The sequence below is a fragment of the Triticum urartu genome, chromosome 4 (assembly GCF_003073215.2).
Source record: "Triticum urartu cultivar G1812 chromosome 4, Tu2.1, whole genome shotgun sequence".
In the NCBI taxonomy this organism is placed as follows: Eukaryota; Viridiplantae; Streptophyta; class Magnoliopsida; order Poales; family Poaceae; genus Triticum; species Triticum urartu.
This window is the reverse complement of record NC_053025.1, coordinates 155,177,100-155,249,188: the sequence shown is the minus strand read 5'-3', so window position 1 is coordinate 155,249,188 and position 72,089 is coordinate 155,177,100.

The window sequence follows — 72,089 nt, the reverse complement described above, 5'->3', positions numbered from 1 at the left end:
GATACCGCATATAGGAAGGTATGGTGGACTCATCTGGAATAACTTTGGGGTTTAGGGGATTGGATGCACAAGCAGTATTCCCGCTTAGTACAAGTGAAGGCTAGCAAAAGACTGGGAAGCGACCAACTAGAGAGCGACAACAGCCATGTACATGCATTAAAATTAATAAACATTGGATGCAATCATGAGTAGGATATAATCCACCATGAACATAAATATCGTGAAGGCTATGTTGATTTTGTTTCAACTACATGCGTGAACATGTGCCAAGTCATGTCACTTAAATCATTCAAAGGAGGATACCACCCCATCATACCACATCATAATCATATCAATAGCATGTTGGCACACAAGGTAAATCATTATAACTCATAGCTAATCAAGCATGGCACAAGCAACTATGATCTCTAATTGTCATTGCAAACATGTTTATTCATAATAAGCTGAATCAAGAACGAGGGACTCATCATATTTACAAAAACAAAAGAGTTCGAGTTCATACCAGCTTTTCTCATCTCAGTCAGTCCATCATATATCATCATAATTGCCTTTCACTTGCATGAACGAACGGTGTGAATAATAATAAGAGTGTACGTGCATTGGACTAAGATGGAATCTGTGAGCATTCAATAAACAGGAGAAGACAAGGCAATATGGGCTCTTGGTTAAATCAACAATAATGCATATAAGAGCCACTTCAACAATTTAGTTATGGTCTTCTCCTACTCACCCCCAAATAAAAGAAAATAAATAAAACTATTTGCACGGGAAAGCTCCCAACAAGCAAAAGAAGAACGGGAAAAAAATTGGGTTTCCTTTTTAATTATTACTACTACAGTAGAAAAATAAACTACTACTAATTTTTTGTTTTTCTTAAGGTTTAACAAACACACAAGAAGAAAGCAGGAAAAAGAAAATAAACTAGCATGGATATTACAGTGAAAAAGTTTGAGCACGAGTTGTAACGATGAGTGTGTGTGAACATATATGTAATGTCGGTGGGACCTCTAGAGTCGACCTGCAGGCATGCAAGCTTAGGCTTTTGGCCTAAGTTGGTCTATGGCCATGGCTGGCCTGGCGGATATCCATAATAATAGTTGTTGGGGTCGTATTGTGATGAGGAAGAAGAAGGCTCCGATTGCCACTGGCTGGCAATCATCTCCGGATCCCACTGATAGTTAGACTGCCGTGAAGGATCAAATTGTGGTTCCGGTTCTGGCTCCTCGGATGGTGCAGGGTTCCGATAGCCGTGAATAGCCGTCAATGGAATAAGGTATGTGCCTACAGTCAAATCAAACAAAGAAGGAGCAGGAAGGATAATAGTCTCAGGATGATGTTTGTTAAAGAACAATTGATATTTAAGCTCTCCTGCCCTATTCTTAACAATAAAATCGTGTGCCACCATACTTTTATGATCTAGATAAACACAGGGCAGCACCTTTTCTTCCTTCTCACCATGCCTAATAGGTATGTTAAAATGTGCAGCTAGGCGTGTAGCATAGATGCCTCCAAAGATGGGACCCTTAGTACGGTTCATACTTAACCGTCTAGCAATAATACCGCCCATACTAAAAGTGTTATCACTGTATAAACCGTGGTGCAGAATAATTATATCAGGGATACTAAGGTTTCCACAGTTTCCGCGTCCAATTAAACAATGACTAGCAAATAATGCAAAGTAACATAAAACAGGAAAATGTATGCTAGTGATTCGTGCGTCAGAAACCTTCCTAGTTTCTCCTACAGTGATAGTATCAATAAACCCAGCCACATCATCATAATGTGGTTCTTCTGTCTTGTCCTCAAAAGGGACTAAACAAATCCGACAGAAATCATAAAGTGACATCTCCTTATGCTCATCATATAAATGAAACTCCACCGTAGGTGGCGAGTTCCTAGAATGAAAATGAAAGTTTTACACAAAAGTATTTGTGAGTAAGAGATACTGATCGCATTGGTCGTGGAGGAAAGCGGTGAGGCATGCATTGTGAGCCAATTCATGAAAATCTTCATAGATACCGGCTGCTCTCAAGAAATCATCAGAAGGCTATTCACACGCCTGAATCTTCGCGGTGCGCGGCAAATTATACTTAGGCTTCGGTGCCTTTTCCTTTGAGCTTTGGCTCGATGAGCCCCTCAAAAATCTCCTCATTATTTTTCTGAAATAATCTGAACTTTTTAGTAACTTCAAACAAAAATGAACCAACTTCAATAATATTGATAGCAACTACTCCTACAAGTGCCTAGAGCCAATATCAAGCATTAGAACCACTTGGAACCATATAAATTTGACATGCAAGCTCAAGAACATGGTCACCTATGCAGCACAAATTTGCAAAGAATAAAGCACTAGAACAAAAACTAATTGGACCAATGGAGGAGTCACATACCAAGGAACAATCTCCCCAAGCAGTTTTGCGAGAGGTGCTTGGAGCAAGGAGATTGAAAATCACAGCAAAAGTGGCTGGAACTCGTGCTTGAGTTGGTTTTTCGGGTTTGTGTGAGACAAAGGAAGAAGATGGGTGCTGGGATAAGTGGAGGAGGACCACCGTGGGCCCACGAGGCAGGGGGGCGCGCCCACCACCCTCGTGGCCAGGTGGCAGCTCCTCCCGCGGTAATTTTTGCACAGTAAATCCTCAAAAATTCCCGAAAAAATCATATTAAATTGGCATGTCATTCTGAGGACTTTTATTTTTCGGATATTTTTATATTGCACGTATAAGTCAGGAAACAGATAGAAAAATACTATTTTTACTTTATTTCTACTAATTAACAGAAAGTATAGAGAGGGTACAGAAGTTTGTGCTTCTAGTTTCATCCATCTCATGCTCATCAAAAATAATCCACTAACAAGGTTGATCAAGGCTTGTTAACAAACTCATTCCGATAATCATGAAACCGGAGAAATTTTGAATAACACTAAGTTACCTCAACGGGGATATGCACATCCCCAATAATAAGTATATCATATTTCTTTTTGACAGTAGGAAGAGGAAATTCAAAACCTCCAAATATAATCGATGGAATTTTTCCAATAGAGTTGATACTATGAACTTGAGGTTGTTTCCTTGGAAAGTGTACCATATGCTCATTACCATTAACATGAAAAGTGACATTGCCTTTGTTGCAATCAATAACAGCCCCTGCAGTATTAAGAAAAGGTCTTCCAAGAATATTAGACATACTATCATCCTCGGGAATATCAAGAATAACAAAGTCCGTTAAAATAGTAACGTTTGCAACCACAACAGGCACATCCTCACAGATACCGACAGGTATAGCAGTTGATTTATCAGCCATTTGCAAAGATATTTTGGTAGGTGTCAGCTTATTCAAGTCAAGTCTATGATATAAAGAGAGAGGCATAACACTAACACCGGCTCCAAGATCACATAAAGCAGTTTTAATATAATTTCTTTTAACGGAGCAAGGTATAGTAGGTACTCCGGGGTCTCCAAGTTTCTTTGGTATTCCACCCTTAAAAGTATAATTATCAAGCATGGTGGAAATTTCAGCTTCCGGTATTTTTCTTTTATTAGTAATGATATCCTTCATATATTTAGCATAAGGATTTGTTTTGAGCACATCAGTTAATCGCATACGCAAAAAGATAGGCCTAATCATTTCAGCAAAGCACTCAAAATCTTCGTCATCCTTTTTCTTGGATGGTTTCGGAGGAAAAGGCATGGGGTTCTGAACCCAAGGTTCCCTTTCTATACCATGTTTCCTAGAAACAAAGTATCTTTTATCATAACGTTGATTCTTTGATTGTGGGTTATCAAGATCAACTGCAGGTTCAATTTCTACATCTTTATCATTACTAGGTTGAGCATCATCATGAACATCGTCATTAATATTTTCATTAGGTTCATGTTCATTACCAGATTGTGTTTCAACATCAGACATAGAAATATCATTTGGATTATCAGGTGGTTCAACAATAGGTTCACTAGAAGTTTGCACAGTTCTATTATTTTTCTTCTTCTTCTTTTTAGAAGAACTAGGAACATCAATATTATTTCTTTGAGAATCTTGCTCGATTCTCTTATGGTGGCCTTTAGGATACAAAGGTTCTTGAGTCATTCTACCAGTTCTAGTAGCCACTCTAATAGCATAATCATTTTTCTTACTATTCATTTCATCAAGCACTTCTTTTTGAGCCTTAAGTACTTGTTCTACTTGAGTGGTAACCATAGAAGCATGTTTGCTAACAAGTTTAAGTTCACTTTTAATATTAGCCATATAATCACCCAAGCGTCTAATCATATAAGCATTTTCTTTTAATTGTCTACCAAAATAAGCATTGAAGTCGTCTTGCTTAAACATAAAGTTTTCAAACTCATCCAAGCACTGACTAGCAATTTTAGTAGGAGGGACTTCAGCTTTATCATATCTACAGAGAGAATTTACCTTTACTACCTGTGTCGGGATATCGGGATCAGGAGGTTCTTCAGTAAATAAAGAATTAAGATCATATGTTTCTTCAACAGGCGGTGAATTAAGACCATGTATTTCTTCAATAGGAGGTAAATTCTTAACATCTTCAGCTTTAATACCTTTTTATTTCATAGATTTCTTTGCCACTTGCATATCTTCGGGACTGAGGAATAGAACACCTCTCTTCTTCGGAGTTGGTTTAAGAATAGGCTCAGTAATTGGAGCAGGAGTTGGCTCAGGAGCTGGCTCTGGAGGTTCCCAATTATTTTCATTTGTCAACATATTATTCAATAGGATTTCAGCTTCATCCAGTGTTCTTTCCCTGAAAAGAGAACCAGCACAACTATCTAGGTAATCTCTGGAAGCATCGGTTAGTCCATTATAAAAGATATCAAGTATTTCGGGTTTCTTAAGAGGATGATCAGGCAAAGCATTAAGTAACTTCAGAAGCCTCCCCCAAGTTTGTGGGAGACTCTCTTCTTTAATTTGCACGAAGTTGTATATTTCCCTCAAAGCAGCTTGTTTCTTATGAGCAGGGAAATATTTAGCAGAGAAGTAATAAATCATATCCTGGGGACTACGCACACAACCAGGATCAAGAGAATTAAACCATATCTTAGCATCACCCTTTAATGAGAACGGAAATATTTTGAGTATATAAAAGTAACGCGATCTCTCATCATTAGTACACAGGGCGGCTATATCATTTAACTTAGTAAGATGTGCCACAATAGTTTCAGATTCATAGCCATAAAACAGATCAGATTCCACCAAAGTAATTATATCAGGATCAACAGAGAATTCATAATCCTTATCAGGAACACAAATAGGTGAACTAGCAAAAGCAGGGTCGGGTTTCATTTTATCTCTAAGTGATTCTTTGTTCCATTTAACTAATAACCTCTTAAGCTCATATCTATCTTTGCAAGCTAAAATAGCGGCAGAAGATTCCATATCAAAAAGATAACCCTCAGGAATAACAGGCATATTTTCATCATCACTATCATCATCGTATTCAGATTCAATAATTTCTTTTTCTCTAGCCCTAACAATTTGTTCATCAAGAAATTCACCAAGGGGCAAAGTAGTATCAGGCATAGAAGTAGTTTCATCATAAGTATCATGCATAGCAGAAGTGGCATCATCAATAACATGCGACATATCGGAATGAATAGCAGAAGCAGGTGTAGGTGTCGCAAACTTACTAATTACAGAAGGTGAATCAAGTGCAGAGTTAGATGGCAGTTCCTTACCTCCCCTCGTAGTTGAGGGATAGATCTTGGTTTTTGGATCTCTCAAGTTCTTCATAGTGTCCAGCAGATATAAATCCCAAGTGACTCAAAGAATAGAGCTATGTTCCCCGGCAACGGCACCAGAAATTAGTCTTGATAACCCACAAGTATAGGGGATCGCAACAGCTTTCGAGGGTAGAGTATTCAACCCAAATTTATTGATTCGACACAAGGGGAGCCAAAGAATATTCTCAAGTATTAGCAGCTGAGTTTTCAATTCAACCACACCTCGAAACTTAGTATCTGCAGCAAAGTGTTTAGTAGCAAATTAATATGATAGTGGTGGTAGCGGCAACAAAAGTAAAGACAGCAAAAGTAATGTTTTTGGTATTTTGTAGTGATTGTAACAGTAGCAGCGGGAAAGTAAATGAGCGTTAACTAGTATATGGAAAACTCGTAGGCACCGGATCAGTGATGTATAATTATGCCGGATGCGGTTCATCATGTAACAGTCATAACATAGGGTGACACAGAACTAGCTCCAATTCATCAACGTAATGTAGGCATGTATTCCGTATATAGTCATACGTGCTTATGGAAAAGAACTTGCATGACATATTTTGTCCTACCCTCCCGTGGCAGCGGGGTCCTATTGGAAACTAAGGGATATTAAGGCCTCCTTTTAATAGAGAACCGGAACAAAGCATTAGCACATAGTGAATACATTAACTCCTTAAACTATGGTCATCACCGGGAGTGGTCCCGATTATTTTCACTTCGGGGTTGCCAGATCATAACACATAGTAGGTGACTATAGACTTGCAAGATCGGCTCAAGAACTCACATATATTCATGAAAACATAATAGGTTCAGATCTGAAATCATGGCACTCGGGCCCTAGTGACAAGCATTAAGCATAGCAAAGTCATAGCAACATCAATCTCAGAACATAATGGATACTAGGGATCAAACCCTAACAAAACTAACTCGATTACATGATAAATCTCATCCAACCCATCACCGTCCAGCAAGCCTACGATGGAATTACTCACGCACGGCGTGAGCATCATGAAACTGGTGATGGAGGATGGTTGATGATGACGACGACGACAAATCCCCCTCTCCGAAGCCCCGAACGGACTCCAGATGAGCCCTCCCGAGAGGTTTTAGGGCTTGGCGGCGGCTCCGTATCATAAAACGCGATGATTTCTTCTCTCTGATTTTTTTCTCTCCGAAAGCAAATATATAGAGTTGGAGTTGGCATCGGAGGGCATCCAGGGGGCCCACGAGGTAGGGGGCGCGCCCTAGGGGGGGCGCCCCCACCCTCGTGAGAAGGGTGTGGGCCCCCTGGTCTTCATCTTTGGCATGGATTTTTTATTATTTTTTCTAAGATGTTCCGTGGAGTTTCAGGTCATTCCGAGAATATTTGTTTTCTGCACATAAAACAACATCATGGCAATTCTGCTGAAAACAGCGTCAGTCCGGGTTAGTTCCATTCAAATCATACAAGTTAGAGTCCAAAACAAGGGCAAAAGTGTTTGGAAAAGTAGATACGACGGAGACGTATCAAGAGGCTAGCAATGGTGGAAGGAAGTAAAGTGCGTATAATCCATGGACTCAACATTAGTCATAAAGAACTCATATACTTATTGCAAAAATCTAGAATCTATCAAAGCAAAGTATTATGTGCATGCTCCTGGGGGGTTAGATTGGTAGGAAAAGACCATCACTCGTCCCCGACTGCCACTCAGAAGGAAGACAATCAATAAATAAATAATGCTCCGACTTCATCACATAACGGTTCACCATACGTGCATGCTACAGGAATCATAAAATTTTACACAAGCATTTCTCAAATTCACAACTACTCAACTAGCATTACTCTAATATCACCATCCTCATATCTCAAAACAATCATCAAGCATCAATTTTTTTCTTAGTATTCAACGCACTCAAAAGAAAATTTTACAAATCTTGAATACCAAGCATATTTATTATTAAGCAAATTACCATGCTATTAAGACTCTCAAAATAATCTAAGTGAAGCATGAGAGATCAATAGTTTCTATAAAACAAATCCACCACCGTGCTCTAAGGAAAACACATATCATGTGGTGAATAAAAATATAGCTCCAAGTAAACTTACCGATAGAAGTAGACGAAAGAGGGGATGCCTTCTGGGGAATCCCCAAGCTTTGGATTTTAGGTGTACTTAGATTATATTGGGGGTGCCATGGGCATCCCCAAGATTAGGCTCTTGCCACTCCTTGTTCCATAATCCATCAAATCTTTACCCAAAACTTGAAAACTTCACAACGCAAAACTTAAAGTAGAAAACTCGTGAGCTCCGTTAGCGAAAGAAAACAAAAGACCACTTCAAGGTACTGTAATGAACTCATTCTTTATTTATATGGGTGTTAAACCTACTGTATTCCAACTTCTCTATGGATTATAAACTATTTTATTAGCCATAGATTCATCAAAATAAGCAAACAACACACGAAAAACAGAATCTGTCAAAAACAGAACAGTCTGTAGTAATCTGTAGCTAGTGCAAGATCTGGAACCCCAAAAATTCTAAACTAAATTTCTGGACGTGATAAATTTATCTATTAATCATCTTAAAAAATAATTAACGAAATAGAGCTCTCCAAATAAAAATGACAGCAGTTCTCGTGAGCGCTAAAGTTTCTGTTTTTTACAGCAAGTTCAACAAGACTTTCCCCAAATCTTCCCAACGGTTCTACTTGGCACAAACACTAATTAAACACAAAAAACACAACCAAAACAGAGGTTAAATAATTTATTTATTACTAAATAGGAGAAAAAAGCAAGTAATAAAAATAAAATTGGGTTGCCTCCCAACAAGTGCTATCGTTTAACGCCCCTAGCTAGGCATAACAAGCAAGAATAGATCTAGGTATTGCCATCTTTGGTAAGCAATCCATAAGTGCCTCTCATGATAGATTCATATGGTAATTTTATTTTATTTCTAGGGAAGTTTTCCATTCCCTTTTTTTAATGGAAATTGGAATCTAATATTCCCTTCCTTCATATCAATAATTGCACCAACCGTTCTAAGGAAAGGTCTATCGAGATTAATAGGGCAAGAAGGATTGCAATCTATATCAAGAACGATAAAAATCTACGGGCACATAATTCCTATTTGCAACAATAATAACATCATTAATTCTTCCCATAGGATTCTTAATAGTGGAATCCACAACATGGAAGTTTAGAGAGCAATCATCAATATTACGGAAATCTAGCAAATCACACAAAGTTTTGGGAATAGTAGAGACACTAGCACCCAAATCACACAAAGCATAAAACTCATGATATTTAATTTTAATTTTAATAGTTGGTTCCCACTCATCATAAATTTTCTAGGGATAGAAACTTCCAATTCAAGTTTTTCTTCATAAGATTGCATCAAGGCATCAACGATATGTTTAGTAAACGCTTTATTTTGACTATAAGCGTGAGGAGAATTTAGCACGGATTGCAAGAAGGAAATACAATCAATCAAAGAGCAATTTTCATAGTTAAATTCCTTGAAATCCATAATAGTGGGTTTAGCAACATCTAGGGTTTTAATTTCTTCAATCCCAGTTTTATCAAATTTAGCATCAAGATCAACAAATTCCAAATTCTTAGAATGCCTTCTAGGTGAAGGTGGATCATATTCAGTCCCATCATTATCAAGATTCATATTGAAAAACAAAGATTTAATAGGGGACACATCAATAACTTTTAGATCTTCATCATTCTTCTCATAGGAACTAGAAGAACACGCTTTTATAAAGGCATCTTTCTTAGCACGCATCCTAGCGGTTCTTTCTTTGCACTCGTCAATGGAAATTCTCATGGCTTTGAGGGACTCATTGATATCATGCTTAGGTGGAATAGATCTAAGTTTCAAAGAATCAACATCAAGAGCAATTCTACCAACGTTCCTAGCCAAATCATCAATCTTAAGCAATTTTTCTTCAATCATAGCATTAAAATTCTTTTGCAAAGAAATAAATTCTTTAATATTAGATTCAAAATCAGAGGGCATCTTATTATAATTTCCATAAGAATTTTTGTAGGAATTACCATAATTATAAGAGGGATTACTAGAATAAGTCCTAGGATTGAAATTTCCTCTATACGCGTTGTTACCAAAATTGTTCCTACCAACAAAATTCACATCCATAGACTCATTATTATTATCAATCAAAGTAGACAAGGGCGCATCATTTGGATCAGAAGAAACACTCTTATTAGCAAATAATTTCATAAGTTCATCCATCTTTCCACTCAAAACATTAATTTCTTCTATCGCATGCACCTTTTTATTAGTAGATCTTTCAGTATGCAATTGAGAATAATTAACCATAATATTATCTAGGATTTTAGTAGCTTCTCCTAAAGTGATTTCCATAAAAGTGCCTCCCGCGGCCGAATCTAAAAGATTTCTAGAAGCAAAATTCAATCCAGCATAAATTTTTGTATAATCATCCACAAATTTAAACCATGAGTAGGGCAATTACGTATCATTAATTTCATTCTCTCCCAAGCTTGTGAAACATGTTCATGATCAAGTTGTTTAAAATTCATAATATCGTTTCTAAGAGAGATGATCTTTGCGGGAGGAAAATACTTAGAGATAAAAGCATCTTTGCACTTGTTCCAAGAATCAATACTATTTTTAGGCAAAGAAGAAAACCAAGCTTTAGCACGATCTCTAAGCGAAAAAGGAAATAGCTTCAATTTAACAATATCATTATCGACATCTTTATTCTTTTGCATGTCACACAAATCAACGAAGCTATTAAGATGGGTAGCGGCATCTTCACTAGGAAGGCCGGAGAACGGATCTTTCATGACAAGATTCAGCAAAGCAACATTAATTTCACAAGATTCAGCATCCATAAGAGGAGCAATCGGAGTGCTAAGGAAATCATTATTGTTGGTATTGGTGAAGTCACACAATTTAGTATTATCTTGAGCCATCGCGACAAGCAAGCAAACTAACACAAAAGCAAACAAAGAGGCAAACGGGCAAAAGAGGCAAATAGAGAAGGAGAGGGAGGATAGAGAGAGAGAGGGCGAATAAAACGGCAAGGGTGAATTGGGGGGATAGGAAAACGAGAGGCAAATGGCAAATAATGTAATGCGGGAGATAGGGATTGTGATGGGTACTTGGTATGTTGACTTATGCGCAGACTCCCCGGCAACGGCGCCAGAAATTCTTCTTGCTACCTCTTGAGCACTGCGTTGGATTTCCCCGAAGAGGAGAGGATGATGCAGCAAAGTAGCGTAAGTATTTCCCCCAGTTTTGGAGAACCAAGGTATCAATCAAGTAGGAGGCTACGCGCGAGTCCCTCGTACCTACACAAAAACAATAGCTCAACACAACCAACGCGCTTAGGGGTTGTCAATCCCTTCACGGTCACTTACAAAAGTGAGATCTAATAGAGATGATAAATAATATTTTTGGTATTTTGGTATAGAGATGCAAAGTAAAAAAAGTAAAAGCAAAGGAATAATAAAGTGATGGAGATTAATATGATGAAAAAGAGACCCGGGTGCCATAGGTTTCACTAGTGGCTTCTCTCAAGAGCATAAGTATTCTATGGTGCGTGAACAAATTACTGTTGAGCAATTGACAGAATTGAGCATAGTTATGAGAATATCTAGGTATGATCATGTATATAGGCATCACGTCCGAGACGAGTAGACCGACTCCTGCCTGCATCTACTACTATTACTCCACTCATCGACCGCTATCCAGCATGCATCTTTAGTATTAAGTTAAAAACAGAGTAACGCCTTAAGAAAGATGACATGATGTAGAGGGATAGTTTCATGCAATATGATAAAAAACCCCATCTTGTTATCCTCGATGGCAGCGATACAATACGTGCCTTGATGCCCCTTCTGTCACTGGGAAAGGACACCACAAGATCGAACCCAAAGCTAAGCACTTCTCCCATGGCAAGAACAACCAATCTAGTAGGCCAAACCAAACTGATAATTCGAAGAGACTTGCAAAGATAACCAATCATACATAAAACAATTCAGAGAAGATTCAAATATTATTCATAGATAGACTTGATCATAACCCCACAATTCATCGGTCTCAACAAACACACCGCAAAAAGAAGATTACATCGAATAGATCTCCACGAGAGAGGGGGAGAACATTATATTGAGATCCAAAAAGAGAGAAGAAGCCATCTAGCTACTAACTATGGACCCGTAGGTCTGAAATAAACTACTCACACCTCATCGGAGAGGCTTGGATGATGATGTAGAAGCCCTCCGTGATCGATGCCCCCTCCGGCGGAGCTCCGGAACAGGCCCCAAGATGGGATCTCGTGGATACAGAATGTTGCGGCGGTGGAATTAGGTTTTTGGCTCCATATCTGATCATTTGGGGGTACATGGATATATGTAGGAGGAAGAAGTACATCCGTGGAGCAATAGGGGGCCCACGAGGGTGGGGGCGCGCCTGATAGGGTAGGGCGCGCCCCCTACCTTGTGGCCTCCTGTTACGTGCCTTTACGTAGGGTCCAAGTCTCCTGAGTTGTATTTGGTGAGAAAATCACGTTCCCGAAGGTTTCATTCCGTTTGGACTCCGTTTGATATTCCTTTTCTTCGAAACCCTAAAATAGGCAAAAAAAACAGCAATTCTGGGCTGGGCATCCGGTTAATAGGTTAGTCCCAAAAATAATATAAAAGTGGATAATAAATCCCAATAATGTCCAAAACGGTAGATAATATAGCATGGAGCAATCAAAAATTATAGATACGTTGGAGACGCATCAATGCCCCTGATTCAATCGTACACTAATCATACACGAAAATGTGTACAATCAAGATCAGGGACTCACGGGAAGATATCACAACACGACTCTAGACACAAATTAAAATAATACAAGCTTTATATTACAAGCTAGGGGTCTCGAGGGCTCGAATACAGAAGCTCGATACACAAGAGTCAGCGGATGAAACAATATCTGAGCACAAACATAAAGTTAAACAAGACTGCCTTAAGAAGGCAAGCACGAAAGAAAAAACGATCAAGAGGCAAGGCCTCCTGCCTGGGACCTCCTAACTACTCCTGGTCGTCGGCGGTCTCCAAGTAGCAGTAGGCTCCATCGGGGTAGTAGTATTCGTCGGCGGTGGCATCTGGCTCCTGGGATCCACCATCTGGCCGCAGCAACTGGAAAGAAGGAAGAAGAAGGGGGAAACGTGGTAGCAAAGAAACCGTGAGTACTCATCCAAAGTACTCGCAAGCATCAGATCTATACTAAGTATGCATCAGTATCAAATTGAAGGGTTGTATCTGTGGACTGAACTGTAGAATGCCAGAATAGAGGGGAGGCCTAGCCTATCGAAGACTAGCATCTTCAAGCATCTTGCAGCATTCAGAAGAGTACAGAATAGCATTTTATAATTAACAAGCATGTTGTAGCATTAACGCCTAGAGATCCTTCCTCGACTCCCTGCAAGGAAGCAATCCCGAAGACAACATATGCACCTCATGTCTCAAGTAACCAGTTCTAGTCGTAATAGCTCAAGATACCATTCTGAGTGTCTGTTAGCATGGACACGACTATTCGAATAGATAACTTCCCTGCAGGGATGCACCACATTACCCAACACACTTGATTACTCTGGCCAGACACACTTTCCTAGGTCCATTTCCGGCCTCGGAAGATCAACACGTCGTAGTCCTACCTAGGCTCAGCAGAGAGGTCCCTGTCGGTTTACATCCTAAGCACTCCCGAGTCTTGGGCCCATCGCCCGTTGCACTCTGGGTCGTTGCGCACAGGGAGGGTGCAGGATCCACCTCTGTCATGGATGGTGCTGGCTCGGTCGTGCCGCAATGCTGAACTGGAAGTCTGACAAAGCTTCGGCTGATACTACGACGCCGAGTGCCCATATCTGCTCCTGCGTGGTGGTTAGTGCGAGTAGGCTAGTGGCCAACTCGGAACAAATACCCAAAACCTTAGTGTATTAGGAGCTCGTGGAGATGAGCAGAGACTCACGATAATGCGACCCCGTCGCCCCATCTTGAGGAAATACGGCAAGGCCCAGACCCAACCCTCTCTCTGTTTAGGGCGGTCTACCTTCCCGGCTGTGCCTCATAATTATCTCATGGGTGCTCTCCGGGACCGCCAGACTTTCACATCAACTCACGGGTACCCCTCAGGGCCGACCCGACTAACCAGAGACTGTCGGGAACTCAGGTCCACCTCAACCAGGCTGGTACTGCCTATCCCTTCTGTCCTGCAGTAACAGTACACGGGGGGCTACAGGTAAAGGTAACTATGTGTCCATAACATCAGGGGGGAAACCCGAGGAATTACCCTCGATGGAATCCACCTAATGTAATCATCAAGGTGAACATATGAGGAATCACCCTCGAGGTTCACACTTGAGGTGTTGCACGACAGAGTCGTATCGGGAGTGGTGAAGGATGAATCACCCTCGATGACCACGACCGAATAGCTACACTACAGATTTATCATCAGGAGTGCGTTATGAGGTATCACCCTCAGCACTCGATAGTAGCTCTACAGAGTCGAGAAACAAAAGAGGGTGTGATGTGATGTGTTGGGCCCTAGACGTCGATCACATTGATCGAGTCACCGGTCATCAAGCCGAGGCAACTGGGACAAGGTAAGGGGTCACTAATGGAACACTAACCAACCTATATTAAGCAGTTTAGGATAAGCAGGTAAGGTACAATGAGCAGGTTACAAAAGCGGGTTATGCATTAGAATAGGAGCAATCAATAATAGTAGCGAAATATAATGCAAGCATGAGAGAGAATGGAATGGGTGATATCATAATGATCAAGGGGGTTTGCTTGCCTGGAAGCTCTGCTAAAAAGGAAGAAGGGTCGTCGTTGATGCAATCGATCACAGTGGAATCAGTAGTGGTCTCAGGGTTTACCAGAGAGAAGAGGGGGAAGCAACAGTAAATACAAAGCACATGGGTGCAACACTAAGCATGACAAGACAATAAGAAATGCTAGGGGTGTTCTAACGCTGTACTATACGATCCCAACGAAGGGGGGAAACATATGGGAAACTATCCTCGGTGTTAGCCATTTTTGGACAGATGAAACGGAGAAGGACGGTTGCATGTTTGCTATGATAGAGGCATGTGACAAACTAACGGAATGCTTATTCGGATTCTTCATGTTTTTCTAAGAAACTTTCATGTATAAAACTTTTTCATCCGAGTTACAGATTATTTTATATTAATTTACAATGTTTTAAACATTTTTCTGAAATTATTATTCATTATTAAATTCGACAGAAAACGAGTCATGATGTCAGCATGAGGTCAGAGTGATGTCAGCAGTCAACAGTATGTTGACTGGTCAAAACTGACATGGGGGACCCACCTGTCATAGAGAGTGGGTTTAAACAGAGTTAAAACTAATCTAAATCTAGATAATTAAACTATTGGGACCACGTGTAAGTGACTAGTTAAATTAACAGATAAAGTTAACAATTTAATTATTTATTAAAAATGGATTAATTAACATGGGGGCCACATGTCAGCGAAACGGGCCGCCCAGTCAGCAAGGTTGACTTGGTCAACCCGGTCAAGGGGGCGAGCACGGGCCACTGGTCCACCAGCCACCTTGATATGTCTCCAACGTATCTATAATTTTTGATTGCTCCATGCTATATTATCTACTGTTTTGAATGTTTATGGGCTTTATTATACACTTTTATCTCATTTTTTGGGACTAACCTATTAACCCAGAGCCCAGTGCCAGTTTTCTGTTTTTACACTGTTTTAGGGTTTCGAAGAAAAGGAAAATCAAATGGAGTCCAATTGACCTGAAACTTCACGGAACTCATTTTTGGAAGGAAAGAAGCCCAGAAGACTTGGAGTGCACGTCGGGGGCTCTGCAAGGAGGTCACGAGGCAGGGGGTGCGCCCACCGCCTGGGCGCGCCCTCCACCCTCGTGGGCCCCTCGTGGCCCCCCTGACGTACTTCTTCCGCCTATACATCTCCATCTACCCTAAAACATCCGTGAGCACAATAGATCGGGAGTTCCGCCGCCAGAAGCCTTCGTAGCCACCGAAAACCAATCTGGACCCGTTCCGACAACCTGCCGGAGGGGGCAATCTCTCTCCGGTGGCCATCTTCATCATCCCGGTGCTCTCCATGACGAGGAGGGAGTAGTTCTCCCTCGAGGCTGAGGGTATGTACCAGTATCTATGTGTTTGATCTCTCTTTCTCTCGTGTTCTTGAGGTGGTACGATCTTGATGTATCAAGAGCTTTGCTATTATAGTTGGATCTTATGATGTTTTCTCCCCCTCTACTCTCTTGTAATGAATTGAGTTTCCCCTTTGAACTTATATTATCGGATTGAGTCTTTAAAGATTTGAGAACACTTGATGTATGTCTTGCCGTGGATATCTGTGGTGACAATGGGATATCACGTGATTCACTTGATGTATGTTTTGGTGATCAACTTCCGGGTTCCGCCCATGAACCTATGCATAGGGGTTGGCACATGTTTTCGTCGTGATTCTCCAGTAGAAACTTTGGGGCACTCTCTGAGGTTCTATGTGTTGGTTGAATAGATGAATCTAAGATTGTGTGATGCATATCGTATAATCATACCCACGGATACTTGAGGTGACATTGGAGTATCTAGGTGACATTAGGGTTTTGGTTGATTTGTGTCTTAAGGTGTTATTCTAGTATGAACTCTAGGGCTGTTTGTGACACTTATAGGAATAGCCCAACGGATTGATTGGAAAGAATAACTTTGAGGTGGTTTCGTACCCTACCATAATCTCTTCGTTCGTTCTCCGCTATTAGTGACTTTGGAGTGACTCTTTGTTGCATGTTGAGGGATAGTTATGTGATCCAGTTATGTTATTATTGTTGAGAGGACTTGCACTAGTGAAAGTATGAACCCTAGGCCTTGTTTCTTAGCATTGCAATACCGTTTACGCTCACTTTTATCATTAGTTACCTTGCTGTTTTTATAATTTCAGATTACAAATACCTTTATCTACCATCCATATACCACTTGTATCACCATCTCTTCGCCGAACTAGTGCACCTATACGATTTACCATTGAATTGGGTGTGTTGGGGACACAAGAGACTCTTTTTTATTTGGTTGCAGGGTTGCTTGAGAGAGACCATCTTCATCCTACGCCTCCTACGGATTGATAAACCTTAGGTCATCCACTTGAGGGAAATTTGCTACTGTCCTACAAACCTCTGCACTTGGAGGCCCAACAACGTCTACAAGAAGAAGGTTGTGTAGTAGACATCAAGCTCTTTTCTGGCGCCGTTGCCGGGGAGGCGAGTGCTTGAAGGTATATCTTTAGATCTTGCAATAGAGTCTTTTAGTTTCTTGTTTTATCACTAGTTTAGTTTATAAAAGAAAACTATCAAAAATGGAATTGAGTTTGTCTAATACGCTTCACCTTTTTAATATCTTTCGTGAGTATGATGGAAAGGATAATTGTGCTCAAGTGCTAAGAAGAAATCTATAAAATGTTTGGCACTAAATATTTGAATGATGAGCATTATTGCAATGTTGTTAGTATGAATTCCTTGAATATCCATGATGCTAATGATATGCAAAGCCACAAGCTTGGGGAAGCTATGTTTGATGAAGATGATATTTTTTGTCCCCCAAGTTTTGATGAGCAAATTTTTTATGATGAAAGCATGCCTCCTATCTATGATGATTATTGTTATGACACGTATGCTTTAAAGAATAATGATAACCATGGAACTTGTCATCTTGATCTTAATTTTCAATCACATGATAGTTATTTTGTTGAGTTTGCTCCCACTATTATTCATGAGAAGAATTTTGCTTGTGTGGAGAGTAGTAAATTTTTGATGCTTGTAGATCATGAAAAGAATGCTTTAGGTGCTGGTTATATTGTTGAATTCATTCATGATGCTACTGAAAATTATTATGAGGAAGGAATATATGCTTGTAGGAATTGCAATAATATTAAGTTTCCTTTCTATATGCTTAAAATTTCGAAGTTATGCTTGTTTTGCCCTCCTATGCTAGTTGATTATTGTTCCCATAAGTTGTTCGCTCACAAAATCCCTATGCATAGGAAGTATGTTAGACTTAAATGTGCTAGTCATATTCTTCATGATGCTCTCTTTATGTTTCAATTCTTATCTTTTATGTGAGCATCATTGAAATCATCATGCCTAGCTAGGGGCGTTAAACGATAGCGCTTGTTGGGAGGCAACCCAACTTTATTTTTGTTACTTACTTTTTGCTCCTGTTTAGTAATAAATAATTTATTTAGCCTCTGTTATGATTGATTTTCATGTTTTAATTAGTGTTTGTGCCAAGTAGAACCGTTGGGAAGACTTGGGGAAAGTCTTGTTGATCTTGCTGTCAAAAACAGAAACTTTAGCGCTCACGAGAACTGCTGCCATTTTTATTTGGAGAGTGCTGTTTAGTTAATTCCTTTTTCAGATGATTAATAGATAAATTACTAACTTCCAGCAATTTATTTTAGAATTTTTGGGGTTACAGATCTTGCGGTAGCTACAGATTACTACAGACTGTTCTGTTTTTTACAGATTCTGTTTTTCGTGTGTTGTTTGCTTATTTTGATGAATCTATGGCTAGTAAAATAGTTTATAAACCATAGAGAAGTTTGAATACAGTAGGTTTAATACCAATATAAATAAATAATGAGTTCATTACAGTACCTTGAAGTGGTCTTTTGTTTTCTTTTGCTAATGGAGCTCACGAGTTTTCTACTTTAAGTGTTGTGTTGTGAAGTTTTCAAGTTTTGGGTAAGGATTCGATGGACTATGGAATAAGGAGTGGCAAGAGCCTAATCTTTGGTATGCCCAAGTAACCCCAAGGTAATATTCAAGGACAACCAAGAGCCTAAGCTTGGGGATGCCCCGGAAGGCGTCCCCTCTTTCGTCTTCGTTCACCGGTAACTTTACTTGGAGCTATATTTTTATTCATCACATAATATGTGTTTTGCTTGGAGCATCAATTTATTTTGTTAGGACTTGCTTGCTGTTATTTAGAACAATTTTTTGCATCCTTTTTCCAATAAAAGTGGCATTGATAGCCTCCACTATGCCTATGTTACAAGTATACATGTTGCTGTTTGAAAACAGAAAGTTTACCGCTGTTGCAATAATTCCCTAGAAAAGTCAGAATGTGATAAAATGTTGAAACCTTTTGAATATTAAGCTCTGATAAATTTACTACAGTGGGAATTTTCTTTCATAATTTTTGGAGCTAGGAAAGTATGGATGTTGCAGCATTCTTTACAGACTATCCTGTTTAGGCAGATTGCTGTTATGTTTGCATTGTTTGCATATGTTTTCTTCTTTAATGATTCTATTTGAGGATAGGACTATTAAATATGCAGAGGCATTTAGTATGAAATGTTGAATAATAATTTTAGCGATTTGCTACAGTAGAGTATGATAAGGTTTTTTGCAATGGTTTATACTAACTTATCTCACGAGTCCTTGTTGAGTTTTGTGTGGATGAATCTTTTGAGATTTAGGGAGACCGTGATATGAGAGGAATTAAGGAGACACAAAAGCTCAAGCTTGGGGATGCCCAAGGCACCCCAAGATAATATTTCAAGAAGTCTCAAGCGTCTAAGCTTGGAGATGCCCCGGTTGGCATCCCACCTTTCTTCTTCAACAACTATCGGTTAGTATCGGTTGATCCTAAGTTTTTCCTTCTTCACATGATGTTTTCCATTCTTAGAATGTCATTTTATTTTGCTTTGCTTGCTGTTTGAATAGAATGCCAAGATCTGAAATTATTAAATGTTAGAGAGTCTTCACATAGTTGCATAATTATTCAACTACTCATTGATCTTCACTTATATCTTTCGGAGTAGTTTGTTGTTGCTCTAGTGCTTCACTTATATTCTTTTAGAGCACGGTGGTGGTTTTATTTTATAGAAATAGATGAAATCTCATGCTTCACTTATATTATTTTGAGAGTCTTAAATAGCATGGTAATTTGCTTAAATAATCCTAATATGCTAGGCATCCAAGAATAGTAAAAACTTTCATATAGAGTATTGAATACTAAGAGAAGTTTGATGCTTGATGATTGTTTTGAGATATGGAGGTAATAATATCAAAGTCGTGCTAGTTGAGTAGTTGTGAATTTGAGGAATACTTGTGTTGAAGTTTGCAAGTCCCGTAGCATGCACGTATGGTAAACGTTATGTAACAAATTTGAAACATGAGGTGTTATTTGATTGTTCTCCTTATGAGTGGCGGTCGGGGACGAGCGATGGTCTTTTCCTACCAATCTATCCCCCTAGGAGCATGCACGTAGTGCCGAGGTTTTTGATGACTTGTAGATTTTTGCAATAAGTATGTGAGTTCTTTATGACTAATGTTGAGTCCATGGATTACACGCACTCTCACCCTTCCATCCTTGCTAGCCTCTTCGGTACCGTGCATTGCCCTTTCTCACATTGAGAGTTGGTGCAAACTTCACCGGTGCATCCAAACCCCATGATATGATATTCTCTATCACACATAAACCTCCTTATATCTTCCTCAAAACAGCCACCATACCTACCTATTATGGCATTTCCATAGCCATTCCGAGATATATTGCCATGCAACTTTCCACCGTTCCGTTTATTAGGACACACATCATCATTGTCATATTGCTTTGCATGATCATGTAGTTGACATTGTATTTGTGGCAAAGCCACCATTCATAATTCTTTCATACATGTCACTCATGAGTCATTGCATATCCCGGTACACCGCCGGAGGCATTCATATAGAGTCATCTGTGTTCTAGTATCGAGTTGTAATCATTGAGTTGTAAATAAATAGAAGTGTGATGATCATCATTATTAGAGCATTGTCCCAAGTGAGGAATAAAAAAATGAAGAAAGGCCAAAAAAAGAGAAGTCCCAAAAAGAGAGAAAGGCCATAAAAAAGAGAGAAGGCCAAATAAAAAAAAGAGAGAAAAAGAGAGAAGGGACAATGCTACTATCCTTTGCCACACTTGTGCTTCAAAGTAGAACCATGATCTTCATGATAGAGAGTCTCTTGTTTTGTCACTTTCATATACTAGTGGGAAATTTTCATTATAGAACTTGGCTTGTATATTCCAACAATGGGCCTCCTCAAGTGCCCTAGGTCTTCGTGAGCAAGCAAGTTGGATGCACACCCACTTAGTTTCTTTTGTTGAGCTTTCATACATTTATAGCTCTAGTGCATCCGTTGCATGGCAATCCCTACTCCTTGCATTAACATCAATCGATGGGCATCTCCATAGCTCATTGATTAGCCTCGTTGATGTGAGACTTTCTCCTTTTTGTCTTCTCCACATAACCCCCATCATTATTCTATTCCACCCATAGTGCTATATCCATGGCTCGTGCTCATGTATTGCGTGAAAGTTTATAGGTTTGAGATTACTAAGGTATGAAACAATTGCTTGGCTTGTCATCGGGGTTGTGCATGATGAGAGCATTCTTGTGTAACGAAAATGGAGCATGACTAAACTATATGATTTTGTAGGGATGAACTTTCTTTGGCCATGTTATTTTGAGAAGACATAATTGCTTAGTTAGTATGCTTGAAGTATTATCATTTTTATGTCAATATGAACTTTTGTCTTGAATCTTTCGGATCTGAATATTCATGCCACAACTAAGAAGAATTACATTGAAATTATGCCAAGTAGCACTCCGCATCAAAAATTCTGTTTTTATCATTTACCTACTCGAGGACGAGCAGGAATTAAGCTTGGGGATGCTGACACGTCTCCAATGTATCTATAATTTTTGATTGCTCCATGCTATATTATTTACTATTTTGAATGTTTATGGGCTTCATTATACACTTTTATATGATTTTTTGGGACTAACCTATTAACCCAGAGCCCAGTGCCAGTTTCTGTTTTACCCTGTTTTAGGGTTTCGAAGAAAAGGAAAATCAAACGGAGTCCAATTGACCTAAAACTTCACGGAACTCATTTTTGGAAGGAAAGAAGCCCAGAAGACTTGGAGTGCACGTCGGGGGCTCTGCAAGGAGGTCACGAGGCAGGGGGCGCGCCCACCACCCTGGTCGTGCCCTCCACCCTCGTGGTCCCCTCGTGGCCCCCTGACATACTTCTTCTGCCTATATATCTCCACATACCCTAAAAACATCCGTGAGCACAATAGATCGGGAGTTCCGCCGCCAGAAGCCTCCGTAGCCACCGAAAACCAATCTAGACCCGTTCCGCCACCCTGCCGGAGGGGGCAATCTCTCTCCGGTGGCCATCTTCATCATCCCGGTGCTCTCCATGATGTGGATTGAGTAGTTCTCCCTCAGGGCTGAGGGTATGTACCAGTAGCTATGTGTTTGATCTCTCCCTCTCTCTCGTGTTCTTGAGGTGGTACGATCTTGATGTATCAAGAGCTTTGCTATTATAGTTGGATCTTATGATGTTTTCTCCCCCTCTACTCTCTTGTAATGAATTGAGTTTCCCCTTTGAACTTATATTATCGGATTGAGTCTTTAAAGATTTGAGAACACTTGATGTATGTCTTGCCGTGGATATCTGTGGTGACAATGGGATATCACGTGATTCACTTGATGTATGTTTTGGTGATCAACTTCCGGGTTCCGCCCATGAACCTATGCATAGGGGTTGGCACATGTTTTCGTCGTGATTCTCCGGTAGAAACTTTGGGGCACTCTCTGAGGTTCTATGTGTTGGTTGAATAGATGAATCTAAGATTGTGTGATGCATATCGTATAATCATACCCACGGATACTTGAGGTGACATTGGAGTATCTAGGTGACATTAGGGTTTTGGTTGATTTGTGTCTTAAGGTGTTATTCTAGTATGAACTCTAGGGCTGTTTGTGACACTTATAGGAATAGCCCAACGGATTGATTGGAAAGAATAACTTTGAGGTGGTTTCGTACCCTACCATAATCTCTTCGTTCGTTCTCCGCTATTAGTGACTTTGGAGTGACTCTTTGTTGCATGTTGAGGGATAGTTATGTGATCCAGTTATGTTATTATTGTTGAGAGGACTTGCACTTGTGAAAGTATGAACCCTAGGCCTTGTTTCTTAGCATTGCAATACCGTTTACGCTCACTTTTATCATTAGTTACCTTGCTGTTTTTATAATTTCAGATTACAAATACCTTTATCTACCATCCATATACCACTTGTATCACCATCTCTTCGCCGAACTAGTGCACCTATACGATTTACCATTGTATTGGGTGTGTTGGGGACACAAGAGACTCTTTTTTATTTGGTTGCAGGGTTGCTTGAGAGAGACCATCTTCATCCTACGCCTCCTACGGATTGATAAACCTTAGGTCATCCACTTGAGGGAAATTTGCTACTGTCCTACAAACCTCTGCACTTGGAGGCCCAACAACGTCTACAAGAAGAAGGTTGTGTAGTAGACATCACACCTACCCAGGGTGGTGGCCCCAGCCGTCCACGTAGGCGGGGCGCCGGAGAGAGCTTCAGCAAGCCTCTCCCGCGGCGGCCCTTCGCTGGAGACGGCCAAAAAAACGCCACAGTGACCCGTTCTACGCGTGAGGCGGCATTCGAGAGCTGGCGACGCCGCGCAACCGAAGGGGTGGTCACAGGGCTTGGGGATTGTTGGCAGGGGCACCGGCGATGAGCCCTTGCGGCGGCTAGGTGCCATCGGCAGCAGGCTACACGATGCTGAAAGTGCAACTATCCCTGGGTGGTTTTGGTAATTCCTAACAACATATAGCTCATTGTGCTAACATTATTCCAAGATTAATATTTCAGGAAAAGCTCAATGAATGGCATGGCATGGATGAGGAAAGTGGATCCCTCAAAATTCTACGGACAAAAAGTTTGGCTCAAGCTTGAAGCTCAAGACTCTATATTTTATATTTTAGTGATCCAAGATCACATTGAGTCTATAGGAAAAGCCAATACTATCAAGGAGGGATGAGGTGTTGCTTAATGGCTTGCTTGCTCAAAATGCTTAGTGATATGCTCCAAAATCCTCAACTACCTTCCCACATCCACATATGACCTAAACCAAAAGTCAAACTCGGCCCCACCGATTCTTTCTATCCGGCGCCACCGAGTTTCAAATGTCATAGCCACTGCCACAAACCCTAGGAAAATCGGTCTCACCGATAGGGATCTCGGTCTCACCGAGATGGGATTGTAATCTCTCTGTTTCCCTTCGTAACGTTTCGGTCTTACCGAGATGAGCGATCGGTCCCACCGAGATTGCAATGTAAACTCTCTGTTTCCCTTTTGTAACATTTCGGTCTCACCGAGATGAGCGAATCGGTCCCACCGAGTTTACCTGACCAACTCTCTCGTTAGCTTATTACCAAAATCGGTCCCACCGAGTTTGTGTAATCGGTCACACCGAGATTACGTTATGCCCTAACCCTAACCATATCGGTCCTACCAAGTTGCATCTCAGTCCCACCGAAAATCCTAACGGTCACTAGGTTTGTTGAATCGGTCCGACCGAGTTTAACCATTCGGTCCCACCTAGTTTGGCAAATTGTGTGTAAAGGTTAGATTTTGTGTGGAGGCTATATATACCCCTCCACCCACTCTTCATTCGTGGAGAGAGCCATCAGAACATACCTACACTTCCAATACACATTTTCTGAGAGAGAACCACCTACACTTGTGTTGAGGTCAAGATATTCCATTCCAACGATATGAATCTTGATCTCTAGCCTTCCCCAAATTGCTTTCCACTCAAATCTTCTTTCCACCAAATCCAAATCCTGTGAGAGAGAGTTGAGTGTTGGGGAGACTATCATTTGAAGCACAAGAGCAAGGAGTTCATCATCAACACACCATTTGTTACTTCTTGGAGAGTGGTGTCTCCTAGATTGGGTAGGTGTCACTTGGGAGCCTCCGACAAGATTGTGGAGTTGAACCAAGGAGTTTGTAAGGGCAAGGAGATCGCCTACTTCGTGAAGATCTACCGCTAGTGAGGCAAGTCCTTCGTGGGCGACGACCGTGATGGAATAGACAAGGTTGCTTCTTCGTGGACCCTTCGTGGGTGGAGCCCTCCGTGGACTCGCGCAACCGTTACCCTCCGTGGGTTGAAGTCTCCATCAACGTGGATGTACGATAGCACCACCTATCAGAACCACGACAAAAACATTCGTGTCTCCAATTGCGTTTGAATCCTCCAAACCCTTCCCTTTACATTTTTGCAAGTTGCATGCTTTACTTTCCGCTGCTCATATACTCTTTTGCATGCTTGCTTGAATTGTGTGGAGATTACTTGACTTGTGCTAAGATAGCTAAAATCTGCCAAGAACTAAAATTGGAAAAGGCTAGATTTTTATTTGGTCAAGTAGTCTAATCACCCCCCTCTAGACATACTTTCGATCCTATAGATGCGATGATAGAGGCAGCGGGAACATTGGAGTGCGACAGCGGGCGGCAGCAGGGGAGTGCCCTGAGCGCATCCGCGTGTTCACCTGGCCCCAGGACGACATGTGTGTTGGGGAACGTAGTAATTTCAAAAAATTTCTACGCACATGTAGGATCATGGTGATGCATAGCAACGAGAGGGGAGAGTGTGTCCACGTACCCTCGTAGATCGAAAGCGGAAGCGTTAGCACAACACGGTTGATGTAGTCGTATGTCTTGACGATCCGACCGATCCAAGTACCGAACGTACGGCACCTCCAAGTTCAGCACACGTTCAGCGCGATGACGTCCCACAAACTCCGATCTAGCAGAGCTTCGAGGGAGAGTTCCGTCAGCACGACGGCGTGATGACGGTGATGATGATGCTACTGACGCAGGGCTTCTCCTAAGCACCGCTACGATATGACCGAGGTGGATTATGGTGGAGGGGGGCACCGCACACGGCTAAAAGATCAATGATCAATTGTTGTGTCTCCAAGGGGTGCCGCCCTCCCCGTATATAAAGGAGTGGAGGAGGGGGAGGGCCGGCCCTCTCTATGACGCGCCCTAGGGGAGTCCTACTCCTACCGGGAGTAGGATTCCCCCTTTCCTAGTAGAACTAGGAGCCCTTCCAAGTAGTAGGAGTAGGAGAGAAGGAAAGGGAAAAGAGAAGAGAAGGAAGGAGGGGGCGCTGCCCCTCCCCCTAGTCCAATTTGGACTAAGCATTGAGGGGCGCGCATCCTCTCCTCTCTCTTTCCACTAAAGCCCAATAAGGCCCATATACTCCCCGGCGAATTCCCGTAACTCTCCGGTACTCCGAAAAATACCCGAATCACTCGAAACCTTTCCGATGTCCGTATATGGTCGTCCAGTATATCGATCTTTACATCTCGACCATTTGGAGACTCCTCGTCATGTCCCCGATCTCATCTGAGACTCCGAACTACCTTCGGTACATCAAAACAAATAAACTCATAATACAAATCGTCACCGAACATTAAGCGTGCGGACCCTACGGGTTCGAGAACTATGTAGACATGACTGAGACACATCTTCGGTCAATAACCAATAGCGGAACCTGGATGCTCATATTGTCTCCTACATATTCTACAAAGATTTTTATCGGTCAAACCGTATAACAACATACGTTGTTCCCTTTGTCATCAGTATGTTACTTGCCCGAGATTCGATCGTCGGTATCTCAATACCTAGTTCAATCTCGTTACAGGCAAGTCTCTTTACTCGTTCCGTAATACATCATCCCACAACTAACTCATTAGTTACAATGCTTGCAAGGCTTATAGTGATGTGTATTACCGAGTGGGCCCAGAGATACCTCTCCGACGATCGGAGTGACAAATCCTAATCTCGAAATATGACAACTCAACAAGTACCTTCGGAGACACCTGTAGAGCACCTTTATAATCACCCAGTTACGTTGTGACATTTGGTAGCACACAAAGTGTTCCTCCGGTAAACGAGAGTTGCATAATCTCATAGTCATAGGAACATGTATAAGTCATGAAGAAATCAATAGCAACATACTAAACAATCAAGTGCTAAGCTAACGGAATGGGTCAAGTCAATCACATCATTCTCCTAATGATGTGATCCCGTTAATCAAATGACAACTCATGTCTATGGTTAGGAAACTTAACCATCTTTGATTAACGAGCTAGTCAAGTAGAGGCATACTAGTGACACTATGTTGGTCTATGTATTCACACATGTATTATGTTTCCAGTTAATACAATTCTAGCATGAATAATAAACATTTATCATGAAATAAGGAAATAAATAATAACTTTATTATTGCATCTAGGGCAAATTTCCTTCAATGTGGTCTCAGCGTGGAGCTTCACTGCAACGGTGAGCCCACGGGTGGGTGGTGAGGGGAGTTACGGGGATGGATTCGAGGCATGAAGTGTGGGTTTCACGCGCGAGCTCACCTTGGAGCATAAGAAAAGCTCATTAACAGCTTAGGAGCGCAGACGATGGAGAATTCATCGGAGAGCCGCCGGTGGCCGAAGTGGAAGAAGTGTCCGACCTGGTGTGGCTCTGGTCGAGCGGTCGGACTCAAACGGCGTGAACAAGGGCGACATAGCTACTGGACGTCCTCCCGGGTGTTGGGGAGGCCAGAGAGCATGTGTGCGCCGGTGGTCATGACGGCGATGGCTTTGCTTGGGGAAGAAGGAAACGACGTGAGGGAGGAGGGAATCTGGAGGTCGGGGGTGGGTGGAGGCAGGTCGGGGGAGGAGGCCCGAGGAGGCGGGGGATCCTTATCCCCTCCCTGCCGACGCCAGCGAGCTGGTCCATCTGGGACGGCTCGGTCTCTCCCAGGTCTACCCCCCGTGTAGCGAGGTAGACGACAAGGGAGCGGGCAGGTTGGGCTGCTAGGCTGGGGCCTACCACTGTGGCCTAAGGCCCAGGGCAGTGAGGGGGGCCTTTTCATTTTATTTTTTATTTATTTTCTTTTGCATTTAGTTTCAATTTATTTTTTAGTTTTATAAAATATAATGTTAGCACCTTAATTAGTATTAATAATTAGGCTAGTGCCATAATTAGTTTGAGATTTTAAAAATAGCTTACTATTTTTATAATTTAAAAAGCAATTAAATTATTATTTAGGCCATTGTTTTGATTAATTTAGGGCACTGAAACACTTTATAAAAATGATGGGTCACCACCAGAATTAGTTATGGAATATTTGCCACACTTTGAACATTTTAGTTTGCATGTTTGAGAAATTTGAATTTTTTTTACTTTAACTTGATTTTGAATTTGAACAGGGTTTAAATCAACGCAAGTTTATCAATAGTAATCGTGGTGACGTGGCATCATTAGTAGAGGGTTACTGTAGCTTAATTATCCGGGCGTCACCGTTGTCCTATTTTTTCATAATTTTTGGAGTTACAAAAGTATGGTTTTTGACAAATTTTGTTTTGAATGCATAGTTTGCTTATTCAATAGTTTCTATGACTTATATTGGTCAATATAAATTTTATAAATGTTAGAATATGGTCGTCATTATGTCAGAACAATTATGAATCTTGTCTTGACAGTACCAAAGTGAATGATTTGCTCTTTATCGTACTAACCTATCTCACGAGTTCCGTTAAGTTTTGTGTGATTGAAGTTTTCAAGTTTTTGGTGAGATATCGATATGAGGAGAACAAGGAGTGGCAAGACCCTAAGATTGTGGATTCCCAAGGTATCCCAAGGTAATACTCAAGGAAGACTCAAGCTCTAAGCCTAGGGGTGCCCCGGATGGCATCCCCTCTTTGATCTTCAATATTATCGATAACCTCACTTGGAACTATATTTTTATTCGTCACATGATATCTGATTTTCTTGGAGCTTATTTTTTTGTTTGATGTTTGAATAAAATAGTTGGTTTTGAAATCTTGATTTAGAGACAGTCTTCACATAGCTACTTAATTCTTTAACTACTCATTGATCTTCACTTATGTCTTTTGGAGTAGTTTGCCATTCACTCTTGTGATTCACTTATATCCTAAGAGTAAATTGTTGAATGAATTGAATATCATAAACCTCAAATTATATGCTTAGTAATATTTTCACATCAGGTTTAGAAAGTAGAATCTACTATAGTTTGACAATCACAATATTTGTCAGACAAGCAATGCATGAAAGATTGGTATAAGGAAGAGAAATTTCACATACAAATACATTATATTGGACATCCTTTATGATTTTGAATCCATTATAAGGAAGCGTCACTTGATATTTGTTTTGGTAATCAACTTGTGGATTCCCGTGTGACATTGGAGTAATCTATGCATAGGGGTTAATAAACATTTTCGTCCTACTTTCTCTGATAGAAACATTGGGTAATCTTTGAAGTTCTTTGTGCTGGATTGAATATTATGAATATGAAATTTATTTATGCATATTGAATAATTAACTCACGGATACTTGTCATGACATTGGAGTATCTAGGTGACATTTGAGTTGCTTAATGCGTATCATATGGTGTTATCGTAGTACGGACACTAGGGTTGTTTGTGACACTTATTGGGATAGCTCAATGGATTGATCGGAAAGATAACTTTCAGGTGGTTTGCCACCTACAACATTTTCAGATTATGTTCTTGCTATTGATAAGAACTTTGGAGTGATTCTTTGTCGCACATTGAGGGATTCTTATATGATTCAATTATGTTAGCACTGTTGAGATATTGCACTAGTGAAAGTATAAACCCTAGGCCTTGTTTACAAGCATTGAAATACCCTTTGTTCTTACTTTTTTTACTTGCTACCTTGCTGTTTTTATTATTTCAGATTACAAAAAACCCATTTATACCATCAATAATCCACTTGTATCACCATCTCTTTGCCGAACTAGTGCACCTATACAATTTACCATTGTATTGGGTGTGTTGGGGACACAAGCGATTTCTTGTATTTGATTGCATGGTTGTTTGAGAGAGACCATCTTAATCCTACACCTCTCGTGGATTGGTAAATCTTAGGTCATCCACTTGAGGGATTTGCTGCTCTCCTACAAAACTCTGCGCTTGGAGGCACAACCAAGTATACAAGAATAAAGTTGTGTAGTAGGCATCATTTAGTGATGTGAGGATGATAACTTTAGTTTTCAAGGATGGGAATTATCTTTTAGGATGGAAAGTTTTAGTTTTTTTGTTTGTTTTTTATTATTGGATGGCAACTTTAATTGCAAAAACGACAGGACCGAAGTGCTTGGTGCCACACCTTCATGCTGTTGGGAATCATTGCATGGAAAAGAAAAAAAATTCTACACACACGCAATGATCTATCCATGGAGATGCATAGCAACGAGGGGGAGAGTGTATCCACGTACTCTCGTAGACCGTAAGCAGAAGCATTCACAACGCGGTTGATGTAGTCAATCTTTCTTTGAGATCCAACTGATCTAGTACCGAATGGACGGCACCTCCGCGTTCTGCACACATTCAGGTCGGTGACGTCCCTCGCCTTCTTGATCCATCAAGACGTCGATGTAGTAGATGAGTTTTGTCAGCACAACGACATGGTGACAGTGATGGTGAAGTGATGTCCGTAGGGCTTCGCCTAAGCACTACGAAAATATGACCAGGGGTGTAAACGGTGGAGGGGGGCGCCGCACACTGCTAACAATTGATCTGGTGTATGCTAGGCGCCCCCCTCCCACATATATATATATATATAGGTGGGAAGGAGGGAGGAGAAGCCATAGGAGGCACCCAAGTAGGAGGAATCCTACTTGGAGTCCCTCCCAAGGCGTGCCCCCTGCCATATATAACCGAGGGGGAAGGAAAGAGGAGGGGAGAGGGAAGGAAGTGGGAATCCTAATCCACACTTTCCTTTCCCTTCCCCCTTTCCTTCTCCTCTTGGCCGGACAATATGGGGGGTGCACCAGACCCTTGTGGCTGGTGTGTTTCCCCTCTTGGCCCATAAGGCCCATATTCTTTCCCGGGGGCGCCCAGAACCCCTTTCGGTGACCCGATAAGTACCCGGTACCCCCCCCCCCCAAAAAAAACACTTCCGGTGTCCGAATACCATTGTCCTACATATCAATATTTACCTCTTGACCATTTCGAGACTCCTCGTCATGTCCCTGATCTCATCCGAGACTCCAAACAACATTCGTTCACCAAATCACATAACTCATATAATACTATATCGTCATCGAACGTTAGGCATGCAGACCCTACGACTTCGAGAACTATGTAGACATGACCAAGACACCTCTCTGGTCAATAACCAATAGAGGAACATGGATACCCATATTGGCTCCTACATATTCTACGGAGATCTTTATTGGTCGAACCATTATGACAAAATATGTAATTCCCTTTGTCCATCGGTATGTTACTTGCCCGAGAATCGATCGTCGGTATCTTGATACCCAGTTCAATCTAGTTACTGGCAAGTCTCTTTACTCGTTCCATAATACATCACCTCGTGACTAACTCCTTAGTCGTTTGCTTGCAAGGTTATGATGTGTATTACCGAGAGGGCCCAGAGATACGTCTCCGATACTCGGAGTGACAAATCATAATCTTGATCTATGCCAACTCAACAAACACCTTCGGAGATACCTGTAGAGAATCTTTATAATCACCTAGTTACGTTGTGACGTTTGATAGCACACAAGGCATTCCTCCGACATCCGGGAGTTGCATAATCTCATAGTCAAAGGAATATGTATTTGACATGAAGAAAGCAATAGCAATAAAACTGAACGATCATTATGCTAAGATAATGAATGGGTCTTGTCCATCACATCATTCTCCTAATGATGTGATCCCGTTATCAAATGACAACTCATGTCCATGTTTAGGAAACCTTAACCATCTTTGATCAATGAGCTAGTCAAGTAGAGGCTCACTAGGGACACAGTGTTTGTTTATGTATTCACACATGTATTTATCTTTCCGATCAATACAATTCTAGCATGAATAATAAACCTTTATCATGAATAAGGAAATATAAAATAACAACTTTATTATTGCCTCTAGGGCATATTTCCTTCACATTCCACACGTGTGGCACTTATCATTTGTGTAATTAATTCCTAAATGCATGCAGGTCCCAACCAAATCTACGAATCAGGAGACAAACGTGCTACACCTTGCTACAAATCCTTTTCCTCTTATAGACCCGACCCAAGGGAGTTGTACCTGATTCGTGTAGCCTACGAACTCGCGCGGAATGCAAGAGTCCATGGCAGGGGTGGACCTAGAAACTTTTTTTGAGCGGGGACAAAATACTTGAATTGGGGCATATTTTGACACATCTTGTATAAATTTAGAGAGTTTTAGTTTTTTCCTAATAATACAACCAAATCATATAAGATTTTCAATACTTGAGTGGGGTCTAGGGCCCCCACTCACATCAACATGGTTCCGCCCCTACATAGTCCCTTTCCTGAATAATCCTACACATACGAAAGGACTACCAAGGGGCTACATAACCTTCCTTCTCTAATTCTTTGCCTCCCTATTTTCAGTGGGGAGGGCCCTGCCCCCCCATCCCAATCAAAAACGGCCAACTGGCTAATTACGTAAAATTTACATAGCACCCTTCGTAGGTGTTGCATTGCCGTACCTTCCCTATCAACCTTCGTGGTCGGCAATGGTAAAAAATTAGCAAAAAATATGACCCATCCATGCTCTAGTTCTCGCGGCAGCCTGAGCCCCGTCCTAGTATTCCACCAGCCCTCCCTCCCTGGCGGTCGCCACTCTGTCGCCACTGGCCACCCACCCAAGGTCTCCCCGGCGCCACCTCGATGGCCTCGCCTCGCTCTCTGTGTTGTGGGCTTTCCCATCCCCTGCACCCGCTGGAAACTGCCGCTGTTCTCCATCGGACATGGATATAGATTAGAGGTTGGCCACCCTCTACCCCTGTTGCGGGGCTCGAGTTGATGGACGGCTGGGTCACCGTCACGTCCTGTCGGCCGCACCGATCGGCTTTTCCTACTACGTCATTGAAGTTGCGTTAACCCGTCCCAGACTAGATTAAAGGACTATGTTTTTGCTACCTCTTCCCTCGCCATGGACAAGTTGGGTGCCACAACCAGATCACATGTCGCCTTTGCTTCCAACCCAGCCACAAAGCAAGGAGCTGCTTGAACAAACTTGCCTCCCACCTCCACCCGGGCGCCACCCTCACGCGCCCCAGTCGTCCCTTTCCCATGCGTGTGACGCCTACGCGGGCACCACCTACGGCTCTGCCTCGTCCCCAAGGCCCTCCTCACGACATGGCTTGGTCTGGGGACCACTCGCAGTGGCTAGCTGAGGTGTTTATGGTGATCCATGCCATGCCAGCCATGCATCAGGAGGCGACGCTCCTCGGCTCGAATACCATCATGGCTTGGCTCAACCGCGACCTCATGGCCACCATGAAAGACCTAGCCGCCTCCATCATTACTAAAATGGGCAAGTTCATGGACGACGTGTCTGTCGTCAAGCACTTCCCAGAGGCCTACCTCGTGCATTTCTTCCACCAACACCACTGCATGGATGCAGCAGGCCATCGGGACCTGTCGTTCCGGGACACCAGGCTGTAGATGCGCCCATGGAGGCTCAAAGCTCACTCCAAGAACGTGGACCTCATCCACCACGCCCGCTCTGCCTGGACGGGCTCCCGCTGCAAGCGTGGGATGACTACGCTATCACGTAGGCCATCAGACCGAGGTGCTCCATCAACTACATCGAGGCTGCATCCAAGCTCAAGACGGACACCGAGGTACTAGGGGTGTGGGCATGGATGGCGTCACTGGCAAATGTGCCAGACATGAACTAGTGATCCTACCAGTGCCCGCGGGGGGGTCAGCTGATCATCAGGCGACGTGGCTTGGAGCAGTAGGTAATCATCCACCTGTTCATTCATGAAGATCCCATGCAAGGGCCCATGATCGTGTCCAAGGGGTACACCTACCAGAAGGATGTCATCGATGGCGAGCAGCAGGCGCACGACGCCCATGAGCACATATCTCGCCCTGTCCACCGCCATAGGAGGGACCCCAATGACGACCGAGGTCACGATCGCGAGGATGATGACCGACATGGCCGCAATTTTTCACGCAACCATGAGGGATGGGGTGACTGCATCAGGCGCAGCCTCTCACGCCAGCCTCGGGATGCCTCGCATGACAACCGCCGTGAAGAGGGGCGGGATGGCCAGCGTGATGGTGGAGGTCATTGCCGCTCTGCTGAGCTGGGCGTGGCTGTGGGCCACTCTATGGTGTTCTAGGGCTCTGGCTTTGCAAGTGAAGACGCGGCCCGCGTTCTCGAGTTTTTGCCCATGCAGGCCACTCCTTTGGCGGTTGCTGGGCGCGGCTGAAGCCTTCTGCACCAGCTCTCGCCGTGCGCCGCACACCACCGCTCCCAGGAAGACCTCACACCGATTGCCGCCCACAACCATGCTCCCACCATCATCGTGCTCCGGGAGAATCGATGAACACCCCTCTCCGCCATCGCAGGCTCTCCCAACCGAGGCATTACTCCAGCTCTACTCGTCGGTCACGCTCCAAGCACCGTTGCTCTCACCTGCAAGGCCACAGGGTTTCGAGGCCTCCCCAATGCCTCCCCTGGTTTCCAATGGACCATTGCGGTGCACGCCATCGCCTGTGTGGCTGCGCAGTGGTGATGCCACGGTTGGAGGTGCGGTTTGCTTGCAATGCCTTGCGACACTCTTCGAAGAGCACCAGGACGCCATCCCCCTCCCCTGCTCCAACACCTGCTAGGGCGCCATCAACTCCTCGAAAGACAATGGTTGTGATTGCCATCTCGAAGATTGGTGGAGGGTTCTCCATCACCAAGCAACATGGTGTAGGCCATCCCAAGTTGGCTCCAGCGGCTAGGGCAGTTGAGTTGCTTCTGTGCCGCACTTTAGGCATTGTCGGTGATGGGGAAGACGCCACTAGTGCCGGACTAGACGCATTCGCAGAGCTGTTCAAGGAGCAGCTATCGCCGAACATGATCATGGATATGCCTGGGCTATTTAAGCTCGACAATGACAGTGCTATGGGTGTTGAGGAAACCCTCATTGCACATGGGGGACAAGGTGCACTCGACCTGGAGACGAACAACAACGGTACTACGGCTCAGTAGGCAGTCGTTGAGTGCTTGATGTTTCTATCCACCTGGGGTCCTAGTTTCCTTATGTTAGCACAAGATCATGCATTGTTATGCACCTGACCCGTGTGTAAGGGTGCTCAATGTGTTTGGAGCATGATTCATGTTCGCCTATGGCTATGTACCCTTAGTGGGGTTTTTTCCACTATCACTAGATTGCAAGGTTCTGTTGTGTTTGTTTGTAGTGCTTCTGCTATGGAGACAGACTACATGGTGCTCCCCGTTTTAAATGTTAGAACAACCAATTAACTTCCCGAGTTGGAACATGAGGGGAATCAACCTCCCGGATCGACGATCCACAGTCAATGCCACGATGGTCTCCTTATAGTGTCAAGTCATGTGCCTCCAAGAGACTAAGCTCGACAATGTCGACCAGTTCATGACAGCATTCCTGGGCGGGCATAGGCTACATAGCATCACATAAACACCAACAGTTGATACTAGGGGTGGTATCTTGATGCTTTGGGCTGATCTCCTTGTGGATGTTTCCTGCATCAACTCCATAGCATATTGCCTTTCTGCCATGGTCCTGGTAAGAGGCACTGATGTGCTCTTCAAGATCACTTTCGTCTATGGTCCCACAGATTCCTCTTGCAAAGACGCTTTCTTTGCCGAGCTGCTAGCAGGGAAGCTGCCACTAGGGATGGACTGGCTTGCCATCGGTGACTTCAACCAAATCTACCGAGTGCAAGGTAGAAATAAGAGAAATCTTAGCCGCAGCAGAGTCAACTGTTTCAGGGCAATGCTCTAGAGCTATGAGCTCGAAGAAACCCACCTTCAAAATCGGAGATTCACTTGGAGCAACGAGAGGGAAAACCCAACCTTGTGCAAGCTAGACTCCTTTTTTTCATTGCCGAGTAGGACACTAGATTCAACACCCATGTCCTTAATGCGCTTTATTCCTCCCTCTACAACCATTGTCTGCTTCTGCTTGCGATGACCAGGGACCAGGAAGACCTCAGGTCTTTAAATTTGAAAACTTCTGGGCATCCATGCATGGGTTTAATGAGGTGTTCCAATAGGCATGGAACGAGAGGGTTGACCACACCGAGCCATACCAAATCCTCTATAACAAGATTAATAAGACGATGCTCTACCTCTTCGAATGGAGTAGGGGCCTTTTCTCAAAGGCTGAAATTCGCCACTAGGCCGCGCTTTTGGTAATCCTTCACCTCGACAATGCCAAAGAGGATAGGCTTCTCTCCACCGAGGAACTTCAGCTCCGGGCTAGGCTCAATAGAAGGGTCATCGCCTTGGTTGTGCTCGAAATATCATGTAAGAAGCAATGTGCAAGAATTTCCAACCTTAAAGAAGGGGACAAAAACCAATTTCTTCCACCGCCGAGTAAATGCAAGGAGGAGAAAAATCATATCCATAGAAACAAGAACGAGCATGGTTGGGTCATCAAGCACAATGCCAAAGAAAAGCTAATTAATGACCAATTTTCCAATGTCATGAAGAGAGGCCCCAAAAGCCGCAAAGATTTCAATTGGGAGGAGCTAAATTTGGAACCTCTTAATTTGCATGGCCTTGGCTCCCAAGTGGCCAAGAGTGAGGTTCTTGAAGCAACCAAAGACATGTCAAGCAACAAGGCACCGGGGCCGGATGGATTCTTTTTCAAGAAATGTTGGGACATCATCAACCCGATCTCATGAGGGTCATTACGTATTTCAACTCCCAGCACACTTCAAATCTCAAGTGGCTCAACTCCGCAATGTGGTCCTCTTGCCTAAAAATGAAGGGGCCGAGGGGATCGCCGACTATAGGCCCATTAGCCTCATCCACGCGATCACGGAGATTATTGTGAAGGTGCTCTCCACGAGGCTTGGCCCACATATGACAAACCTCATCCCAACGTTTAAAGCGCCTTCATCAAAACAAGAAGCATCCATGACAACTTTTTGTATGTTCGAAATCTTGCTCGATGCCTTCACAAGAGAAAGACCCCTCCTCCTCTCAAGCTTGATATTCGCAAGGCCTTTGACTCCATTAAGTAGGAGTACTTGCTTGATCTCCTCCAACAGTGAGGATTTCCATGTAAATTCAGGGATTGGATCGTGGCCCTCCTTAGCTCTTGCGTCCTCGAGGATCGTCCTCAATGGTATTGTCGGTTGTCCAATCAAGCATGGGCAGGACCTTCGGCAGGGAGACCCCATCTCTCTACTTCTCTTCATCATCGCCATTGATCCACTCCAAAAAATTCTAGGTGTGGCAACAAGGAAGGGGCTCCTCCATAGAATCCAAGGAAGGGGGGCCATGATGAGGACCTCTCTTTATGCGGACAGTGTGGCCATCTCCTTGGCTCCTATCAAAAAGGATGTTGACAACCTTGCAAGCATTTTGAGGGCTTTGGGACGAGCCTTTGCACATATTTCCAAAAGATCTCAATGGTGCCCATTCGTTGCAACCACCTTGATTTCGGTCGCTTAACTCAAAGTTTGCCGGCGGCATAGATTTCTTTCCCATTGCGATATTTGGGTCTCCCCCTCTCCGTTTGGAAGCTAAAATTGATGGATCTCCAATTTCTCGTGGAAAAATGGCAAGCAAGTTATCAACGTATGATGGCCAAACATCACCACGATCGGGCGAACGACTCTTGTCAAGTCCGTGATCACATCCCAAGTGGTCTACCCTGCCACCCCGTTGGTCATCCCACCAACCATCCTCCTCAACATCAACAAGCTCTAGAGAGCTTTCCTATGGTCCAGATCAGACAAGACATCGGGGGCCAAATGCAAGGTGAATTGCGAGAATCTTTGCCAGCCACTTGAGTATGGAGGGCTCGGGGTCCTCAACACCAACAAGTTTACAAGGGCTCTCCGGTTGCACTGACCATGCTATGAATGGAAGAAGCTCACTAAGATGTGGGTGGGAATGGGAAACCCATGTGATGAGGAGGACCTCAACTTCTTCTATGCTTCCACCACCATCATCGTTGGTAACGGCGTGAAGACCCCCTTTTGAGACTCTCCTTGGCTTCTTGGGTGAAAGCCAAAAGACATTGCCCTACTCATCTAGGAGGCTTCCAAGAGAAAGAACTGGAAGGTGAGGCTATTCGCATATTGCTTGCTTATGCTAACCATCATAATATCGTCTTATATCAAGTGGATGTGAAAAGTGCATTCCTCAGTGGTAAGCTTGGGGAAGAAGTATATGTTGCTCAACCCTCAGGTTTTGAAGATCCTAACCATCCTGACAAAGTATTCAGACTCAATAAGGCACTCTATGGCCTCAAGCAGGCCCCTTAAGCGTGGTATGATACTTTGAAGGAATTCCTCATGAATAAAGGCTTCAAACCCGGTTCACTTGACACAACTCTTTTCACCAAAACCTATGATGATGAATTATTTGTGTGCCAAATATATGTTGATGATATTATATTTGTCTGTACTAACCAATGTTACAGTGATGAATTTTCCTATATGATGAGTGAGGAATATCAAATGTCTATGATGGGAGAATTGAAATTCTTCTTAGGTCTTCAAATTCATCAACAGCGAAACGACATATTCATATCTCAAGATAAATACCTCAAGGATGTATTGAGGAAATTCGGCATGCAAGATTGCAAAGGCGTCAAAATCCCTATGCCCACAAATGGCCATCTATGCACTGATGAAAATGGTATAGACTTCCATCAAAGGTATACCACTCCATGATTGGCTCTTTATTGTATCTATGCGCATCTAGGCCAGATATTATGCTTAGTGTTTGCATGTGTGTCTACTTTCAAGCTACACCGAAGGAATCACACCATAAGGCTGCGAAGCATATTCTTCCATATCTACCTCACACTCCAACACTTGGATTATGGTACCCCAAGGGATCGGCTTTTGATCTCATTGGATATTCTGTCTCTGACTATACTGGTGATCAAGTGGATCGCAAGTCAACATCAGGCACATGCCATTTCCTCGGACGATCCTTAGTAGGTTGGTCCTCAAAGAAGCAGAATTGCGTATCACTCTGTACTGCTGAAGCTGAGTACATTGTTGCTGGTTCGTGCTGTGCTCAATTGCTATGGGTGAAGCAAACCCTCAAGGACTACGGCATCAATGTGAAGAATGTGCCACTCTTCTATGACAATAAGAGTGCCATCAAGATTGCTCATAACCCAGTTCAACACTCGAAGACAAAGCACATCCAGATTCGTCATCATTTTCTTCAAGATCATGTGTTGAAGGGCGACATCTCTATTGAGCATGTGAAGACTGAAGAACAACTAGCAGATATCTTCACAAAGCCCTTGGATGAGAAGAGATTTAGCAAGTTGCGGTGTGAGCTAAATATCTTAGAATCTTCAAATATTCTTTGAAAAGGACACACATCCTAACACTTATGCAAAATTGATGACTTAGATGTGCAACACACGAAGTAACATTTTTCTTTAATCAATGAAGACTAACCCTCTAAGTGTGAAGAAATTAATGAAGAATTAGATTCTAAGAGCCCTACGACAACTGTATGTGGCGCCTGAAATCATCATTCTTATATGGTGGGTCACGCCACCAACAAAAGTTGAAAATCTTCAATTTGAGCTTTCTCTTCATTTTGCAAATTCTTCAATTCTCAAATTCCTCAATGTTCAAATTCTTCAACCTTGCATTGTCTTCACTCTTTCCGACTGTGTTCTTCATTGACTATTTATATTTGAGTTTTCAAGTCCTCTACAACATTCACTTATTGCTAATTCTTCAAGTTGCCTTTTTTCCTAAGTGAATGTGATCGGACCTGTCTCCCTCTATGCTAAACTCAGCCCAGTATGTTCACAAATTCTTCATGTGCGTTCTATTTGAAACCCTTTCATAATCTTCACTGTGTCCTTGTCAGCTGAAGAATTTGCGAACGAAACACTAAAATATTCTTATCTGAATTTTCGGCTTTTGCCACTCAAGCCGTTCTACATCCCACAATAAGATTAATCTATTAACCCATGATCTAACACGATCTCCACTTCTCAGTACATGGGTGACACATGTTGCTATGATGGCAAGGGTCAGGGGCACGTTCGTCCATTTTCCTCGGACAAGCGGTTTTCACTGTGGTTATAAATACCCATCGCCCTCGTCATACCTCATTTACCTCGCTCGATCTCACTCCCTCGCTCGAGCTCTCTGACCTAGCGCCGCCATTACCTTCCATCATCGCCGGTGAGGAAGAGCTTCACTTCGTCAACCTCGCCGCCGTCGTACTCGCGCTGACCGCGGAAATCTTCACTCTGTTGCTGCCGTAGCTGTCTTCCGCTGCCAAGTTCAGGCATGGAAGATCTGAACGGACGAGCTTCTCCACTACTACTCTTAGTTCGTCGTGTTCTTCGTCAAGGGTAAATAAAATCTATTTTTACTACCCTTGTTGATTCTCATGATTTCCCCAAAATCTATTTTTACTATCCAATCCTTGATATTCCAATACTATTAGGTCCGAGGGAAATACGTAGTTACCAATCCTTAATGGTAACCGATCACACCATAGACTAGCCATATACTCTGCTCCAGGTGAGGTTACTAACATGGGTGACCTAAGGGCTTGGGTTGGCAGTTTATACTTATGCACAAATCCCCTTGAGATGTATGAATGCGATGCACCAGTATCAAAAAGAACGAGTGCAGTAAATGACTTAACCAAAAACTTACCTATTACTGCATCTGGCTGAGCTTCAACCTCCTCCACGTTAACGTGGTTCACCTGTCCCCTATTGAAAGGGTTCGGCTTCTTCCCAGAGCTTCCATTGCCACTTCCATTCTGGGATTCAGGACATTCATTGGCATAATGTCCGGTCTTCTGGCACTTAAAGCAAGTGACTTGGCTCAGGTCTCTCTTAGCTCGGGTTGACGGGTTGGTACGGTTCTGTCCGTTGCTTCCTCCATTCCCATTACCATTCTTGGGGCCATTATGATTATGTGAACTTCCTCCCCCATGGGTATGCTGAAAAGGTCCTCCCGGTTTAGGGGTAAAACGCGGCTTCTGGCGCGCTCCAGAATTGTACTTCCCTTGTCCATACTTCCTCTTATGGTTTTCAATATGCCGCTGCTTCCCTTCAATCATAAGCGTAGGATCTACCAACTCCTGGTAGTTGTTGAAACTTGCTACCATCAACTGCATGCTCAACTGATCATTCAGTCCTTCCAGAAACTTCTCCTGCTTAGCTGCATCCGTAGCAACGTCACTTGGGGCATAACGTGCTAGCTTACTAAAGTCATCCACATACTGGCCAACTGTCCGTCCTCCTTGGTGCAAGTTGCGAAACTCACGCTTCTTCATGGCCATAGCTCCTGCTGAAACATGGGCAGTACGGAAAGCGTACTGAAATTGGTCCCATGTGACAGTGTCGATAGGGTAGGTGGCTGTGAAATTCTCCCACCATGATGCTGCGGGTCCATCCAACTGATGTGCGGCAAATTTCACCTTTTCCACATCTGTGCATCCTGCCACGGTCAACTTCCTTGCTGTCTTGCGGAGCCAATCATCTCCTACCATAGGCTCGGTGCTACTGGAGAACACCGGCGGATTCAGCCTAAGAAAACGGGTTAAGTGATCAACAGGTGGTGGTGGTGGTGGGTTGTTGTTGTTGTTCCCCTGATTCTGATTCTGGACTAGCAACTGTAGCAATGTATTCTGCTGCTGGATCAACTGAGTGAGCTCCGGTGGGAAGGTAAATCCGGGGTCACGTCTCGGAGGCATCTAATGGGTTTAGAAAAGATGAGATTTAAGAATAGAGAGAGGTCTAGAGAGAAAACACTACCCATATGCACATGAGGCAAATGCACACAAAATCACGTCATTCAATCAAACAAGGGCATACAATCGGTCTAACTATCGCGAAAGTGCTCGGACTACTATATTTACATGGTGGAATACTACTACTGATGGGGTGGTCTAGTAGAAATATTCTTTGGTTGCAGACTCCATGATATCTGCTCCAGCTTCGTCAACATAGTCATCATCGCTAACGTCTGGGTCCGAGTCGGTGTCATCGATGATGATGTAGTCTTCCGGGCGAATCTCCTTGGGTTCTTCGTCTTCTTCTACTAGTGTAGGGTGTCCCATGAATATTCCGATCTTCTTGATCAGGTCGTCATTCTTCTCCACTAATACTTCGATTTCCTCCATATAATCTTCACGTGTAGCCTTGAGTTCTTCCTCCAGTTTTGTGATTCTTGTCCTCGCCTTCTTCAGATCTATCATGTCTGCGCACATCTGGTTCTCCTGACGTCAAATGTGCTGGTTTAACTCCTGGATGAAAGATGCGATTAATCTATCCTTCTTGGTGCTGATCATCTCCCAGTGCTCATCTCGGCGCCCACAAATCTGATAGATTGTATCCTTGAGATCATTGCGGTAAACTCCTCCAATACGTCCCATGGCGATGTGAGCTGCCATACTCTTTCCTAGACTCTAGGTTGGTGCATCAAAGGAAAACTCTATGGGCTCAGTGACTGGCATGAACGTCCTTCCTGGAACATGAACTTGAATCATCCAGTGCTCCTCTTTAGGTGAAGTGGCGTTGTAGGTTCCAGTGAAGCTTGGTACTCCGACGTTCAGATATCTAGTGACTTCCTTCAAGTGACGTCCAAAGGGTGTATCTTCATCCGGTTGTGTAAACTTGTTCCTCGCATCCGCCATCCTAAAAGAATAGAAAAGATGAGGAGTCAGAAATGAGAAGAGTGAGTAGTGATCTAGGGCTTTAGCTTAGTGGTCGTGTCCTACAGTCAGCGTGTGCTCTGATACCATCTTGTAGCGACTAGACCTCAAATGGTCTAATCTCTGTGCTTCAGTGTCATCCCTAGATCAGTAATGCTGACACGCACAGTACTTGAAGGATTTATAACAGAGTAGCAATCACACACTTATTACATCGAATGTCTCAAAAGAGAACTTATTACAACAAATATGGCTTAAGGCCATCTAATAACGATAACAACGGAAGGCTTGGAAGACAAGTGAGTCCATCAACTCCAACGGCATCACTAAGTATAGAACCACGACCTAAAGGCACCTTACTCGTCGTCTGAAAAGTCCGCAACATGAACGTTGCAGCCCGAAAACGGGTCAGCACATGGAATATGCTGGCAATGTAACACATAGAGAGTAATGAAAGATTAAGGCTATACTGCATGCATATATGGCTGGTGGAAAGCTCTATGGTTACAGTTTTGCGTAAAGCCAATTTTTCCCTACTGCAAAGGAATAAATTTTATTTAACTATCATGGTAGTTGTTAAACATTGAGAGTGTAGACACCCTCGCAATCCCAATTAAGAATCAACATTAGAACCCAACAATATTAATTAGAGTAACATGATGAGATTCACATGATAATCCAAGTACTAGATACTCAAGACGTCCATAACCGGGGACACGGCTAACCATGATTAGTTTATACACTCTGCAGAGGTTTGCGCACTTTTCCCCACAAGACTCGATCTCCTTCGTTGGGATTTTCGCACTACATGAAGTTTGAGAAACGGATGACCGAGACATAGTCTTTCAGAAGCGCTAGCACCTTACGAACGGGTAGACCGTACCAACCTACATCCCCTACATCTGCTAGTCTACCACTGTAAGAGTTCGCATGACTTAGTCAACTATGCTAGAGCCCATAGTAGCTTGTGGCTGCACACGGAAGTTTCTAGTATGAATAATCTCATGATCCCTTTGAGCCTGGGTGGCGGTCCATAAAGAAAAACAGGCAATCGTTGGAATACCCAGGTGCCTCAATCCACCCAGATGTGTGTTTAAGTTCCCACCTTAAATAAACCGTTAATTTAACAATCTCACATCTTTCATGGATACACTCACCCAATCCATGTCTACTAGCATAGCATGGCGATATAAGCAAACGTAGAAGTAACTCCCAAAGGTTTGAATAATAAAACAGGTGATAGGTACTACCTCATCTACTTCCCAAAACCCACAATTTAATTTGATCCTAATCATGCAAAGTTTGAGAGTTGATCTAATGCAATAAAAACTTGGTAGTAGGAGGTCTGATCAAAGTGTTACTTGCCTTGCTGATGATCCGCGAAACCTAGCGATTCGAAGTAGCAAGCGGCGCACTCCGGGTACTCTATCGCAAACAAACAAGCATACAATAAGTACTCAACTAATGCACAGGTAAAACTCAAATAAGAGAACTAACCAGAAAGTTCAACTTAAGAACTCCAGTTTGCAAAAAGAATCAAATCGAACGAAGCAACGAAAGTCAAACGGCGAAAGAAACAAACTTCGTTTACTAATCTGGATCTAAGTCAAATTTTACAAAGGCAAAAACTTGTTTGAGTTGGTTAAACGGAAAGAGGGTTTCGAGACGAAACTCCAGGCGCTTGAATTGCCTGATTCCAATAAACGAGCGAAAAGTTATATTAGAACGAAAATCGGATCTGAAATCGCGATCAGAAATAATCGTGGAAAAATCCGAGAAAAAGAAAAACGACGAATAGATTAACGAACGAACGTTCGTTTTCTGTAACTAAACATTGAACGCGTTTGTTAAAATGAACGAACGAGCGAACGCTCGCTAAATAAACTAAACCGAAAAAAACTGATCTAAATAAAAAACGAATCTAAAAAAACTGAACGAAAACTGGCGGAAAACCGAACGGTTTTCTAGGGAAAACCGGCGGCAGCAGTAGGGTCAACCTCCGGCGGCAGAAGTGGCGTCAGCGGGGCGGCGGGGATCCGGGCGGCGGCGGCTGCGGGGTCTGCGGCGGCGGCTAGCGGCGTGGGGCGGCGGGGTGCGGCGGTGGCTAGCGGCGTCGACGGCGGCGGCTCTAGAGGCGGCGGGGTCGGGCGGCTAGGGTTTGGGGCTTAACGGGCTCAGGGTCAGCTCCTTATAAAGGCCGGCCGGACAGAGTCCTGGCCGAATATGGGCCAAAGTCGGTTGCGCGTTTCTTTAAATAATTACGCGCAGAAAAACAAATAAAGGAAATACTAAACGGACTCCAAAAATCCTGAAATAAATTTTCCGTGACTTCTAAAATCAAGCCGAACAGGATGAACATTTATTTGGGGCCTAAATGCAATTTTGAGAAACGCACATTTTCCCTAAATTCAAATAAAATAGCAAATAAATCCAAAATAAAATTTTATTTGATTCTATTATTAAGTCCCCAATATTTCTTTATTTTGGGAAATTCATTTTATTCCCTCTCTCATATTTTTATAATAGAAATAATTGAAGATAAAATAAATAAAATCAAATGATCCTATTTTCAAAATTTGAGAAAACTCAAATATGAAAATAATGAAATCCCCAACTCTCTCCGAAGGTCCTTGAGTTGCGTAGAATTTCTAGGATCAAACCAAAAGCAAATAAAATATGATATGCAGTGATGCTCTAATGTATAACATTCCAAATTGAAAATTTGGGATGTTACAGGAAACCAGCTATCAAGCCGAGTTCCTCAGCTGCAATGCCCTCAAGGCCAAGTTCCTCAAAGCCTTCATGGCCTAATCCTCAAGCAACATCTTCAAAAGCAGCTCCAACTCCCTCAGCTACTGCAAAGTCCTCAGCACCAGTGCATCTTGCCACGTGCCAAAGGACTACAGGAATCTCAATTGCTTCAGGAGCCTCTGCAAGTTCCTCAGTTCCACCTCAGTCTTCAACTGGTCCAACCTTGCTGAAGAAAAAGTCCACTACTGGACAAGGCACAAGGCCAAGTCCTCACAAGAAGCAGGTTGCCTTTCAGGTTCCATCAAGCGACGATGAAGCTGATGATGAAGAATTGGTTGAGATCATCAAAGACAGGCAAGCAAGGGCCGCTAAAGCCAAAGGTAGTGAAGTGCCACTCCTCCTGGATCCAAAGTTGATCCTTGATTTCATTGATCTATGGCACAAGGACCCTAACACTCCTCTGCATGACTTCAACCTCACTCCTGGCCAAAGTCAAATGTTGACGACCTTCATAGGTGAAGAAAATGGAAATTTGAGAAGGCTAGGCAAGTAAAGAAATCTTAGTACAAGAAGGAGTGTTTTCTAAAAAAGAATGTTATGATAATGTCACCTGAAGAACTCGTGACTATGAAGACTGAGATCAAAGCACTCAGTGATGAATTTGACACATATCGTGCAGATTGGCTAGGCGCCAAAGTCAGATTCGTCAGAATGGCGAAGGGATTCACACCAAATGTTGCAGCTTCATCGCAACAAGAAATTCCTCAGGCTGAGACTGCTCAACCTAATGAAGAGAATGCAAGCACATCTGATGAAAATCAGACTGTTGAAGAAAATGAAAGTACCAGGGCTGCTGAAGAAATTCTAGCCTCTGAAGAAAATGCCAAGGCAACCTCCAATGTTGCGCCCGAAGACCAAACCAGGCCAGTTGAAGCATCTGCTACTGTGCCTGAGGAATCTGAACATACCAGGGCAACTGCATCAGTTGCGCCTGAAGAAACTAAACCTATTTCATCTGCTCCTCCTGCAAAGTTATCACAGATGAATAGTATCAACCTTCCTTCTGCATCAAAAGCGAAGAAGACCAAAGGTGCGGAGAAGTCCACAGTGAAGAAAAGGAAAGCATCTATGACATCAGAGTCTTCGACTCCTAAGAAAGTGATGACTTTGACGAGCTCATTCGCGAACCCAATTGATGTTGTTCCTATATCAAGCATGCCATCAAAGGAAATTGTTCCCTTTGGTGAGGAATATGTCATTCCAGATGACAGTGATGAAGAAAATCCTTCTGCTGCTTCGTTAGAGCAGTTGGATGAAGACATTGAAGTGGATGAAATCCCTTGAACTCCTCTAATATCATCGGCTATGCCTCAGTTCACAGCTGAAGAGGCAGTTGTTGAAAAAATTGATGAAGAAGATGAGGATGTGGACATTGGGTCTACAACTCTGATTTTGAATGATGACTATTTGGGTAAGTCATCACCCCAACTCACCACTGACAGCCCCTCTACACCAACTTCCTCAGTCCCCCGTCCAAACTGAAGAAATTCATACAGGCTCTGAAGGACATCAAACATCACTTCATTCTATTCCAGAAGAAGTTCTAGCCGCTTGTGCTAAAGAAATGGAGGCCAAGGCTGCTACTACTAAACCTACTACTGAAATTCCTCAGCCTGTGACTCCAGAGGTTGTGCATCAAGAGGTTGTAAAGACTTCAACTGTTAATCTTCAGCCCAAGCCACAGAATCCTCATACCAAGAAGCAGAAATTCAAAGCTGATGATTTCTTTGTTGAGCATCATTTCTTCTCAGATTATAATCCTTATGACTCTGCCAGACTTCGTCGCAAGAGCTTCTAGACAGCCAGCCAAATGAATTTCTATTCATCGTTGCTATTTGATAAGGACAAGGTTTTTGAACATCGTCAAATTCCTCATGTGGATATGGAGTCTCTTCCATGCTTCACCCATGTCCTCAGTGTTCTTCATGACACTGGGCTGCTCAACCTCTGCACTGACATCTGCGACTGGAATGAAGAACTCATTCTTCAGTTCTATGCAACGCTACACATCACTGGCAATGTTGAAGATGTGAATTCATGGGTGCTCGACTGGATGTCTGAAAACACTCACTACAAAGCACCGGCCTCTGAATTGCTTCATGTCGTCCCAGTCAGTCCTCCCACTAAAGGTGCAAGACTCATCTAATGAACCTGAACCTGAACTTTCAAATCATCTAATGCAAGTGCTGATGAAGCCTGGACAAGCTCCAAGGACCACATTCTTCGGTAAGGAATAACTTTATGTGCCAAGGATAGTATATCACATATTGACCAAAACCCTCGGTTCGATCAAGGGCCACAACTTTGATGAAAAAGTGGTTGTTAGCATCATGAAGAATCTGCTGTTCAATATCATTCATGGCATTCCTATCAACTACCACGATTTCTTCATGAGGACTTTGGCCAATGTTGCTCTGTCACCTTTTGAGTTGAAGCCTTATGGACCATGGATTATGAGATTCATCAGATAAAGGTCTTAATTCACTATAAGGCCGATGTTCAAAATCATCTCAGCTATTTGCCCCCGATTGAAGTCCTCAAATAGACTATTTCCTTAGCTAATGAGAAGGGCAAGGCTGTTGTTATTGATAAAGGCACTCGTCCATTGGTTGGACAGTTTCGCAAAGTTGCATCCTATTCCACCAATGATGACTCTTCAACACAAGATTCTGCCGCAAAAGCTTCAAAGCAATATCCTCAAGGCACTGCTCCATGTGTGATGATAGATCGTGAGCTTCTCCTCAGTATACATCAGAATGCTGATAGAAATCACAAGTGGGTCAAGCATCAATTTGGTGCAATTCTTCAGAACATGACCGTCACTCAAAATATTGTGAAGAAGAATCACTACTATCTGCATGAAGTCTTTGACCGCACTTGGGCTAATCTGTCTAATCTTTATAGTGCTGAAGATCTCAAGGAGACGGAATTTCAACAGGACTTTGACTGGGCGCAGCCACTAATGACCCACAAGTATAGGGGGTCAATTTTAGCTCTTTTCGATAAGTAAGAATGTCGAGCCCAACGAGGAGCAGAAGGAAATGACAAGTAGTTTTTAGTAAGGTATTGTCTGCAAGTGCTGAAATTGTAATTAGCGAGTAGTTTGGTAGCAAGATAATCTGTAACGAGCAAGTAACGATAATTGTAACAAGTATGCAGCAAGGTAGCCCAATCCTATTGAGGCAAAGGACATCCCAAAACGGTCTCTTATGATAAGCAAAGTTTTCTTGAGGGTACACAGGAATTTCATCTAGTCACTTTCATCATGTTGGTTTGATTTGTGTTCGCTACTTTGATAATTTGATATGTGGGTGGACCGGTGCTTAGGTGTTGTTCTTACTTGAACAAACCTCCTACTTATGATTAACCCTCCGGCAAGCATCCGCAACTACGAGAAAAGTATTAAGGATAAATCCTAACCGTAGAATTGAATTCTTGGATATAATCAGTCCCTTACGGTAGTGCATAAACTGGGGTTTAAGTTTTGTCACTCTCGCAACCCACCATCTATTTACTACTCCACAATGCATTCCCTTAGGCCCAAATATGGTGAAGTGTCATGTAGTCGACGTTCACATGACACAACTAAGGGAATCACAACATACATACTATCAAAATATCGAACACATATCAAATTCACATGATTACTTGTAACATGATTTATCTCGTGACCTCAAGAATAAAAGTAACTACTCAAAAACAACAAACATGTTCATGATCAGAGGAGTATTAATATGCATAATGGATCTGAACATATAATCTTCCACCAAATAAACCATATAGTAATCAACTACAAGATGTAATCAACACTACTAGTCACCCCCTAGCAACAATCTATAGTTCCGGTAACAAGATTGAATATAAGAGATGAACTAGGGTTTGATATGAGATGATGCTGGTGAAGATGTTGATGGAGATTTCCCTCCCAAAGATGGGAGAGTTGTTGGTGATGATGATGACGATGATTTCCCCCTTCGGGAGGGAAGTTCCCCCGGCAGGATCACTCCGCCGGAGGGCAAAAGTGCTCCTGCCCAAGTTCCGGCTCAAGGCGGCGGCGCTCCATCCCGAAAGTATTATTGTGATTTTTTCTAGGTCAAAACCACATATATACCCGAAGATGGGCACCGGAGATGGGCCGAGGAAGCCACAACCCACCAAGGAGCGCCAGGGGGGCCTGGCGCGCCCAGGTGGGTTGTGCCCACCTGGTGGCCCCCCTCTGGTACTTATTGAAGGAAATATTCCCTAGAGGCAATAATAAATTTGTTATTTATATTTCCTTATATCATGATAAATTTTTATTATTCATGCTAGAATTGTATTAACTGGAAACTTAGTACATGTGTGAATACATAGACAACTAGAGTGTCTCTAGTATGCCTCTACTAGACTAGCTCGTTAATCAAAGATGGTTAAGTTTCCTAGCCATAGACATGTGTTGTCATTTGATGAACGGAATCACATCATTAGAGAATGATGTGATGGACAAGACCCATCCGTTAGCTTAGCACTTCGATCGTTTAGTTTACTGCTATTGCTTTCTCCATAACTTATACATGTTCCTATGACTATGAGATTATGCAACTCCCGAATACCAGACGAACACTTAGTGTTCTATCAAATGTCACAAGTAACTGGGTGACTATAAAGATGCTCTATAGGTGTCTCTGATGGTGTTTGTTGAGTTGGCATAGATCGAGATTAGGATTTGTCACTCCGTGTATCGGAGAGGTATCTCTGGGTCCTCTCGGTAATGCACATCACTATAAGCCTTTCAAGCAATGTGACTAATGAGTTAGTTACGAGATGTAGCATTACGGAACAAGTAAAGAGACTTTCCGGTAACGATATTGAACTAGGTATTGAGATACCAACGATCGAATCTCGGGCAAGTAACATACCGATGAAAAAGGGAACAACGTATGTTGTTATGCGGTTTGACCGATAAAGATCTTCATAGAATATGTAGGAACCAATATGAGCATCCAAGTTCCACTATTGGTTATTGACCGGAGATGAGTCTCGGTCATGTCTACATAGTTCTTGAACCCGTAGGGTCCGCAGGCTTAACGTTCGGTGACGATCGGTATTATGAGTTTATGTGTTTTGATGTGCCGAAGGTAGTTCGGAGTCCCGGATATGATCACGGACATGACGAGGAGTCTCGGAATGGTCGAGACATAAAGATCGATATATTGGAAGCCTATGTTTGGACATCGAAATAGTTCCGGATGAGTTTGGGCATTTACTGAAGTACCGGGAGGTTACCGGAACCGCCCAAGGAGTATATGGGCCTTATTGGGCCTTAGTGGAATAGAGGAGAGGAAGGGAAAGGTGGAGGGCGCGCCCCCTAGCCCAATCCGAATGGGGTGGGGGTCCTGCCCCCTTCCTTCCCTCTCTCTCCCCCTTCCTTCTCTCGTACTCCTACTAGGAAAGGGGGGATCCTATTCCCGGTGGGAGTAGGACTCCCCCTAGGGCGCGCCATAGAGAGGGCCGGCCCTCCCCTCCTCCACTCCTTTATATACGGGGGAGGGTGGCACCCCATAGACACACAAGTTGATTGTTTAGCCATGTGCGGTGCCCCCCTCCACAGATTTCCACCTCGGTCATATCATTGCAGTGCTTAGGCGAAGCCCTGCGCCAGTAGCTTCATCATCAATGTCATCACGCCGTCATGCTGACGAAACTCTCCCTCGACCCTTAGCTGGATCTAGAGTTCACGGGACGTCACCGAGCTGAACGTGTGCAGATCGCGGAGGTGCCGTACCTTCGGTGCTATGATCGGTCGGATCATGAAGACGTATGACTACATCAACCGCGTTGTCATAACGCTTCTGCTTACGGTCTACGAGGGTACGTGGACAACACTCTTCCCCTCTCGTTGCTATGTATCACCTAGATGGATCCTACGTGTGCGTAGGAATTTTTTTGAAATTACTGTGTTCCCTAAAGTGGCATCTGAGCCAGGTCTATGCGTAGATGTTATATGCACGTGTAGAACACAAAGGAGTTGTGGGCGTGGGTATATACATATTGCTTGCCGTCACTAGTTTTCTTGATTCAGCGGTATTGTTGGATGAAGCGGCTCAGACGGACATTACGCGTACGCTTACGCGAGACTGGTTCTACCGACATGCTTCGCACACAGGTGGCTAGTTGGTGTCTATTTCTCCAACTTTAGTTGAATCGGATTCAATGAACAGGGTTCTTTCTGAAGATAAAAAAGCAATCACTATACCGCATTGTGGTTTTTGATGCGTAGGTGAGAACGGTTCTTGCTAAGTCCATAGCAGCCACGTAAAACTTGCAACAACAAAACAGAGGACGTCTAACTTGTTTTTGCAGGGCATGTTGTGATGTGATATGGTCAAGACGTGATAAGATATAAATTGTTGTATGAGATGATCATGTTTTGTTAAAGTTATCGGCACTGGCAGGAGCCTTATGGTTGTCTTTTTATTGCATAAGATGCAAGCGCCATACAATTGCTTTACTTTATCTCTATGCGATAGCAATAGTTTCAAAAGCAATAGTTGGCGAGACGACCATGTGATGACACGTTGATAGAGATCAAGATGATGGAGATCATGGTGTCATGCCGGTGATGATGGATATCATGACGGTACTTTGGAGATGGAGATCAAAGGCACAAGATGATGATGGCCATATCATGTCACATATTTTGATTGCATATGATGTTTATCTTTTATGCATCTTATTTTGCTTAGTACGATGGTAGCATTATGAGATGATCCCTCACTAAAATTTCAAGGTATAAGTGTTCCCCCTGAGTATGCACCGTTGCGACAGTTCTTCATGCTGAGACACAACGTGATGATCGGGTGTGATAAGCTCTATGTTCACATACAACGTGTGCAAGCCAGTTTTGCACATGCAGAATACTTGGGTTAAACTTGACGAGCCTAGCATATGCAGATATGGCCTCGGAACACTGAGACCGAAAGGTCGAACGTGAATCATATAGTAGATATGATCAACATAGTGATGTTCACCATTGAAAACTACTCCATCCCACGTGATGATCGAACATGGTTTAGTTGATATGGATCACGTGATCACTTAGATGATTAGAGGGATGTCTCTCTAAGTGGGAGTTCTTAAGTAATATGATTAATTGAACTTAAATTTATCATGAACTTAGTCCTGATAGTATTTGCATATATATGTTGTAGATCAATTGCTCGCGTATAGCTTCCCTGTTTTATTTATGATATGTTCTTAGAGAAAACTATGTTGAAAGATGTTAGTAGCAATGATGCGGACTAGGTCCGTGATCTGAGGATTATTCTCATTGCTGCACAGAAGAATTATGTCCTTGATGCACCGCTAGGTGACGGACCTATTGCAGGAGTAGATGCAGACGTTATGAATGTTTGGCAAGCTCGGTATGATGACTACTTGATAGTTTAGTGCGCCATGCTTTACATCTTAGAACTGGTACTTCAAAAATGTTTTGAATGCCACGGAGCATATAAGATGTTCCAAGAGCTGAAATTGGTATTTCGGACTCATGCCCGAGTCGAGAGGTATGAGACCTCCGACAAGTACTTTGCCTACAAGATGGAGGAGAATAGCTCAGCTAGTGAGCATGTGCTCAGAATGTCTGAGTACTACAATCACTTGAATCAAGTGGGAGTTAATCTTCCAGATAAGATAGTGATTGACAAAGTTCTCTAGTCACTATCACCAAGTTACTAGAACTTCGTGATGAACTATAATATGCAAGGGATGTCAAAAGTAATTCCCAAGCTCTTCGTGATGCTGAAATCGATGAAGGTAGAAATCAAGAAATAGCATCAAGTGTTGATGTTAACAAGACCACTTGTTTCAAGAAAAGGGCAAAGGGAAAGAAAGAGGACCTTCAAAGAAGAATAGCAAGCAAGTTGTTGTTCCCATGAAGAAGCCCAAAGCTTGACCCAAGCCTGGAACTGAGCGCGTCTACTGCAAAAGAAATGGTCACTGTAAGTGGAACTGCCCTAGATACTTGGCGGATAAGAAGGATGGAAAAGTGAACAAAAGTATATTTGATATACATGTTATTGATGTGTACTTTACTAGTGTTTATAGAAACCCCTCAGTATTTGATACTGGTTCAGTTGCTAAGAGTAGTAACTCGAAACGGGAGTTGCAAAATAAACAGAGACTAGTTAAGGGCGAGGTGATGATATGAGTTGGAAGTGATTCCAAGGTTGATAAGATCACCATCGCACACTCCCTTTACCTTCGGGATTAGAGTTCAACCTAAAATAAATTTTATTTGGTGTTTGCGTTGAGCATAATATGATTGGATAATGTTTATTGCAATACGGTTATTCATTTAAGTCAAAGAATAATTATTATTCTGTTTACATGAATAAAACCTTCTGAGGTCATACACCCAAGGTGAATGGTTTATTGAATCTCGATCGTAGTGACACACATATTCATAATATTGTAGCCAAAAGATGCAAAGTTAATAATGATAGTGCAACTTATATGTGGCACTGCTGTTTAGGTCATATTGGTGTAAAGCGCATGAAGAAACTCCATTTTGATGGATTTTTGGAATCACTTGATGCTTGCGAACAATGCCTCATGGGCAAGATGACTAAGACTCCATTCTCCGGAACAATGGAGCGAGCCACTGACTTATTGGAAATAATACATACCAATGTATGCGGTCCGATGAGTGTTGAGGCTCCTGGCGGGTTTCATTATTTTCTGACCTTCCCAGATGATTTGAGCAGATATGGGTATATCTACTTAATGAAACATAAGTCTGAAACATTTGAAAAGTTCAAATAATTTCAGAGTGAAGTGGAAAATCATCATAACAAGAAAATAAAATTTCTACGATCTGATCGTGGAGGTGAATATTTGAGTTATGAGTTTGTTCTTCGTTTGAAACAACGTGGAATAGTTTCACAACTCACGCCATCTGGAACACCATAGCATAATGGTGTGTCCGAATGTCGTAACCGTACTTTATTAGATAAGGTGCAATCTATAATGTCTCTTACTGATTTACCACTATTGTTTTGGGGTTATGCCTTAGAGACAGCTGCATTCACGTTAAATAAGGGCACCATCTAAATCCATTGAGACGACACCGTATGAACTATGGTTTGGCAAGAAACCTAAGCTATCGTTTCTTAAAAGTTTGGAGTTGCGATGCTTATGTGGAAATGTTTCAAAACGATAAGCTCGAACCTAAATCGGAGAAGTGCGTCTTCATAGGATATCCAAAAATAAATTGTTGGGTACACCTTCTATCACAGATTTGAAGGCAAGATATTCGTTGGTAAGAATGGATCCTTTCTAGAGAAGGAGTTTCTCTCGAAAGAAGTGAGTGGGAGGAAAGTAGAACTTGATGAGGTAACTGTACCTTCTCTCGAATTGGAAATTAACTCATCACTAAAATCAGTTCCAGTGATGCCTACACCAATTAGTGAGGAAGTTAATGATGATGATCATGAAACTTCTTATCAAGTTACTACCGAACCTGGTAGGTCAACCAGAGTAAGATCCGCACCACAGTGGTACGGTAATCCCGTTCTGGAGGTCATGTTACTTGACCATGACGAACCTACAAACTATGAGGAAGCGATGATGAGCCTAGATTCCGCAAAATGCCTTGAGGCCATGAAATCTGAGATGGGATCCATGTATGAGCACAAAGTATGGACTTTGATTGACTTGCCCGATGATTGGTGAGCCATTGAGAATAAATGGATCTTCAAGAGGAAGACGGGCGCTGATAGTAGTATTACTATCTACAAAGCTCGAATTTTCGCAGAAAGGTTTTCGACAAGTTCAAGGTGTTGACTACGATGAGATTTTCTCACTCGTATCGATGCTTAAAAGTATGTCCGAATCATGTTAGCAGTTGCCACATTTTATGAAATCTGGCAAATGGATATCAAAAATACATTCCTTAGTGGATTTTTTAAAGAAGAATTGTATATGATGCAACCAGAAGGTTTTGTCAATCCTAAAGGTGCTAACAAAGTGTGCAAGCTCCAGCGATCCATCTATGGACTGGTGCAAGCATCTCGGAGTTGGAATATACGCTTTGATGAGTTGATCAAAGCATATAGTTTTATACATACTTTTTGAGAAGCCTGTATTTACAAGAAAGTGAGTGGGAGCTCTGTAGCATTTCTGATATTATATGTGGATGACATATTGTTGATCGGAAATGATACTGAATTTCTGGATAGCATAAAAGGATACTTGAATAAGAATTTTTCAATGAAAGACCTCGGTAAAGCTGCTTACATATTGGGCATCAAGATCTATAGAGATAGATCATGACACTTGATAATTTTTTCAATGAGTACATACCTTGACAAGTTTTTTAAGTAGTTCAAAATGGAACAGTCAATGAAGGAGTTCTTGAATGTGTTGCAAAGTGTGAAATTGAGTAAAGACTCAAAACCCGACCACGATAGAAAATAGAAAGAGAATGAAAAAGTCATTCCCTATGCCTTAGTCATAGGTTCTATAAAGTATGATATGTTGTGTACCAGACCTATTGTATACCTTAGCATGATTTTGGCAAGGGAGTACAATAGTGATCTAGGAGTATATCACTGGACAGTGATCAAAATTATCCTTAGAGAACTAAGGAAATATTTCTCGGTTATAGAGGTGATAAAAGAGTTCGTCGCAAAGAGTTACATCGATGCAAGCTTTTGATGCCGATCTAGATGACTCTAAGTCTCGATCTAGATACATATTGAAAGTGGGAGCAATTAGCTAGAGTAGCTCCGTGCAGAGTATTGTAGACATAGAAATTTGCAAAATACATATAGATCTGAATGTTGCAGACCCGTAGACTAAACTTCTCTCACAAGCAAAACATGATCACTCTTTGGGTATTAATCACATAGCGATGTGAACTAAATTGTTGACTCTAGTAAACCCTTTGGGTATTAGTCACATGGAGATGTGAACTAATCACATAAAGATGTGAACTATTGGTGTTAAATCACATGGCGATGTGAACTAGATTATTGACTCTAGTGCAAGTGGGAGACTAAAGGAAATATGCCCTAGAGGCAGTAATAAAGTTGTTATGTATATTTCATTATATCATTATAAATGGTTATTATTCATGCTAGAATTGTATTAACCTGAAACTTAGTACATGTGTGAATACATAGACAAACAGAGTGTCCCTAGTATGCCTCTACTAGACTAGCTCGTTAATCAAAGATGGTTAAGTTTCCTAGCCATAGACATGTGTTGTCATTTGATGAACGGGATCACATCACTAGAGAATGATGTGATGGACAAGACCCGCCTGTTAGCTTAGCACTTTGATCGTTTAGTTTACTGCTATTGCTTTCTCCATAACTTATACATGTTCCTATGACTATGAGATTATGCAACTCCTGAATACCAGAGGAACACTTAGTGTGCTATCAAACGTCACAACATAAATGGGTGACTATAAAGATGCTCTACAGCTGTCTCCGATGGTGTTTGCTGAGTTGGCATAGATCGAGATTAGGCTTTGTTACTCCATGTATCAGAGAGGTATCTCCGGGCCCTCTCGGTAATGCGCAACACTATAAGCCTTGCAAGCAATGTGACTAATGAGTTAGTTACGGGATGTAGCATTATGGAACGAGTAAAGAGACTTGTTGGTAACGAGATTGAACTAGGTATTGAGATACCAACAATCGAATCTCGGGTAAGTAACATACCGATGACAAAGGGAACAACATATGTTGTTATGCGGTTTGACCGATAAAGATCTTCATAGAATATGTAGGAACCAATATGAGCATCCAGGTTCCGCTATTAGTTATTGACCAGAGATGAGTCTCGGTCATGTCTACATAGTTCTCGAACCCGTAGGGTCCGCACGCTTAACGTTGGGTGACGGTCGGTATTATGAGTTTATGTGTTTTGATGTACCGAAGGTTGTTCGGAGTCCCGGATATGATCACGGACATGAGGAGGAGTCTCGGAATGGTCGATACATAAAGCTCGATATATTGGAAGCCTATGTTTGGACATCGGAATGGTTCCGGATGAGTTCGGGCATTTACCGGAGTACCGGGAGGTTACCGGACCCCCCGAGGAGTATATGGGCCTTATTGGGCCTTAGTGGAATAGAGGAGAGGAAGGGAAAGTTGGAGGGCGTCCCCCTAGCCCAATCCGAATTGGGTGGGGGGCCGGCCGCCCTTCCTTCCCTCTTTCTCCCCTTCCTTCTCTCCTACTCCTACTAGGGAAAGGGGGGAATCCTACACCCGGTGGGAGTAGGACTCCCCCTAGGGCGCCCCATAGAGAGGGCCGGCCCTCCCCTCCTCCACTCCTTTATATACGGGGGAGGGGGACACCCCATAGACACACAAGCTGATTGTTTAGCCATGTGCGGTGCCCCCCTCCATAGATTTCTACCTCAGTCATATCGTTGAAGTGCTTAGGCGAATACCTGCGCCGGTAGCTTCATCATCACGCCTTCGTGCTGACGGAACTCTCCCTCGACACTCAGCTGGATCTAGAGTTCGCGGGACGTCACCAAGCTGAACGCGTGCAGATCGCGGAGGTGCCATACCTTCGGTGCTAGGATCAGTCAGATCAGGATGACGTAAGACTACATCAACCGTGTTGTCTTAACGCTTCCGCTTACGGTCTCCGAGGGTACGTGGACAACACTCGTCCCCTCTCATTGCTATGCATCACCTAGATGGATCTTGCATGTGCGTAGGAATTTTTTTGAAATTACTGCGTTCCCCAACACTTATTGGCTCCAATATTTCTTATATATTCCATAAAAAATCTCCATAAAGTTTCAGCCCATTTGGAGTTGTGCAGAATATGTGGCTTGATGTAGCTTTTCCAGGTCGAGATTTCCAGCTGCTGGAATTCTCACTCTTGGTGTGTTCCTTGCAAATTATAAGAGAAAAGGCATTAGAATTACTCCAAAAAGCATTATTATGGATAAAAACATTGTTAATAACAGTAAGAAAACATGATGCAAAATGGACGTATCAGCTCCCCCAAGCTTATACCTCGCTTGTCCTCAAGCGAAAACCAAAATCGAAAAACATATCCACATGCTTTGAGAGAGAGGTGTCGATAAAAAAATACGGACATAAAAGCATCATGTTGATTATTATAACAACAACAAGATTAAACAAAGGACTTTTATCATAGAACTTTCATCATATACTTCCTATGAATAAGTAATAGTTCATCACACAATCAAAGTATAAAGCAAAAACTTTATTAGAAACCAACAAACTATGTTCTCAGTCAATTTTGCAACTACAATTCATCATATTTTTAGGAAGAGTCACATGTCGGAGCCTTTAAAGCAAGTCCACATACTCAACCATCATATAGTCTTCTATGATTGCTAACACTCACCTTGTACCCATGAACAAAACGTTTCAATTGGACACATAGAAAGATAGGGGCTTATAATTTCGCCTCCCAACATGCTCACCGCAAGGGTGATGTCAACAATAATAACTCATGTTGTCTATATTCAACTGGACATATGTGCCTAGATCTTTCCTCACCACATGATGCTTGCCAAAAGAGAGAATAAAAAGGAATAGAAGGAAAACTTTGAATCTTTGCATAAAAGTAAAGGATAGGCCCTTCGCAGAGGGAAGCAGAGGTTGCCATCCACTTATTTGTTTGCATGCTCAACCCCTTAGTGCAAAAGAATGTCATGTTACATTGCCCCTTAAGATGATAACCTTTATTATGCAGTCTATCACTTTTATTCGTTGTCAGCCAAGTTCGTGCAATGCTCAATTTTCTCTTGCACTAAAAGATCTCACATATTTAGAAGCAATTTTTATTGCCTTTTTGGACCGATGACAACTTACTTGAGGGATCTTGTTCAATCCCTAGGTAGGTATGGTGGACACTTGAAAGAGATTTGGGTTTAAGGGTTTTTGGATTCACAAGTAGTATCTCTACTTACTACGGAATTTTTGACTAGCAAAGATAGGGGCAAGCATCACATGTTAAAGGATCTATGACAATATAACTTCTATGTGAATATAAACAAACATAAACCATTAAGTTGCATTCCTTGTCCAACGTCAACAATTTTGACATATAATATTTTGATGAGGGCTCACAATCACAAAAGATTTCTAGGATAGTATATCTATATGTGAATCTTCTCTTCCCTTATTGATTCTTTCATGAGTTGCATCATTGACTAATGCTATGTTTGTCAAACCCTAATAAAAGTTTCTTACCTATACCTTTCCTTGTGTGGTGCTATCACCTACCATACGATTAGTATATAATCTTATTGACTTATTTCCCTTCTTTTATTTATTTCCTTTCTCTTTTTCTTTCCTTCTTATTTCTTTTATTTATTAGCAACATGAAAATAACGAAAGCAAAAACTCAAACTAACTTTATTATATAACTTGCACACGATAACAATGATGGATCACTAAGCAAGCTCAAAAAGAAGAGAAGAATAAACTAAACTTTATTCTTCTAAGCAAAAGATTTGACTAAGATAAGTAAAAGTAAAAAAGATAGTGGGATGATGATAAGGTACCGGAGCACCTCCCCCAAGCTTGGCAGAAGCCAAGGGGAGTGCCCATACCCGATACACAGTTCTCCTTTGGTGGTGAAGAAGGTGATGGTGGTGATGAAGAGATCTTGTCTTTAAGGGCCAAGAGATCCTGCAGCCGATGGATGACGCTCCGAAGCTAGATGATATGCTCTTGATGCATAATATTTTCAAGATTGAGACACTTATTTTGTATGCGAACCATTTCAAAAGCACAAAAAGCTTTAATCTCAGCATGAGTAAGGTGAGTTAGACAGGGTTTAAAGATATCTTCCTCCTCCTCGGCCAATAGTGCTTGTGTTGCCACCGGGGATGGATCCACGGTAGTTTCCTTGCCCTTGTCTCCTTTGATAACGTCTTTGGGCTCCTCCCTCTTCATCTCGATCTTCATTAGCCAAGCATCTTCTTCCATGTGGTTGGAGGAACAGGAAGACATGATGCCCAGCTTGACAAATCTGACCAGGAACAACAAGAAAAGAGAACACGGGATTTTCTTCATGATACAGTGGTTAATGGGTTCGGGAAGTATATATAGATTTTTTATCTTGGAGGACAAGCATATGGAGGAAAAACAGAGTACTGGAGGTGTCCCAGGTGGGCATAACCCACCTGGGCGTGCTAGGTAAGCCTGGTGCGCCCTGGTGTATTGTGCCCACCAGGGGACGCTTCCTGGGAGTTCCTATATTTACAAAAGTTTAAAATATTCCAAAACTGATAAAATATATTTTTGCAGATTTTTAGGAGTCTATTTACTTACCGTATCACGTACCTCCTTATTTTGATGATTCTGGAGTGTTCCGGAAGGACTCTCTTGTGTATTCTTCCGGTGTCAAAGTTTGGATAATATTGCTTTCAACATTAATAGGCGTGCCTGAAATATAATGCTTTATTCATTATCCATTGACAACCTTCGGGTTAGTACCTTCAGAATTATTTATTTTGATGGCACTGGACCGGTAAACCTCCTCGATAACATAGGGGCCTTCCCATTTGGAGAGGAGTTTTCCTGCAAAGAATCTGAAACGAGAGTTGTACAAAAGAAGATAGTATCCGACTTTAAACTCACATTTTTGAATCCTTTTGTCATGCCATCTTTTAACTTTTTCTTTAGATAACTTTGCATTTTCATATGCTTGGGTTCTCCATTCATCTAATGAGCTTATATCAAATAACGTCTTTTCACCGGCAAGTTTGAAATCATAATTGAGTTCTTTAACTGCCCAGTATGCTTTATGTTCTAACTCAAGAGGCAAATGACAAGCCTTCCCATAAACCATTTTATAAGGAGACATACCCATAGGATTTTTATATGCCGTCCTATAAGCCCAAAGTGCATCATCTAATTTCTTAGACCAATTCTTCCTGGACCTATTGACAGTCTTTTGCAAATTAATTTTATTTCTCTATTGCTAAGTTCAACTTGACCACTAGACTGAGTATGATAGGGTGATGCAATTCTATGGTTAACATCATACTTAGGAAGCATTTTACGGAAAGCACCATGAATAAAGTGTGAACCACCATCAGTCATTAAATATCTAGGGACTCCAAACCTTGGGAAAATAACTTCCTTAAGAATTTTAATACAGGTGTTGTGATCAGCACTACTAGTTCGAATAGCTTCTACCCATTTAGTAACATAATCAATAGCAACCAAAATATGTGTATACCCATTAGAGGAAGGAAAAGGTCCCATGTAATCAAATCCCCAAACATCAAAAGGTTCAACAGCAAGTGAATAATTCATAGGAATTTCTTGACGCTTACCAATATTACCTATTCTTTGGCATTCATCACAGGAAGAGACAAACTTACGGGAATCCTTGAAGAGAGTAGGCCAATAAAATCCAGACTGCAATACCTTGTGAGCAGTTCTATCTCCAGCATGATGCCCTCCATAAGACTCGGAGTGACATTTCCATAGGATTTGTCCCTGTTCATGATCAGGTACACAACGTCTAATAATACCATCTAGTCCTTCTTTATAAAGATGTGGGTCATCCCAAAAGTAATATCTCAAATCATAGAAGATTTTTTTTTCTTTTGTTGATACGTAAAGCTAGGTGGCAAATATTTAGCAACAATGTAATTAGCATAGTCAGCATGCCACGGAGTACCATTAGCAACATTTATTGCAGCTAACTGCTCATCAGGAAAACTATCATCAATAGGAAGTGGGTCATCAAGCACATTTTCAAGCCTAGACAAGTTATTAGCTATGGGGTTCTCAACTCCTTTTCTAACAATAATATGCAAATCAAATTCTTGCAAAAAGAGAACCCAACGAATAATTCTAGGTTTAGCATCTTTCTTTTCCATAAGATATTTAATAGCAGCATGGTCTGTGCGAACAGTTACTTTGGAATCAACAATATAAGGTCTAAACTTATCACAAGCAAACACCACTGCTAAGAATTCTTTTTCAGTAGTAGCATAATTTCTTTGAGCACTGTCAAGAGTTTTACTAGCATAATGAATAACATTCAATTTCTTATCAACTCTTTGTCCTAGAACAACACCAACAGCATAATCACTAGCATCACACAGAATTTCAAAAGGCAAGTTCCAATCAGGTGGTTGGACAATAGATGCAGTAATTAGAGCTTTCTTGAGTGTTTCAAAGGCTTCTAAACAATCATCATAAAAAACAAAAGGAATGTCCTTTTGCAAAAGATTAGTGAGAGGCCTAGAAATTTTAGAGAAGTATTTAATAAACCTCCTATAGAAACCAGCATGACCTAGGAAACTATGAATACCTTTGATGTCCTTGTGACATGGCATTTTCTCAATAGCATCAAGCTTAGCTTGGTCCACTTCAATACCTTTTTCAGAAATTTTAGGACCCAAGACAATTGTCGGTGTCAAAACCGGCGGATCTCGGGTAGGGGGGGCCGAACTGTGCGTCTAGGCGGATGGTAACAGGAGGCGGGGGACACGATGTTTACCCAGGTTCGGGCCCTCTTGATGGAGGTAATACCCTACGTCCTGCTTGATTGTTCTTGGTAATATGAGTAGTACAAGATTTGATCTACCACGAGATCGAAGAGGCTAAACCCTAGAAGCTAGCCTATGGTATGATTGTTGTTGTTCATCCTACGGACTAAACCCTCCGGTTTATATAGACACTGGAGGGGGCTAGGGTTACACAGAGTCGGTTACAAGGAAGGAGATCTACATATCCGTATTGCCAAGCTTGCCTTTCACGCCAAGGAGAGTCCCATCCGGACACGGGACGAAGTCTTCAGTCTTGTATCTTCATAGTCCAATAGTCCGGCTGTCCGGATACCCCCTAATCCAGGACTCCCTCAGTAGCCCCTGAACCAGGCTTCAATGACGATGAGTCCGGCGCGCAGATTGTCTTCGGCATTGCAAGGCGGGTTCCTCCTCCGAATACTTCATAGAATATTTTGAACATGAGGATCGTGTCCGGCTCTGCAAAACAAGTTCCACATACCACCGTAGAGAGAATAATATTTCCATAAATCTAATCTTCTGACATACCGTGTAGTGTGACATCACGCCACAGCCAGGTCTTTATTCGAATCGTTTTTCATAACCAATCTCAGCGTGTTTCGTGAGGCGGTTTCCTTGGCACGTCTTGTCGAAGCAGAGATCGTGTCCCCTTTATTACGGGGTTCTCATCAATACGGACGTGGGTAACCCAACCGTGCCTATTGGTAGGACTCCTAGATCTTAGGAAAGTCCCAAACGGCCACGAGGAGGGTGCTTGATATTCACCCTCTTTATAAAGGGGACAAGGCTTTTTCTTTTTTTCCCTCTCATGCTCAATCAAATCCTTCCCCCGCCTCGAGTTCTAACACCCAAAACTCAGGTCAGGTGCTTCGGACCTTCAACTATGTCCGGATCCAACCTTCAAGGTCGGTGGATGCCTTCCTCTGTCACGGAGGAGGACATCAAGAAGTTGAGAGAGGCCAGATATCTGACCGCCGAAATTTTGCATCGGCTGCCTGCCCGAGGGCAGGTCGTCCCTACTCCCGAACCCAACGAGAGTGTCATGTTCGTCTCCCACTTCCTCCGAGGAATAGGCCTCGCTCCGGATCCCTTTGTTAGGGGTCTTATGTTCTATTATGAGCTATATTTTCACGATCTGGCCCCGGATTCCCTTCTTCACATTTCGTCATTTATTGTCGTATGTGAGGCCTCCCTCCGCATTACCCCTCACTTCGGCCTGTGGCTTAAGACCTTCGATGTGAAGCCGAAGATGATCGAGGGGCAGCACGTAGCGTGCGGAGGCGCTTTAATAAGCAAAATTGCTGACGCTCCTTGGCCTGAGGGTAGCTTCCCAGAGGTGTCCGGATTGTGGCAGCGGGAGTGGTTCTACATCACAGCTCCCCGAAGTGCCAAGTGGGTAGCTGCCCCCACCTTTCGCTCAGGCCCCCCACCACAACTGACGTCATGGATCAGCAGGGGGCTGAGCTGGGGTCCAGCCAAAGACGTGCCAATACTGCAAAGCCGTATCCGAGATCTCTTTGAGAGAGATTTCAGTCTGGTTATGGTAGTGCAAATTATGCTAGTTCGTCGAGTCCAGCCTTGCAAACGCCGGCCCCTTCGCATGTGGGAATTCAACCCGGAAGGACCGCGAGCTATTCAACACTTCTTGGCATGACGCCCGAGGAGATGTACAAATTATTATTCGGACCACAAATAATGTGTCCAGACATCACTGAGGATGCAGGTCTGAGCTGCAATCGCCCGGATACCCAAGTAAGTAGCCCCGCATCCGAACACACTGTCCGTTTGTTTATCGCAACGTCGCCCTAAAAAGCCGCTCTTTGACCAGGATTGGATAGCGAAGGCAAAGTTGATCAGGTGTCCGGCCCCCCTCCCTGAGACATCACCAAATCCCGTGCTAACCAGGATGCTGGAGATCGCGCCTTATCAAGCACCCTCAGGAGAAGATAAAGGGGGGGACAAGGAGGCTAGCGCCTCCGCGAAGGAGGTTAACCGGGGAGGAGGAACTGAAACTTCCTCTCCCCAGGGAAGGAAGAGGAACGCCTCTGAGGACCCGGAGACCACGGTCCCCAAACGGGGGAAGAAATCTTCGCTGGAGGGTCCTGCCCTGGGGGATACCCTGGCCGCACTATGCCCTCAAGGGGAACAGCCCTCCACCGAGCTGTAAGTAAAAGGGTACTTAATAATGAAAATATCTCGCCTTACTTCTGAGGAAAATAACCGAAGCATTTATCTTGCAGTTCAGATCTTACCCCTTCTTAGCAGAGCTCGTCTTCAGGGGATCTTCTTCTAGATATGATGGAGAGCGAAACGCCTCCCCCTGCCATACCACCTCATGAGGCGGGCGACCCCGAGGTGTCGTCACGGAGGGTTTCTCCTAATCCGGCAAGGCCAGAAGTTAATCCTATGGCCACCCGAAATCCTCAGTATCCGGCTCTTGAAGAGGGCAATCGAAAGAGTCCGGTATCGTGTGGTGTACGGTCGGACGTACTGAGGGATCTGCTAGAGCAAGTGGCTGTCTCAAAAGAGCACCGCACGTTGATGGGTACGGTGATTGAAAGGATTTCGTCCGCCAAAAGCGGGTTGCATGAAGCCTTTATGAGTCTACTGACGGGTTTTGAGGTACGCAAAATGATGTACATTTTTGACAGTACCGCACATTTTTAGATGTGCCCTGTGTAGATAGTAGCCCCTGAGACTCTGGGTGCTGTCGAAGACGACAGCGCACAGAGGATCATAGTCGGGGTAAGATACTTATTTGTATACAAGCTAACTCAATCATCTTGAAAGCTTTGATCTCAGTCGGGGTAAGAAGATTGTGATCAAGTTGAAGCATGTCTTCTGTTGACGGAACTTGGTCCTCCCATGGCCTTCTTGATCCCTTCATCCTTGTTGTTCTCCTCGGGTTCTTCCCTCTTCAGCTCTATCTTCATTAACCAAGCATCGTTGTCACCATTGTTGGAGGAGGGGGGACGGCATGATGCTTGGCCTTGACAACCCTGACAGAAAACAGCTCGAAACAAGAACAGAGGAAAATTGCATGATACAGGAGTCAAAACCTCCGGGAGACTATATAATGAATTTTTACCGACCAAAATACGTATCGTGCAAGAAAATGGAGTTCGGAGAGCACACGAGGTGCCCACGAGGCAGGGGGCGTGCCCAGGGGGGTAGGGCACGCCCTCCACCCTCGTGGAGCCCTCATGTCCTTCCCGACTGCTTCTTATTTTTCTATTTTTCTAAATATTCCAAAACGGAGAAAAATTGCCATTAGAACTGTTTTGGAGTCGGTTTACTTACCGTACCACATACCAATTCCTTTTTAGAGTCTGAAATGTTCTGGAAAGTGTCCCTTATGTATTCCTCCGGGGTTACGGTTTCAATAACATTGGTTTCAACATTTATAGGATTACCTGAGATATGATGTTTGATTCTTTGACCGTTCACCACCTTCGAATTTGTGCCTTCGAAGTTGTTGATTTTATGGCACCGGAACAATAGACCTCCTCGATAACGTAAGGACCTTCCCATTTAGAGAGAAGTTTTCCTGCAAAAAATCTTAAACGGGAGTTGTATAGCAATACATAGTCACCTACATTAAACTCACGCTTTTGTATCCTTTTGTCATGCCATCTTTGAACATTTTCTTCAAACAATTTGGCATTCTCATAGGCTTGGGTTCTCCATTCATTAAGTGAGCTAATGTCAAATAACCTTTTCTCACCAGCAAGTTTGAAATCATAATTGAGCTCTTTAATAGCCCAATAAGCCTTATGTTCCAGTTCTAGAGGTAAGTGACATGCTTTTCCATAAACCATTTTATACAAAGACATACCCATAGGATTTTTATATGCAGTTCTATAGGCCCATAATGCATCATCAAGTTTCTTGGACCAATTCTTTCTAGATCTATTAACAGTCTTTTGCAAAATTAATTTGAGTTCTCTATTACTCAATTCTACTTGACCACTAGACTATGGGTGATAAGGACATGCAATTCTATGATTAACATCATACTTAGCAAGCATTTTACGGAAAGCACCATGAATGAAATGTGAACCACCATCAGTCATTAAATATCTAGGGACTCCAAACCTCGGAAAAATAACTTCTTTAAGCATCTTAATAGAGGTGTTATGACCAGAACTACTAGTTGGAATAGCTTCTGCCCACTTAGTAACGTAATCGACAACAACTAAAATATGTGTATATCCATTAGAGGCAGGAAAAGGTCCCATATAATCAAATCCTCAAACATCAAATGGTTCAATAACAAGTGAACAATTCATAGGCAATTCTTGACGTCTACTATATTACCAATTCTTTGACATTCATCACAAGATAAGACAAACTTATGGGCATCCTTGAAGAGAGTAGGCCAATAAAAACCGGATTGCAATACCTTATGTGCAGTTCTATCTCCAGCGTGGTGTCCTCTGCTACCTCTTGATCACTACGTTGGTTTTCCCCGAATATGAAGGGATGATGCCGCAAAGTAGCATAAGTATTTACCTCCGTTTTTGGGAACCAAGGTGTCAATCCAGTAGGAGGCTATGTGCGAGTCCCTCGTACCTGCACAAAACAAATAAATCCTCGCAACCAACACGAATAGGGGTGGTCAATCCCTACACAGCCACTTACGAGAGTGAGATCTGATACATATGATAAGATAATATTTTTGGTATTTTTTTGATAAAGATGCAAAGTAAAATAAAGGCAAAGTAAAAAAGCAAAGGAAATAACTAAGTAGTAGGAGATTAATATGATAAAGATAGACTCGGGGGCCATAGGTTTCACTAGTGGCTTCTCTCGAGAGCATAAGTATTCTACGGTGGGTGAACAAATTACTGTTGAGCAATTGATAGAATTGAGCATAGTTATGAGAATATCTAGGTATGATCATGTATATAGGCATCACATCCGAGACAAGTAGACCGACTCCTGCCTGCATCTACTACTATTACTCCACTCATCGACCTCTATCCAGCATGCATCTAGAGTATTAAGTTAAAAACAGAGTAACGCCTTAAGCAAGATGACACGATGTAGAGGGATAGACTCATGCAATATGATGAAAACCCCATCTTGTTATCCTCGATGGCAACAATACAATACGTGCCTTGCTGCCCCTGCTGTCACTGGGAAAGGATACCGCAAGATTGAACCCAAAGCTAAGCACTTCTCCCATTGCAAGAAAGATCAATCTAGTAGGCCAAACTAAACTGATAATTCGAAGAGACTTGCAAAGATAACCAATCATACATAAAAGAATTCAGAGAAGATTCAAATATTATTCATAGATAGACTTGATCATAAACCCACAATTCATCGGTCTCAACAAACACACCGCAAAAAGAAGATTACATCGAATAGTTCTCCACAAGAGAGGGGGAGAACATTGTATTGAGATCCAAAGAGAGAGAATAAGCCATCTAGCTAATAACTATGGACCCGTAGGTCTGAGGTGAACTACTCACACTTCATCGGAGAGGCTATGGTGTTCATGTAGAAGCCCTCCGTGATCGATGCCCCCTCCGACGGAGCTCTGGAACAGGCCCCAAGATGGGATCTCGTGGATACAGAAAGTTGCGGCGGTGGAATTAGGTTTTTGGCTCCGTATCTGATCGTTTGGGGGTACGTAGGTATATATAGGAGGAAGGAGTACGTCGGTGGAGCAACAGGGGGCCCATGAGGGTGGAGGGCGCGCCTGGGGGGTAGGCGCGCCCCCCTACCTCGTGGCCTCCTCTTTTGTGTCTTGGCATATGGTCCAAATCTCCTGGGTCTTGTTCGTTGAGAAAATCACGTTCCCAAAGGTTTCATTCCGTTTGGACTCTGTTTGATATTCATTTTCTTCGAAACCCTAAAACAGGCAAAAAACAGCAATTCTGGGCTGGGCCTCCGGTTAATAGGTTAGACCCAAAAATAATATAAAAGTCAATAATAAAGCCCAATAATGTCCAAAACAGTAGATAATATAGCATGCAGCAATCAAAACTTATAGATACGTTGGAGATGTATCAAGCATCCCCAAGCTTAATTCCTGCTCGTCCTCGACTAGGTAAATGATAAAAACAGAATTTTTGATGCGGAGTGCTACTTGGCATAATTTTAGTGTAATTCTTCTTAATTGTGGTATGAATATTCAGATCCAAAAGATTCAAGAAAAAAGTTTATATTGACATAGAAATAATAATACTTCAAGCATACTAACTGAGCAATTATGTCTTCTCAAAATAACATGGCCAAAGAAAGTTGATCCCTACAAAATCATATAGTTTAGTCATGCTCCATTTTCGTCACACAAGAATGCTCTCATCATGCACAACCCCGATGACAAGCCAAGCAATTGTTTCATACTTTAGTAATCTCAAACCTATAAATTTTCATGCAATATATGAGCGCGAGCCGTGGACATAGCACTATGGGTGGAATCGAATATAATGAGGGGGTTATGTGGAGAAGACAAAAAGGAGAAAGACTCACATCAACGAGGCTAATCAATGGGCTATGGAGATGCCCACCGATTGATGTTGATGCAAGGAGTAGGGATTGCCATGCAATGGATGCACTAGAGCTATAAATGTATGAAAGCTCAACAAAAGAAACTAAGTGGGTGTGCATCCAACTTGCTTGCTCACGAAGACCTAGGGCACTTGAGGAGGCCCATTGTTGGAATATACAAGCCAAGTTCTATAATGAAAATTCCCACTAGTATATGGAAGTGACAAAACAAGAGACTCTCTATCATGAAGATTATGGTGCTACTTTGAAGCACAAGTGTGGCAAAGGATAGTAACATTGTCCCTTCTCTCTTTTTCTCTCATTTTTATGGCCTTTCTCTTTTTATGGCCTTTCTCTTCTTTTTTATGGCCTTTCTCTTTTTTATGGCCTTTCTTTTTTTATAATTCCTCACTTGGGACAATGCTCTAGAAAATGATGATCATCACACTTCTTTTTATTTACAACTCAATGATTACAACTCGATACTAGAACAAAAGATGACTCTATATGAATGCCGCCGGTGGTGTACGGGGATATGCAATGGACCAAGAGTGACATGTATGAAAGAATTATGAATGGTGGCTTTGCCACAAATACTATGTCAACTACATGATCATGCCAAGCAATATGACAATAATGAATGTGTCATGATAAACGGAATGGTGGAAAGTTGCATGGCAATATATCTCGGAATGGCTATGGAAATGCCATAATAGGTACGTATGGTGGCTGTTTTGAGGAAGATATAAGGAGGTTTATGTGTGAAAGAGCGTATCATATCACGGGGTTTGGATGCACCGGCGAAGTTTGCGCCAACTCTCAATGTGAGAAAGGGCAATGCACGGTACCGAAGAGGCTAGCAAGGATGGAAGGGTGAGAGTGCGTATAATCCATGGACTCAACATTAGTCATAAAGAACTCACATACTTATTGCAAAAATCTACAAGTCATCAAAAACCTCGGCACTACGCGCATGCTCCTAGGCGGATAGATTGGTAAGAAAAGACCATCGCTCATCCCCGACCACCACTCATAAGGAGGACAATCAAATAACACCTCATGTTTCAAATTTGTTACATAACGTTTACCATATGTGCATGATACGGGACTTGCAAACTTCAACACAAGCATTTCTCAATTTCACAACTACTCAACTAGCATGACTTTGATATTATTACCTCCATATCTCAAAGCAATCATCAAGCATCAACTTTTATTAGTATTCAAAGCACTCATAAGAAAAATTTTCTAATCTTGAATACCTAGTGTCGGTGTCAAAACCGACAGATCTCGGGTAGGGGGTCCCGAACTATGCGTCTAAGGCAGATGGTAACCGGAGGCAGGGGACACGATGTTTTACCCAGGTTCGGGCCCTCTTGATGGAGGTAAAACCCTACGTCCTGCGTGATTATTCTTGATAATATGAGTAGTACAAGGGTTGATCTACCACGAGATCGGAGAGGCTAAACCCTAGAAGCTAGCCTATGGTATGATTGTATGTTGTCATGTGGACTAAAACCCTCCGGTTTATATAGACACTGGAGGGGGCTAGGGTTACACAAGGTCGGTTACAAAAGGAGGAGATATACATATCCGTATTGCCTAGCTTGCCTTCCACGCCAAGTAGGGTCCCATCCGGACACGGGACGAAGTCTTCAATCTTGTATCTTCATAGTCCAACAGCCCTGCCAAAGGATATAGTCCGGCTGTTCGGAGACCCCCTAATCCAGGACTCCCTCAGTAGCCCCTGAACCAGGCTTCAATGACGATGAGTCCGGCGCGCAGTGTTGTCTTCGACATTTCAAGGCGGGTTCCTCCTCCGAATACACCTACAAGGATAGCGTCCGACCCTACAAAATAAGTTCCACATACCACCGTAGAGAGAATAATATTTCCACAAATCTAATCTGCAGACACGTTTTGGCAGCATGACATCACGCCACGGCCCGGTAATTATTTGAACCGTTTTTCTTTAACCAGCCCCGCACATAACGCGAGTCGGTTTCTTGACACGTCTTGTCAAAGCAGAGATCGTGTTCCCCTTATTACGGGATTCTCATCAATACGGACGTGGGTAACCCAACCGCGCCATCAATTACGGCGCTTGGTGGACAAGCGAGTTTTACCAGGCTAGTGGAGGCGCATAGTTTAGTCCGCCCTTATAAAGGGATAAGATCTCACCTTTTTCTACCCATGCCTTATTCCTCCTTGCTCATCCATTCTCGCACACTCGAGCTCCAACGCCCAAGTCTGCATCCTCCTCCTCAACTCTCTCCAAACATGTCTGGAGCGGGAGGCAAGTGGATGGCCTCCTCCGTCACGGAGGGGCACATCAAAAAGTTACACGGAGCCAAATACTTAGCCGCGGATATCGCGCACCGGCTGCCAGCCGCGGGGCAGGTCATCCCTACCCCAGAACCCCACGAGAGGGTGGTCTCCCTCCACCACTTCGTCCGCGGACGGGGGTTTCCCCTCAATCCATTTGTCCATGGCCTCATGTTCTACTATGGGGTGGACTTTTATGATCTGGCCCCGAACTTCATCCTCAACATCTCGGCGTTCATCGTCGTGTGCGAGGCCTTCCTCCACATACGGCCCCACTTCGGCCTGTGGCTGAAGACCTTCAATATCAAGCCGAAGGTGGTGGGTGGCCAACAGGCGGAATGCGGCGGAGCCATGGTGGGAAAGATGCCCAACGTTACATGGCTCAAGGGCTCCTTCGTGGAGACCATAAAGGGGTGGTAGTCGGGGTGGTTCTACATCACCGAGCCACGCGACACCAACTGGGCGGCGGCCCCCGAGTTTCGATCCAGAATCCCCACGCGGCTCACTTCCTGGAAGGAGAAGGGCCTGTCCTGGGGTTCATCGTTGGAGCTGGACGG